We start from the raw sequence: 72,089 nt of genomic DNA on the forward strand, positions 1-72,089 counted from the left end.
AGACAATATATTATGCATGACAATTTAGTGTTTTACTACAAGAAAATATATAAGAGAATATATATACATAAGATACAATATATATACTGCAAGAAAATATATAAGAGAATATATATACATAAGATACAATATATATACTACAAGAAAATATATAAGAGAATATATATACATAAGATACAATATATACTACAAAAAAATATATAAGAGAATATATATACATAACATACAATATATACTACAAGAAAATATATAAGTAATAAGTTATAATATATATACATAAGATACAATATATATATACTACAAGACAATATATAAGAGAATATATATACATAAGATACAATATATATACTACAAGAAAATATATAAGAGAATATATATACATAAGATACAATATATACTACAAGAAAATATATAAGAGAATATATATACATAAGATACAATATATATACTACAAGAAAATATATAAGAGAATATATATACATAAGATACAATATATACTACAAAAAAATATATAAGAGAATATATATACATAACATACAATATATACTACAAGAAAATATATAAGTAATAAGTTATAATATATATACATAAGATACAATATATATACTACAAGACAATATATTATGCATGACAATTTAGTGTTTTACTATTGTTTTGTTATTTTTCTTTTTCGTCAAGCACTTTAATAATTAGATCTACATATATACTACATATATATTTTTAATATACCCATGATACTACAAGAAATTGCCTTTAAAAAAAAATTCGCTAGGCCCGCGAAGCCCACGAGCCCGGCCCGTTAAGCCCAGGACCATGCGGGCTTAGGCCCGTCACGGGCCGGTTCCACCCGTTGAGCCCACGAAGCCCGGGACCGCCAGGCCCGGGACCACCAGAGCCCAGGCCCACGAAGCCCAGCCCGTTTGGCCCACGAAGGCCCGGGCCCGGCCCAGAATACAACACTAAGTATAATATGCTGGAGTTCAAGCATACTTATGCTGGAACTCCAGTATAATATACTGGTGTATTTTTCGAGTTTTGAACAGTGTTTTCGCTCAGATTTATCTTTACATGAAAAGTGGCTAAATTTCTATTACTTTTGAAACTGGCCTATTTTTTAACGACCAGTTGTAAATCTGGCTATTTTTGAATTTCATCTCGTTTTGCACTAGCATAATTCTGTAAAAATAGCAAGGGCTAGCCAATTTTTGGACCAGTCATTCAAAAAAAAACTAGTATTTGCAAAGTTATTCAAAAATAGCCACTATTTTGCTGCAACACGGAAAATTGCAGCATCATATACAGGAGATCGGTACACATGTGTATGAAGTTCCAGCATATTATGCTGGAATTCCAACACGCGGAAAGTTCCAGCATAATATACTGGAGATTGGAGCACCTATATATGAACTTCCAGTATAATATGCTGGAATTTCAGTATATTATGCTGGAGTATTTTTCGAATTTTGAACAATTTTTTCGTTCAAATTTATTTTTACATGAAAAGTGACTAAATTTCGATTACTTTTGAAACTGAGGCTATTTTTGAATGTCCACTTGTAAATCTGGCTATTTTTAAATTTATCCCCATACGTTTCATAGTGGGAAACTACCAGCTACGTCCATTTATAAGTAGCTTATTCATAAATTATTATTAATATTAGCTAAATGCCAATATTAGCCTATTAGCTATTTGTAGCTAAAAAGGGTCAATTTTTTGCTTTCTTTTGAGTGAGTGTTATTAGAATAAATTGGGTATATCTTAAGGAGCTTGAATCTCAGTTTTGGGATGATTTGGTGGATTTGACATAATTTGAATTGAAAATTTAAAGTAGAAGATGAACATGAAAAAAATGATATATGTATCACACTGTGTATCATATATGTATCATATTTGTATCAAATGTGTATCACATGTATATCCATGTATACCTGTGTGTGAGATACATGCATGATACATGTGTCACAAAAGGATTTTATGAACTCAATTTTAACTACGAATAAATTTGAAGGCTCAATTCGTTTCTTGTCATTACATTCCAAAAACGAGGGGACTATCTGTATACGATTAAACGGGGCTCACCCGATTTTACTGATTGACCGAGACTAGGGGGATGGATAGTGGGTCATCCGCATAACATGATGGCCAAGATATGAGGATAAGGCACCGAGTTCAAGATTCGAGGTACCTAGAAAAATCAAAACCAGTAATGATCGAGGTCGAACGGGACAGACATCGAGCAAGACCGAAGATAGCATAATAACGGAAAGGCGAGATATCCGTGACTGGTCGAAGATCATGGCAAAAATCTTGAAATAGATCAAATCAAGGGCGGTTGTTTAGCTAATCATGGGATTTCCTTCTGTAATTGGAATTGTACCATAGATAAGATTCCTCTACTATGACGACCCGACCAGTCGTCTCATGAGTTACCGCTCTATTTTTCCCCATTTCTGCTTCCTTATGTTTTGTTATCCGTGTTTTATGTGATCGGGTTGATTAGTTTGAGTTCGGAGAGGATTTAGTAAGAAATGAGACACTTAGTCTCTTTTAAGAAGGTTTAAGTTGGAAAAGTCAACCGGATATTGACTTATGTGTTAGAGGGCTTGTATGTGAGTTCTGGTGGTTCCGTTAGCTTCGGGAGGTGATTTGTGACTTAGGAGCATGATCAGAATGGGTTTCGGAGGTTCGGAGTAGAATTAAGCTCGAATTGGTAAAGTGTTCATTTTGGTGATTTCCGGTTGATAGGCAAGATTTTGATATAGGGGTCGGAATAGAATTCTGAGAGTTGCAGTAGCTTCGTTATGTCATTTGGAATGTGTGTGTAAAATTTTAGGTCATTCGAACGTGGTTTGGTTGGGTTATTGATCGAAAGCGTATTTCGGAAAGATTTTAAAAACGTAGGCTTGAATCCGAGGTGTTTTGGTTGATTTGAGGTCGTTTGAGATGTTTTGATGATTGAAACCAGTTTAAATAAGGTATTGGGTCACGTTTGTGCTTTTGGTTGAGGTCCTGAGGGCCTCGGGGTGATTTTGAATGGTTAACGGGAAGATTTGAGACTTGAGAGATTGCAGAAATTTACTGCTTCTGGTGTTTTTGCACCTGCGGTTTGGGGGCCGCAGGTGCGGCGCTACATGTGCGAGGGAGAAGCCACAGAAGCGGTTTTGGAGGGGAGTGTCAGGAAACCGCAAATGCGATTGTGGGGGCCGCATCTGCAGAACTGCAAATACGAAAGAAGGATCGCAGATGTGGCAGTAGCCGGCTTTAGTGATTTCCGCAGAAGCGGAGTGTTAACCGCAAATGCGGTACCATAGAAGCGGATTTTGGACCGTAGATGTGGGTATGCCTGGGCAGAACATATAAGTTATTTCATTTTCGCGAGTTTGAGTTATTCCACCATTTTTGACTTCGGCTTGAAAGCTTTTAGACGATTTGGAAGAGGGATTTCAAGGGAACTTCGTTAAGGTAAAGATTTTGGACCTAAAACACAGTTCTATGGTAGTATTTCATGGATTAAGACTGAAATTAAAGGAATTAAAAGGCTAAAAATGGGGGATTATGACTTGAGTTTAAGAGGCCTTAAATTGAGGATTTGAGGGGTCATTTGAACTCCGATTTTGGTATTCTTGATATGCATAGACTCGTGGGGAGATGAGGAATCTACTGATGCAAAAATATCTGAGTTTCGAGAAGTGGTACTGGGGCTCGGGTTTGGCCAATTTCGGGATTTTTGGTATATTTTGATTGTTTTCGCTTGGGCTTTGTTCCCTTAGCATATTGTGACGTATTCGTTCTGATTTTGGATTGATTCGACGCGCGTGGAGGCCGATTTGAGGGGTAAAGGCATCGCGAGCTAGAGATTTAGCCGATTCGAGGTGAGTAATGATTGTAAATGATGCTCTGAGGGTTTGAAATCACGGATTGCACATCGTAGTGCTATATTGAGGTGAGACACACGCTTGATGACGAGCGTGGGGTCGTGCACTATTGGGGATTGTGACTTGGTCCGTCCCGATTGATGATTTTACCGCGTATTTGGCTAAAACCTATTTGCTATCATCATGATTTTGGTTGATTTCCATATTTGGGCTTCGTGCCAACTATCTGAACCCTTCAGAGATTTTTATTACCATTTCCTCACTGTTTTGACTTATTACTTGAACTCAGTCCTGTTATTTTCCACCGTTTTACTCCTCAGCCATTTTTACTCAGTTTTGAGACTTAAATGATATTTTAAATGATGTTTTAGGCTGAGAGATACTGTTTTACTATTGCCCGAGGGGCTTGTGATGATTTTCGGACTAAGTAAGGTCGAGGGCCTAGTTGTGAGGATACACTGGTACTGATATGAGGCCGAGAGCCTGAGATACATATATATGCCACGAGGTGGCTTGATTGATATGAGGTCGAGGTCCTAGACTTGATGTCACGAGATGGCTTAATATTGCGCTTGGGCCATAAGGGGCCCCTCCCAGATTCTGTACACCCCAGTGAGCGCGGGTACCCATTGTGATGTGAGATTGAGTCCGGGGGGCTGGCATTGTTCTGAGATTGAGCTCGAGGGGCTGGTACTATTCTAAGATGTTTTCTGAGGGGCGGATTTGTTGATACTGTGCCCGAGGGGGCAAACTTCTATTTGTTTACTTACCTGTCAATTACTTGTTTTACTTGTTGAAAAGGGATTTTTACTTGACTCTTTACTATTTTACTATTTTAAGTGATTCTTTTACTGCTTCATTATATAATGTCTTGTGTCTTATGTGTTTTCTTACCTTCAATCATTATTTATATTTATTACTCACTGGGTCGGAGTACTCACATTACTCCCTGCACCATGTGTGCAGATTCAGGCGTCGCTGGTTCCGCTCCTGAGTGTTGATTCCTCCAGTTCCAGGCAGTATTCAGAGACTATAAGGTAGCTGTTAGCGTCCGCAACCCCGTGTCTCTACTATCTTGTCATTTCTATTTGGGTCAAATATTTGTACTAGATATTGGATTTCGCAGACTTGTATCATGGTCTACAAGTGCTCGTGACTTGTGACACCCCGGTTAGGGCTGTGTCGGGTTTGACTTTTCCGCATTGTTATTGTTATTTCCGCTATTCAGGGTTATTAATCATGTTTAGACTATTTTTGTGTTGCTTAACTATGTTAAACGGCGAATTGGGTTAAACTGGCTGGCCTTGTCTTCACAAGAGGCGTCATCACGATCAGGTTCGGGGTTGGGGTCGTGACAATTTGGTATCAGAGCCTAGGTTACATAGGTCTCACAAGTCATGAGTAGGTTTAGTAGAGTCTTGCGGATCGGTACGGAGACATCTGTATTTATCCTCGAGAGGTTGCAGAACCTTTAGGAAAAACTTCATATTCTTGAAATTCTTGTCGTACGAACTTGTTGGTCCGAGTACTAAACTTCTATTATTCTATTCGCTCACAGATGTTGAGGACACGAGCTACCGGATGGGGTGGACGACCACCAATGCCACCAGCTGAGGCCACCAGAGGCCGTAGACTCAGTCGTCGTCATGGTAGAGGCAGAGCAGCGAGGGCAGCACCTGTAGATCCACCAGCTGCCCTAGCTCTGGATTAGGTTCCCCTTATGGATGCTCCAGCAACACCAGTTCAGGCACCAGTTGTGCCCATCGTGATCCCAGGTCTTCAGGAGGCCTTGGCACAGATCTTATCAGCTTGCATTAGCCTGGCTCAGGCGGTTTCAGCCACAACAGCCGCAGCTCTTTCACAGGCCGGGGGAGGCAATCAGACTCCCTCCGCTCGCACACCTGAGCAGGTAGTGCAGAGACTTCAGACACCAGGGGCACCTCCAGCCCAGCCGGTTGCGCCAGCTTAGGAGTTTGTAGTACCAATTATGCCGGATGATGAGCAACATCGACTTACGAGGTTTGGTAGACTCCAGCCTCCGACATTCAGCGGAACAAAGGGCGAGGATGCCTAGGGTTTCTTGGATAAGTGACAGCGGATGCTTCATACAGTAGGGATTCTTGAGACTAGTGGTGTGGCATTTACTACCTTTCAGTTTTCTGGGGCTGCCTTCACTTGGTGGGAGACGTATGAGAGGCGTAAGCCTGTTGGTGCAGCGCCCCTTACTTGGCAGCAGTTCTCCGTTCTCTTCCTGGAAAATTATGTGTTGCAATCCCGCAGAGAGGACCTACGTAGATAGTTTGAGTGGTTGCGACAGGGGGATATGACTGTGTCACAGTATGAGTTGAGGTTTTCTGTGTTGGCTCGTTATGTCATCTGGTTGGTTCTGACAGATCGAGAGAGGATCAGGATATTTGTTGATGGCCTTACTTATCATCTTCGTATTCTTATGACCAGAAAGAGAGTGATGGGTGCTACGTTCGAGGAGGTGTTTGATATCGCTCGTGAGATTGACTCGGTTTGCCGTCAGGAGCGAGAGGAGAGGGACTCCCAGAGGTCTCGAGGATCGGGCAGTTATAGTGGTGCTCCTTCGAGGGGCCGGTTTCAGCATGGTAGAGGCCGTTCATTCAGGCCTACTCAGTCAGCCTGCCCAGGTTATCGTGGGGCATCTTTAGGTCATGGTTATCATGGATCTCAGCAGGGCTAGTCATCACTCAGTGCCCTTTCAGCTTAGAGTTCATCTCGTGCCCCATCAGCTTAGGGATCTTCTATGCCGAGTGCATCTGCTAGTCACTCTTGTGCGAGGGTTCCCTTCAGTCCCCTTCTCCAGCACTTGGGAGTTGTTATGAGTGTGGTGAGATGGGCCACATATGGAGGCAGTGTCCTCGTTGTGTTGCTAGTTCGTCCCAATAGAGGGGTCAGTCTTCGGCTTCAGCGCCAGTTCCTTTACCACCACCCATTCAGCCAGCTAGGGGTGGAGGTCAGTCAGCCAGGGGTCGCCCCAGAGGGGGAGGTCGATCAGGGGGGGGCGCGGTCAGGCTCATTTCTATGCTATCCCAGGCAGACCGGATGCTATTGCTTCAGATGTTGTCATTACAGGTATTGTTTCAGTCTGCCACAGAGATGCCTCTGTATTATTTGATCCCGGTTCCACCTTTTCTTATGTGTCCTCGTATTTTGCTTATTATTTGGGTACGCCCCATGAGTTTCGTGCTTACCTGTTCATGTATCTACCCCAGTGGATGATATTGTTGTTGTAGACCGTGTGTACCGGTCGTATGTGGTGACTATTGGGGATCTGGAGACCCGAGTGGATCTATTACTACTGAGCATGGTGGATTTTGATGTCATTTTGGGCATGGATTGGCTATCTCCGTGTCGTGCTATTCTAGATTGTCATGCTAAGTCACGTTGGCTATGCCGAGTGTGCCACGGATCAAGTGGCGAGGTGTGACTGATTACGTTTCTAGTAGAGTGATCTCTTTCTTGAAGGCCTAACGTATGGTTGGGAAGGGTTGTCTTTCATATCTAGCATTTGTGAGGGATGTCGGAGCCGAGACTCCCAGTATTGATTCTGTTCCAGTTGTGAGGGATTTTCCCGATGTGTTTCCTGCAGACCTATCGGGCATGCCACCGGACAAGGATATCGATTTTGGTATTGACCTGGTGCCAGGCACTCAGCCCATTTCTATTCCACCATATCGTATGGCACCAGCGGAGTTGAATGAGTTAAAGGAGCAGCTTGAGGAGCTCCTAGATAAGGGGTTCATTCGGCCTAGTGTGTTACCTTGGGGTGCGCCGGTTCTGTTTGTGAAGAAAAAAGATGGCACAATGAGAATGTACATTGATTATAGGCAATTGAACAAGGTAACAATTAAGAACAAGTATCCTTTGCCTCGCATCGATGATTTATTTGATCAACTTCAGGGAGCGAGGGTATTCTCCAAGATTGATCTCTGTTCGGGTTATCACCAGTTGAAGATCAGGGATTCAGATATTCTTAAGACAGCTTTTAGGACCCAATATGGTCACTATGTGTTCTTGGTGATGTCTTTTAGGCTGACCAATGCCCCAGCAACGATCATGCATTTGATGAATAGCGTATTCCGGCCTTATCTCGATTCATTCATCATAGTCTTCATTGATGATATTCTAGTATATTCGCATAGGCAGGAGGAGCAGGCGGAGCATTTGAGAGTTGTGTTGCAGAGATTGAGGGAGGAGAAGATTTATACAAAATTCTCCAAGTGTGAGTTTTGGCTCAGTTCAGTGGCTTTCTTGGGGCACGTGGTGTCCAGCGAGGGTATTCAGGTTGATCCAAAGAAGATAGAAGCGGTTCAGAGTTGGCCTAGACCGTCCTCAGCCACAGAGATTCACAACTTTCTTGGTTTGGCAGGCTATTATTGCCGGTTTGTTCAGGGATTCTCATCTATCGCATCGCCCTTGACCAAGTTAACTCAGAAGGGTGTCTCATTTGTATGGTTGGACGAGTGTGAGTAAAGCTTTTAGAAGCTCGAGACAGCTTTGACCACAGCTCCAGTGTTGGTTTTGCCATCAACTTCAGGTTCATATACCGTGTATTGTGATGCTTTGAGAGTTGGGATTGGTTGTGTCTTGATGCAGGAGGGTAGAGTTATTGCTTATGCTTCTTGTCAGTTGAAGCCCCATGAGAAGAACTACCCCCTTCATGATTTGGAGTTGGCTGCCATAGTTCACGCATTGAAGATTTCGAGGCATTACTTGTATGGCGTATCTTGTGAGGTGTTCACTGATCATCGCAGTCTTCAGCATTTATTCAAGCAAAAGGACCTTAATTTGAGGCAGCGGAGATGGTTGGAGTTGCTTAAGGATTATGATACCACTATATTGTACCATCCGGGAAAGACCAATATGGTGGCCGATGCTTTGAGCCGAAAGGCAATGAGTATGGGGAGTTTGGCATATATTCCAGTTGGGGAGAGACCTCTTACAGTTGATGTTCAGGCCTTGGCCAATCGGTTCACGAGGTTAGATATTTCGGAGCCCAGTCGGATGTTGGCTTGTGTGGTTTCTTGGTCTTCCTTATATGATTACATCAGAGAGCGCCAGTATGATGATCCGCATTTGCTTGTCCTTAGAGACAAAGTTCAGCATGATGATGCTAGAGATGTGACCATTGGTGATGATGGAGTGTTGAGGATGCAGGGCCAAATTTGGGTGCCCAATGTGGATGAGCTTCGGGAGTTGATACTGGAGGAGGCCCATAGCTCGCGGTATTCCATTCATCCAGGTGCCGCAAAGATGTATCAAGATTTGAGGCAGCAATATTGGTGGAGAAAAATGAAGAAAGATATTGTGGGATTTGTAGCTCGGTGTCTCAACTTTCAGCAGGCGAAATATGAGCATCAGAGACCAGGTGGCTTGATACAGCAGATGGATATTCCTGAGTGGAAGTGGGAGAGAATCACTATGGACTTTGTTGTTGGACTTCTACAGACTTTGAAGAAGTTCGATGCTATTTGGGTGATTGTGGATCGGTTAACCAAGTCTACGCACTTCATTTTTATGTGTACTACTTATTCATCAGAGCGGTTGGCAGGTATATATATTCGGGAGATTGTTCGTTTGCACGGTGTTCCGGTTTCCATCATTTCAGATAGAGGTACTCAGTTTAGTTTGCAATTTTGGAGAGTCGTGCAGAGGGAGTTGGGTACTCCGGTGGAGTTGGTTCTCGTTTGTACTTTTTGTTGAGGTCCCGGGTGCCTCAGAGTGATTTTGAATGGTTAACGGGAAGATTTGAGACTTGAGAGACTGCAAAAATTTGCTGCTTCTGGTGTTTTCGCACCTGCGGTTTAGGGGCCACAGGTGCGGCACTGCATGTGCGAGGGAGAAGCCGCAGAAGCGGGTTTGGATGGGAGTGTCAGGAAACCGCAAATACGGTTGTGGGGGCCGCACCTGCGGAACCGCAAATGCGGAAGAAGGATCACAGATGCGGCAGTGGACGGCTTTAGTGATTTTCGCAGAAGTGGAGTGTTTACCGCAAATGCGGTACCGCAGATGCGGGTATGCCTGGGCAGAACATATAAGTTATTTCATTTTTGCGAGTTTGAGTTATTCCACCATTTTTGACTTCGGCTTGAGAGCTTTTGGACGATCTGGATGAGGGATTTCAAGGGAACTTCGTTAAGGTAAGGATTTTGGACCTAAAACACATTTCCATGGTAGTATTTCATGGATTAAGACTGAAATTAAAGGAATTAAAAGGCTAAAAATGGGGGATTAGGGCTTGAGTTTAAGAGGCCTTAAATTGAGGATTTGAGGGGTCCTTTGAACTCCGATTTTGGTATTCTTGATATGAATAGACTCGTGGGGAGATGAGGAATCTATTGATGTGAAAATTTCTGAGTTTCGAGAAGTGGACCCGGGGCTCGGGTTTGGCCAATTTCGAGATTTTTGGTATTTTCGATTGTTTTTGTTTGGGCTTTGTTCCCTTAGCACATTGTGACGTATTCATTCTGATTTTGGATAGATTCGATGCGCGTGGAGGCCGATTCGAGGGGCAAAGGCGTCGCGAGCTAGAGATTTAGCCGGTTCGAGGTGAGTAATGATTGTAAATGATGCTCTGAGGGTTTGAAACCCCGGATTGCACATCTTAGTATTGTGTTGAGGTGAGACACATGCTTGATGACGAGCGTGGGGTCGTGCATTATTTGGGATTGTGACTTGGTCCGTCTCGATTGATGATTTTACCGCGTATTTGGCTGAAACTTATTTGCTATCATCATGATTTGGATTGATTGCATATTTGGGCTTTGTGCCAACTATTTGAACCCTTCGGGGATTTTTATTACCATTTCCTCATTGTTTTGACTTATTACTTGAACTCTATCCTGTTATTTTCCACCGTTTTACTACTCAGCCATTTTTACTCAGTTTTGAGACTTAAATGATATTTTAAATGATGTTTTGGGCTTAGAGATACTGTTTTACTATTGCCCGAGGGGTTTGTGATGATTTTCGGACTGATTAAGGCCGAAGGCTTAATTGTGAGGATACCCTGGTATTGATATGAGGCCGAGGGCCTGAGATACATATATACGCCACGAGGTGGCTTGATTGATATGAGGCCGAGGGCCTAGACTTGATGCCACGAGTTGGCTTGATATTGCGCTTGGGCCGTAAGGGGCCCCTACGGGAGTCTGTACACCCCCAGTGAGCGCGGGTACCCATTGTGATGTGAGATTGAGCCCGAAGGGCTAGTACTGTTCTGTGATGTTTCCCGAGGGGCGGATTTGTTGATACTGTGCCCGAGGGGGCAAACTTCTATTTGTTTACTTACCTGTCAATTACTTGTTTTACTTGTTAAAAAGGGATTTTTACTTGACTCTTCATTGTTTTACTGTTTTAAGTGATTCTTTTACTGCTTCATTATAAAATGCCTTGTGCCTTACGTGTTTTCTTACCTTCAGTCGTTATTTATATTTATTACTCATTGGGTCGGAGTACTCACATTACTCCCTGCACCATGTGTGCATATTCAGGTGTCGCTGGTTCCGCTCCTGAGTGCTGATTCCTCCAGTTCCAGGTGGTATTCGGAGACTACGAGGTAGCTGTTGGCATCCGCTGCCCCGTGTCTCTACTATCTGTCATTTCTATTTCCTTCAAACATATGTACTAGATATTGGATTTAACAGACTTGTATCATGCTCTATAGGTGCTCGTGACTTGTGACACCCCGGTTAGGGCTGTATCGGGTTGGACTTTTCTGCATTGTTATCGTTATTTCCGCTATTCAGGGTTATTAATCATGTTTAGACTATTTTTGTGTTGCTTAACTGTGTTAAAAGGCAAATTGGGTTAAACTGGCTGGCTTTGTCTTCACGAGAGGCGCCATCACGATCGAGTTCGGGGTTGGGGTCGTGACATGTACTATATAAAAATGATTCTAATAATTTTGTAACCACTTCACATTCACGCATATCAAAGCAATACAATACTCTTTTTCTTATATTCTCTTGTTCATTAGTTTATTTGATAATTCTGCTCTCACTCACTCAGTTCGAAGGCGACCTAGCTCGAGGGCTGAATTGCATTTCAATATTGGTTTGCTTTATTTTATTGCTTATTCACACTGTTAATCATCATATTTATCAACTGGTGCTAGGTAAAATTATGTATTCTTAAAACCATTTATTAGTTTAATTGTTATCCGATTTTAAGGATAAACACAATTATTTTTCACAGTTTTGAGAAAAATTAATGGGAGCTTTGTCTTTGAGAAAGTCCAATAAAGAGATTTGTCTCTACTTCCATTGTTTGTCTTTGAGGGTTTTCCTCTTCTCGAGAAACTATTGTCAAAGGCAACGGTACCACCTCAATTTGAAAGAACAAAAAGTTTTTTGTTTTATTAATTCTTCCTCTAGTAATAGGTTATAAATAAAATACTATAGATGAAAACCAATCAACTATATTACAATTATAAGTTTCAATTCAGGTGCATTATTCTCAATAAATTTAATATCTTAATATTTTCTTCTATAAACATAATAGTGTCCATATGCTTGTGTTCCCTCGATTATTTTATTAAGAACATGTTATTTTTCTTCTGCACAAGTACTAAGTTACTACGCCCGTCAAAGGCCAAGATTTAGGCAAATGGAAAGAAAAATATTTTTTCTCTTTACTGAATTTAAACACCGGTCTCATAATTTTCATTCTATTTTATTGTTCACTAGGTAACACTTTGAGGGCGGCCTAAAAAGTATTGGGGAGAAGTGCTCAGGTAGGATATGGTGTGGCTTCAGATTTTCGAGGACATGGCCCTTGATAGGAAGGTGTGGAGGTCGAGCATTAGGGTTGTAGGTTAGGAGGTAGTTGAGCATTTTTCTACTTCGTTCCGGGTGTGAAGCTAGTCTGATAGGATTTGCCTTAGACTGCCAGCGGTTAATGTTGTGTTCATATTATTCTTCTATTTTTCATAGCACCGGGCCTTTTTTACTGGTTATTATTATTACGTTTCATCTATTTTCTGGTTCTTATGATGCTGTTATTATTTCTATGGTTTGTGTTGATGGTACTGATATATTGTCTCTTTTTTCGTTATCTTGAGCCGAGGGTCTATCGGAAACAACCTATCTACTCCATCGCAATAAGGGTAAGGTCTGCGTACAAACTATCCTCCTCAGACCCCGCACCTGTGGGATTTTACTAGGTTGTTGTTGTAGGCAACACCTTTGAATATTGCAATTAAAATCCTAATATTTCTTTGGCTAACTTTGTTGCCCACATAAGCTTTGGATGTCTGTATCAATAGCCCCTCACCTGAAGTACCATCAATCCCTTCTCTCTCCCATACAACTAATTCACCATCAGCCCAACTATTTCACAAGGTGGCAATGGTTATTTACAAGAGTTGTAGGGATAAAAGTTGATGGATATATAGTGATAAATTAAGGATGTGCTCAAGTTTGGTATAGATGATGATGGGTAAGGACAATCTTAGCAAAGTCAAAAATTGTGGAGCTATCTTTAGTTGTACTTGTACATTTAGACATAATATTGTTTTAGTATTTACAAATACTGAACTTCAGTATCTGCAAATGTTAAAATGGACTTGAGCATATGCAAATAACCTCAAATGAAATATTGAAAGTAATACTATTCTGAATGTACATCTTAAGTGAAATACTGGTCTTAACCTACAAATCTTTAACTTTAACAAAGTCTTTTTCAAGTGCAATTCATTTTCAAATACACCGAACATCTCTTTCAACTTCAACCTAGGATGCTATTTTTAATTTTCCAACTTTTAGTTATATAATGTCCAAAAACTAAGGGCCGTTTGGCCATAAAAAATTTCACCTTTTTCCGGATATTTTTTTCATCTTTTCTTGGAGTAGGTTTGGCCATAAAAATTCCAAATCCAACTTGAAGTAGAATTCCAGAATTTTTTGGAATTCGAAAAACTCCAAAAAGGCTATTTTCATAATTTTTTCTCTAAATCGCTCACAAAAATTCAAAAACAATTCTAATTTATATTCATGTCCAAACACAACTCCAATTTTCAAATATCATTTTCAACAGTTTTTCCTAAGTTCAAAACACTCTGTGGCCTATCCAAAACTCATCCGAGCCCTCGGGGCTCCAAACCAAACATGCATGCAAGTCCAAAAATACCATACGGACTTGCTCGTGCAATCAAATCATCAAAATAACATCAATAACTATGAATTTAGCATCAAAATCAAAGAAAAATCTCATGAACTCTTAAGTTCCATTTTTAACAACCGATGGTCCGATTCACGTTATATCAAGTTCGTTTCTTACCAATTACAGGCTCAACTTAAATACCATATAAGACCTATACTGGGCTCCGGAACCAAAATACGGGCCTGATACCATCAAATTCAAACACATCCAAATTTTTAAATACTCTTATAATTTCAGTTAAACAATTTTCTTCAAAAATTTATTTCTCGAGCTTGGGACCTCGAAATTCAATTCCGCGCATACGCACATGTCACGACCCCGGTTTGCCCTCCGTGAACCATCGTGACGGCACCTAGTCTCTACGACTAGGTAAGCCTAAACTTGCGGAAAATAACCAAACTTGCGGAAGTAAAACAATTTAAAAAAAACAGAAATAAAGCAATAACAGTGTTTAAATGTGCCGCTCGGCATACACCATATTTAACTCTCAACACCAAACATAAATGCAAGACCCGAAAACTCATGAATCACAAGATAAGAAAAGAAAGTCTACATAGCTCTAACTCCGGAATTTATCTAATAAGAACAGAAAGTACAGAAGGGCTAAATACTAAAAGGCAGGAATAGAAAGGGACTCCTCGGTCTGCGGACGCGGCAGATGTACCTCGAAGTCTCTAAGTAGTCGCCTCCCTCAAGGATGGTAGGCTTGAGTAGAAGTACCTGGATCTGCACATGAAACACATGCGTAGAAGGGGCATGAGTACACCACAGCGGTACTCAAAAAGTGCCAAGCCTAACCTCGGTCGGGTAGTGACGAGGAAGGTTAGTGCCCTAGTGAGGTTAAATACAATATAAGGCTTAACAGTGTGGAATAAAACAGTATAAATAAGTGCAACAGTAAGAAATAACATAGAATTGACAGAACAACAACAACTACAACAGAGTCAAAACAAGCCACGAAAAGAAATACAGCTCAACACAGAGATAACAACCGGGGCACCTTCTAGGATACCGTCCTGTAGTCCTAATTACAACTGTCCAGTGGATCTCCCGGGATACCATCCCGTAGTCTATCATATATATGTCTGAAGGATCTCCCGGGATCCTGTCCGGTAGGCCAACTATCAATGCGCGGGGATCTACCGGAATCCCGATCCGTAGTCCCAAATGTAAATACCCAGTACTGGGGAAATCTACCGGGTGCGTTCCCGTAGTTCCATATAACTGTGCAGGTGGATCTATCGGGAATCTAATCTGCAGTCCCAAAGTAAATGTGCAGGGGGATCTATCGGGAATCTAACCCGCAGTCCCAAAGTAAACAGACAAGGGGGAACTACCAGAATCCCACATCCGAAGTCCCAAAATAAATACATAGCAGCAATAGGAGGTATACAGAAAGGGCAAAATTTCATATTAAGGCAATAAGTGATTCTAGCCTAGCATGCTGCACAGAATTCAAGTAAGGAGGGTTGAATCAATTAAAACAATTAAGTCACTTAGACATGCTTTCCTAAGCTAATAACATGCTTAATAGTGCAAGAAATAGAAACAGGAAAGGAAACGTACTAGTAATTACTTAAGAAAACCGGATTTCCAACAATTAGCACAAGTACGCACTCGTCACCTCACGTACAAGGCATTTCAATTACAAAATATACCAATCCTAAGAGGAAGGTCCCCCACATAAGTTTAGACAAGCCACTTACCTCGAACCGGCTCAAAATCAACCCAACACCATGTCTTTGCCACGAGTACTCGACTCCAAATGGCCCAAATCTATTCAATTCAATTGCATAATATAAATAACACTTCAAGTAACTGATTGTACAATTAAATTCCAAGCTAATACGCGAAATTATGTAAAATGACCAAAATGCCCCTAGGGCCCACATCTCGGAATCGGGTAAAATTACATTTATTGCTCAAAGCACCCAGTCGGGTCATTACAATTATGCTGGAATTCCAGTATATTATGCTGACAGTTCACATGTAAAAAATTCGATATACTAGAGTATTTTACGGATTTTGAATAGCGTTTTAATTCAGATTTATCTTTACATGAAAAGTTGCTAAATTTTTATTACTTTTGAAACTGTGATTTTTTTTCAATTACCACTTGTAAATCTGGCTATTTTTGAATTTCACCCGTTAGTTTCTGTTAATAAATACTTTAGTAGTATCAGTTATTCCAAGGGATTGAAGGCTAATTTCCTTCTCCTTAACGTACGTTAGAAATGCACAAATATACTCATCCTCCAATTTTATGCACCTTATTAACGAATTCAGGTTTTAAGTAGGCACTTGGATAATATTTTATTCACGTTGAAAAAAGGAGTATTTGAAAGTCAACGACTTAAAATTTCATTACTCATCTTGAAATGTTAAATTAAGAATATTATTATTCTTAGCAATCCCTCAAATTCTCAAATGGTCGTCTATACCTTTATTATAGACAATTATACGCATATTATACAAGAATTTTACATATATTACATATTTGTAGGTCATTTTTAGTTTAAGCGGGGTTTGACCCGTATATTTCCAGTTAAATTTTTTTTTTTTAATGTTCAATGCCTAACTAAAGTAGAACACAAATATCTCAGGCTTCTGGTCCATGATTTAGGTAGAGTAGACAAGACTTTTTTGGAGAGAAATGCAAAATGAAGAGAAAAGGACCTCATTAGTTTTGACTTCTCCAATTTATTATTAACTGGAAAGTTCATAGCAAAGACCAACTTATAACCAACTTGTAGCAATAAGTTATATAACTCATCACTTAATTAAAGGAAAATAAAATTAAATGTCTATATACATTTCTCTAGACAGAACTATCATTTGTATCATTTTGATGATTATTAATGCACAACTGATAAGAAAGAAAAGAAGAAAAAGATAACCATATTTACTGTAATTTATTTTTTTACTAAAACTGTAGAAATTATTTACAGTGGTAAAAAGCTTGAAATAATACAATTATTTTCACAGTTGAGAAAATTTAATGGGAGCTTTGTCTTTGAGGAAGTCCAATAAAGAGCTCTGTCTCTAGTTCCATTGTTTGTCTTTGAGGGTCTTCCTCTTCTCGAGAATCTATTTTCAAAGGCAACGGTACCACCTCAATCTGAGGAACAAAAAGTTTTTGTTTTATTAATTCTTCCTGTAGTAATAGGTTATAAATAAAATACTATAGGTGAAAACCAATCAACTATATTACAATTATAAATTTCAATTCATGTGCATGTCATTCTCAATGATTTTAATATCTCAATATTTTCTTCTATAACCATAATAGCGTCCATATCAAGTTTGTGTTCATCTAGACAATTTTATCAGGTACATGTTATTTTCCTTCGGCACAAGTACTAAGTTACTACGCCATTAGAGCCAAGATTTAGGCAAATGGAAAGAGAAATAACTTAACATATTTTCTCTTTACTGGAATTTAAATATCGATCTCATAATTTTCATCTCACTTTATTGATCACTAGGCAATACATTTGACTATACGCAATAAAATCCTAATATTTCTTTGGCTAACTTTGTTGCCCACATAGGCCTTGGATGTATGTATCAATAGCCCCTAACCTGAAGTACCATCAAGCCCTCCCGTACACTAAAAATGTTGCCCCCATACCCCAGAAGACAACTAATTCACTATCGGCCCAACTACTTCACAAGGTGGCAATTGTTATCTGTTAGATGTGAATTTCAAATGATGAAAATAACATAATACTATGGTGTAGGATCACGAGAGATAAAAAGAAGAATTCAAGCAAATCTATCATTGAAGTGTGGAAGAAGTCAAGAAAGGAATGAGTAAAAGAATCAAGGCAAAGATCTGTCAACGGAAGCAAGTAAGCAAGATTGATGATTGACGCGATATGACAGCCAGGATGATTGATATAATAAAGGAAGGACCAAGATTTCACGTCGCCCTGATTGCTAAAGATATGCGTCAAAAAAGGAAGGCTATCAATCCCATGAATCAAGAAACAACTTAAGGAGAACTTATAACAAATCTCTTCTCGAAAAAGGAAACGACCGGTAGTCATGGATCATCTATGGAAGCTCTATACTTATTCTTGGAATGAATCACAACAGATTCAATTTTGAGGATCAATTCCCTTGGTACTGCATATTCTTCAACGGTCCGCCAAAGATTCGCCAAGCCAAGAAGCTCAAGTATAAAACGAAGTATGTCAAGGAGCAACATATACTTTGAACGAACCACTATCACTTTTTTGTTCTACTCCAAATAAGTATTGTAGTTCACTCTAGATCTACCGTCACTACTAGAAATCTGGAAAAAAAGCGAACAACAATTTGCGACCAAAATTGGTCTGTCATGAAAAGCGACCAAAGTTGGTCGCTAAATTGGAAAAAATTATTAAATAATTATTCTAAATACATTAGCGACTAAGAATGAGCATCCTACAAGTGTGAAGGAGTATAGACCCATTGCTTGTTGTTCAATGTTATATAAAATCATTTCCAAAGTCCTAGCAGCAAGAATTTAGAAAGTAATTGCAACAGTGATATGTGAAGCTCAAACTGGATTCATTCCTGGAAGGAAGATCTCAGATAATATCTTCCTTGCACAAGAACTGGTGAAGTCATATACAAGGAAAAATATGTCTCCTAGATGCATGATTATAATAGATCTTCAAAAGGCATATGATTCCATGGAATGGGTATACCTGGAGCAGATATTAGATGAGATGAGATTTCCTAGATAGTTCATTTCATGGGTACTAGAATGTGTGACAACTGTGAATTATTCTACCTTGGTCAATGGTGAGCCAACAGTTCCTTTTAATGCAGCTAAAGGACTTAGGCAAGGAGATCCAATTTCTCCTTTCCTATTTGCAATAGCCATGAAATATCTGAGTTGGATGCTTAATGAAGTGAAAGGAAGTAAAGGATTCAAATATCACCCAAAGTGCTCTAAGCTATCAATAACTCATTTGTCCTTCGCAGATGATCTTTTGCTATTTTCAAGAGGTGATATTGAATCTGTGGATACAATTAGAAGATGTTTCATGGAGTTCTCTGATGCCTCAGGTCTTCAAGCCAATAAAGATAAAAGCTCTAGTTATTTTGGATGGGTTACTAAAGAGGTTCAGAATCAAATACTGCAATTGCTAGAATTCACTAAAGGTGGCCTACCATTCAGATATTTAGGGATACCTTTCGCTACAAAGAAGATATCCCTAATACAGTGGCACCCTTTGATCAACAAGATGGTTTCTAGAATTACTACTTGGACTGCCAAGAAGCTCTCATACTAGGAAGGGCCCAGCTAATTCAAATAGTATTGTTTGGTATTCAGGCATATTGGTCACAAATATTTGTTATTCCCTCAAAAGTATTAAATGCAATTGAGGCTTACTGTCGAAGCTATCTATGGTCTGGTACCAACACAATTACGAGAAAAGCTCTGTTAGCATAGGAGAAAGTGTGCACTCCAAAATCAATGGGTGGATTAGGATTGATAAATATGAGACTATGGAATAAGGCAGCAATAATTAAAGCTAACTGGGACATTAAACATAAGGTGGACATGCTGTGGATCAGATGGGTACACTCTTATTATATTAACAACCAACAGTTTGTCAAATGGTCATACTTATGCATACATGATGGATGGTGAGGAGAATCTTTGAAGCAGGAAGATTTGTGACACTGGTTCAACACAGCAACAAAAACAGCTTAATCAAGCAGATTTACCTTCAACTAATTGGCAACAATGAGAGGATACTATGGAAGACACTAAGGTTTGGGAATGATGTTCAACCAAAAGCCCAGTTCACAATGTGGTTGCAAATGCAAGGGAAATTACTAACAGTGGACAAAATTGCTGCTTGGGGCATAAATGTGGATCGTGTATGTAAACTGTGCAATAGGCATAATGAAACAAGGAACCATTTATTCATGGAATGTCCTTATTCTATGAAAATCTGGGAAGGGGTACTAAAATGGATGAAGGTTAAGCATTTCAAAAGAGCACAATGAGAGCAGATGGAGAACTGGATCATTGAAAGAGCAAAAGGCAGAACAAAAAGAGCTCAAGTGTTCAAGATGGCATACACAGAATGGGTGTATGCAATATGGATAGAAAGGAATCAATGCAGATTTGAAGGCAAATCAAAGAATTCAAGTCAACTGGTGAGGGAAATTGCTTATGTGTGTAGTGTTCGAGCACCAGCCAGAATCAAATATTAGATTCAGCAGCTTAGAGTTAGTTAATTCTGGTAGTATATGTTTTAGTTGTTTGTGAGTATTAACAGATAGTAGACTGCGATGTAGTCTACTATGGAACTTATATGTAATCATTTTGGTAATTAATAAAAAAATTTAATTACCAATAAAAAATGTGGTCAAAATGTTGACCGGACTGGTCAGACTTGCTTAGTCAAAGAAATATTGAAATTAGAGACCAACTTTGGTCACTAAAGTGGGACCCAGTTATAAAATTTTAATAATTATATTATTATTTAAATAAATTATAAAATATAAATAAATATAATTTAAAATTAGCGACCAAAGTTGGTCGCTTACGAAAGGGAAGCAGATAGAGACCAACTTTGGTCGCTAATCTGGGACCCAGTTATAAAACTTTAATAATTATATTATTATTTTAAAAAATTATAAACTATAAATAAATATAATTTAAAATTAACGACCAAAGTTGGTCGCTTACGAAAGGGGAAGCAGATAGAGACCAACGTTGGTCTCTAATCTGGAACCCAGTTCTAACGTTTAACAATTATATTATTATTTTAAATATTATATAAAATATAAATAAATCTGATTTAAATTTAGCGACCAACTTTGGTCGCTAATTTTAATTTCTGGATAATTAGCGACCAAAGTTGGTCTCTTTTCAAGTCAAAATTGGTCAAAATTAAAAATTACTTTTATATTTACTATCTAAATAATATAAATGTAATCCGTTAACACTTTTGTAATTCAAAAGATGAATACACTAAAATATACTCTACATGCTATATCTGTAGTTAAAATTGTACAACGAAGCGTGTTATATATATATATATATATATATATATATATATATAGAGAGAGAGAGAGAGAGAAAACATATTAATTGATATAAGTCGAGACGTTTTGTTTTTAATATTCAATGATGCATCTGAGTAGGATGTAAGTCGATGAATCAATTTACAAGTGTATAAATCCCTAAAATAACCCGACCATGTGTTACTAGCGCTTCATGTTATATGTTAGTGTGTGTATATCTATAACACACACACTTCGTGCTGCTTTAACTACATATATAGCGTATCAATTTACACACGGATATATTTGATGAAAAATTATATATACTAATTAGGATCTTGTCAAGTCAATCAATCCCTAAATGAACCCGAGGTAGGGTTCTTTTAGGGATTGATAGACTTGTCAAGATCCTAATATATATATAAATAATTTTTCATCAAATATACATGAATGTAATTCATTAACTCTGTTATAATACAAATAATGAATACAGTATCATATACTATAACATGCTATATATGTGGTTAAAGCAGCACGAAGTGTATGTGTGTGTTATAGATATACACACACTAACATATACTATAACAAGTTATATATACGTTATAGTATTATAGTGAAGTGTTTGTGTGTTTGTGTCTATATATATATATATAAGAACTCGAAGCACTAGTAACACATGGTCGGGTTATTTTAGGGATTTATACACTTGTATATTGATTCATTGACTTACAACCTACTCAGATGCATCATTGAATATTAAAAAGAAAACGTTTCGACTTATATCAATTAATATGTTATAATTGATTCATCGACTTATAACCTAGTGATGAATGAATGTAATTCATTAACTCTATTATAATACAAATAATGAATACAATTATATCAATTAATAGAATAATATTATATTAGTTTATCAATTCATTAATTATTTGTACGTAGTAATGTATAAGATTGATCATCAATTACAATATAGTTTATGCGTGTGTATGAAATTACTCATATACTTAAATATAACTTAAAAAATTACTTTACATAGATGCTATTATAATCTATTAAAAGTAATCACATAGTTAATAATTATTTATAATAATTGTAGTTAAATAAAATAAATATTTATAGCTAAAAATAATTTTTTTTATAGCTTATAATATTTAAAACCCAAAAAAGAAAAAAAATAATTTAATTTTTTTTAAAAAAAATAGCGACCAACTTTTTGCTATTTTCAATTTAATTTTTCTTAAATAGCGACCAACGCTGGTCGCTATTTTTGGTCAAACGGTCAAAACTTATTTACAGACCAAAAATAGCGACCAAAGTTGGTCGCTTTTTCTAATTCTACAAACAAAAACGGGTTTCCCCCTCATTTCTCTTATTTCCTTCCCCAAAATTTCCCCAACTCTTTCTTTCCCTCCCCTTCTCTATTTCACTCACCCTAATCCCATCCCCCACCCCGCGCCACCACTGCCCCCTTTGCTCGCCGCCGCCTCGCCGGCCACCACCACTGTTGCCCCCCTCTCTCTCCTTCTCCACCTAAAAAAAATCAAGGTTAGAATTATAACCTTCAATCTTTGTTATTTCTAGTGTGTGTGTTACAATATTTGATGTATTGTAGTTTATTATTCCAATTAGTGTTTCAATTCTTTGAACATTGTATTTTATTGAGGATTAGGGTTTAGGTCTTGTTTTAATTAGTTTTGTTAATTAATTTTATTAACTAATTAGTTTAATTAGTGTTGAATTTAGTTTAGTCAGATTTGAATTATATTTTGCATTGTCTTGATAGTTTAGTCAAAATCTAGGGTTTAGGATATGAATTGAACCTTTAGGATATGAATTGGACTTTTAGGTTATGAATTGGACTTGTAGTTTATAAATTGTAATTTTAGGATATGATTTGAATTTTTAATTTATGAATTGAACTTTTTGGATATGAATTGGACTTTTAGTTTATGTATTGGAATTTTAGTTTATGAATTGGACTTGTAGTTTATAAATTGTAATTTTAGGATATGATTTGAACTTTTAATTTTTGAATTAAACTTTTTGGATATGAATTGGACTTTTCATCTACAAATTGAAATTTTAGGATATAAATTGAAATTTTAGGATATGAATTGGACTTTTAGTTTATGTGTTGGAATTTTAGTTTATGAATTGGACTTATAGTTTATAAATTGTAATTTTAGGATATGATTTGAACTTTTAATTTATGAATTGAACTTTTTGGATATGAATTGAACTTTTAGTTTATAAATTAAAATTTTAGGATATTAATTGAACTTTTAATTTATAAATTGAGTATTTTAGAACATGAATTGGACTTTTAGTTTATGAATTGAACCTTTTGGATACGAATTGAACTTTTAGTTTGTGAATTGAACTTTTAGTTTATAAATTGACTTTTAGTTTGTAAATAGAAATTTTAGGATATGAAATTAATTAACTAAAAAAAGATTAGGATATGAATTAACTAAATTAATTTGTTCTTGTTTTATTTGTATAGATGGAACATCGTACTTGGATGTACAATAGGAATTATCCTAATCGACAAGGATTGCGGGAGTAATTAGGTGCCCTGGTGTTAGGTGCAACTGTATGAATTTTGAAAAACCGGCGGAAGTTAAGCATCATCTTTGTAGGAAGGGGTTTATAGCAAATTACTTTGTGTGGACTAATCATAGAGAGATCGGTGGTAGCCATGGGATATTTCATAACATGGTTGTGGGTGAAAGTAGTAGGTCGGTGGAGAATACAAATCGTGATTCTAGAATTTATGATATGGTTGCGGATGCTTTTGGGATGCACTTAGGGGGTGAGCCCAATAAAAATGTTGAACAAACTCCTAATGATGAAGCAAAACGTTTTAATGAACAGTTAGAGGAAGCTAGTCGTCCACTACGTAATAGAAGTCCGTACTCTGAGCTGTCTGTTGCAGTTAGATTACTAAGTATCAAATTTGATTGGAATATTTCTCAAGCAGCCATGGACTCTTTCATTGACCTTATGAGTGAACTAGTTGACCCTAATATCAAATTACCTAGTGATTTCTATAAGGCAAAGAGATTAGTTTCTAAGTTAGGACTTTCGTCAATGAGAATTGATTGTTGTGAAGATGGTTGCATGTGTATATTATTTTGAGAGCAATGTGCCATGTGCTAGGAATAGGCCCAATAGGCACACGGTCGAATGTGTGGATGTTCCATTATATCCGCCTATGTCTATATTCAATCAACCAGGCCGATGTTCTAAGGATCTTAGAAAGAGAAGTTTGAGTGATATGGAGTAAAAGTCAGCTACACTTCATGTGTTGCTAAATTGTCCCGAAGTTGTACCATTTCTCAAGTAAGTATTGATTTAGTAGTTATCAAAATATAAAATTTATTGTGACTACATCTCAATGCAGTCACAGTCACTTAGTGGGTCAATTTGGCCATGATGTTGTATATACGAGATTTGATACGTGGTTCAAACAATTTGTAAGTTTATCCTTGTAATATTCTAACACTATGTAGGTAAATAATGTTTGGAAGTTATGCTAACTTATGAATTTTTTTAACAATATGTAGGTAAATGATCCAAATAATGGTGTAAATCAATTTTTGAAAGATATATCTTGGGGACCTGGGCTTCAGGTCACAACAATGTCTAAGTACGTTGTGAATGGTTATAAGTTTCATACAGAAGATTGCTCTAAAAATAAAAATAGCAACAACAGCGGGGTGTAGGTTCAAGGTGGTGATGGCAACCAAGTTGGAGATATTGATTATTATGGTGTGCTCAAAGAAATAATAGAACTAGAATATACAGGTTGGCCATTTAAGGAATTGATAATCTTTAGATGCAAGTGGTTTGACCCAAATCCAACAAGAGGTACAAGAGTACACAATCAATACACCATAATTGAGGTTAATCATACGAGGGAGTATGATCGCTATGATCCTTTCATAATTGCACATAATGTTAGGCAAGTGTATTATGCTCCTTATCCATTGCGGCAGAATAAGTCCGATTGGTGGGTTATAATAAATACTAAGCTTGTAGGTAGGGTGGAAGTTGAGAATGTGTTAGGTGTTGCATATCAAAACGGTATCTCCAGTGTTCACCAAATAGTGGACGAACTTTTAGAAAATGATTTGGAACATCCTGAACACATATTGGAAGAAGTTGATATAAATGAAGTAAGAATTATAGAAAATGGGGAAGAAGAATCAATTGATGAAGCTCAAACTAGTAAGGAAGAAGAATTCTCGGACGAGGAACAATACATCGATGAGCTTTAAAAAGTTGGTTTCTTTAATAACTCTCGTTTTATAGCTAGTTTCTTATACGTTTCAATCTAAATATGTATTATATTATGCAGATGACATGCAAGGGTCGAGGTAACAATGACTCTATTGGTTCTTGGGGCCGAGAAAAGGCTAGGAAGGCAAAGAGGAGGGTAGAAAATAATACTACATCTTTTCCACCCTCTTCAGAGATGCCTATGCCTATGCTTAGGTCTTATCCTCCACCCCAGGGCTATTCTGAGCTGCCACAACATCACAAGCCCTATACCTTCGTGCAGACACCAGGTCTTTCATCACAGGGCCATAGGACTATATGTCCAGCATACAATCCAGCTGTCTCACGACCACGTGGATCGCAGCCATTTGCATTGCATGGATCACATCCATCCATGTCACATCCACATGGATCAAATCCATCCATGTCATAGCCATTCGATTCACAGACATCAGTATTACAGCCACTTGCGGTCCATCAAGCTATGTCGCAGTCACAGGGATCGCAACCATCTTCATCAGCGACTCCATCTATTTCAGGCCTTCGCTTGCGAGATAGTAGCTCTGACCCCCCCCCCCACACCCCTTCCACACATGCCTCTGATATACATTCTTCGGACGGTGATGCTGATGATGACGAGGAGGTGCATTATGATCAATATGGTAGGATCATCATAGTCCCTAAGAGTGATGTGTAAGAGTTATTTGTTATTTTTACGTTTATTGTTTTGTACAGTTTGAACTAAGATATTAATGTGTTCTTTTTATTAAATTGCAGGTTCATCCCGAATAATATTACTACGAGAATAATCACCAAAGCCACCAGAAAGCTTTATGATGGCCCTTATGCGACTTGGAGTGAATTCCCATTCCCGCTGAATGAGCAAATTTTCAATTAATTTAAGGTATAAATGTTCTTTTAAGCAGTATAATTATTATATTTATGATATTTCCATATAATATTTAACTTTTGAAATACAGAGCAAGTATGTATGGGAACACCGCTATAGCGTGGAAGCGACTGCAAATTTTCATGACAAAGCTCGCAAGCGGTTGTCGCATAGTTTCTCCAAAACTAGAAAGTTGAACCAGAAGCCTAACTGGTTGCTTCAGAATTTATGGGAGGATTTGCAAAGGCAATGGCTTACCACAAAGTTCTTAGAGAAGAGCGAAAAAGGAAAAAAAGCTCGCGCATCTGAGAAGGGAGGATCCTTGCACACTAGAGGTGCAATCAGCCTAGGGACAATAAAAAGAAGATTGGTACATAATTGCTTAATTTATTTTAATTTCAAAGTATATCTATTCTGTTTATTAACTAAAATTTATGAGTTTTCAGGAAAAGAAGTTGGGGCATCCAATGAACCAAGATGAGCTATTCAAGGAGATTCATATTGTAAAGAAGAAGAAAGAGACGGATCAAGAAAGGTGGGTCGAGGGCCGAGCCTCGACTGTACATGTAAGTTTTCACTTTTCATTAAGTATTTTGATTTACTTTTATATAAATTTTAAAATACTAATTCAATGTAATTTTTCTTATAGGGTTACTTCACAACTGACGTGGAGGAATTCATACGCAGTCAGCCACCTAATAAATCGGGCGCGCCAATCCAACCTTCAGACGAGGATGCTGGAAGAATGTGGACAGAGGCTGCTGGCGATCCAAAATAGGAGAAGGTATATAGGCTTCCTACTAAGATATTTCATCGCTATAAGTGTGGAATGCAAGGAATAGGGACTTCCTCGCAAGGCGAGCAACTTGATGGGGAGATCCTCTCCGCTATGCGGGAGACTGTGACAAAGCTCACATCCGAGCTAGAAGCAGCCAAGGAAAGAGAAAAGCTTAGAGATGCTCAGTACATTGGCATGCAAGCTCAGTACCAGGGCATGCAAGAGCAGCTCAAATCTATCCTAGCTTCTAGAGCTTTTCCGATTCCCCGATCTCGTGAGTCATCGCCAATGGCTCGACTTGAACGTGAGCGTTCCTTTCGACCTCCCCGTGCTCGTTCCTCCCATCCTCCCCGTGATCGTTCTTCCTGTCCTCGACAAGTAGACCCTTCTGTATACTGTCTTGTTGATGAAAGTTCATCAAACGGTGATGATAATGATGTTGTACAAAACACTCCTTGACTTTTATATACTTTGAACTAGACAAATAGAAACGATTTTGAACTAGGTGTAATAAGCGTTAACTTAGTTTAATTTGTTAGTTCTATTAAACTTTAATTTGTTGGTTTTAATGTGTTTTTTTGAATTGTGTCGTTGTTGTTGTTGTGGTAGTGGTGTTGTTGTTGGATTGTTGTGGAGATTTTGGTATTGAAATTGTAGTTTATGAATTGAATTATATTGTTATTTAGGGAATTTAGTATGCTGGCAGGTGGTGTAGCTGCCAAAACAGGCAGTTTCTGTCAAAATTATACCCAGAAAAGTGATCAACTTTGGTCGTTTTTCTATTTTAAAAAAATATTTTCTGGGAAATAGCGACCAAGGTTGGTCGCTAATTAACCCAGATTTCCTAAAAAGCGACCAACTTTGGTCGCTATTCTATTAAAAAAAATTCTGGAAATTAGCGACCAATTTTGGTCGCTTATGTTTAAAAAAAATTAAATTCTTGAAATTATCGACCAATTTTGGTCGCTTATGTTTAAAAAAATTATAAAAAAAAAACGATCAACTTTGGTCTCTATTTTCCAGATTTTAAAATATAATATTTGGTTTACAGACCAAAGTTGGTCGCTATATTTTGAATAATAATAATACATAAAAAACGTAATTTAAATATAGAGACCAACTTTGGTCGCTAAATTTATATTATTAAAATATTAAAGCTACCAAAGTTGGTCGGTATATTGTTTACCCGGAATATTTGGCCCTTTTACCTTAGAGACCAAAGTTAGTCGCCAACAAAATAGCGACCAAGCCAGTTTGAACGCTTTTTGATCGCTTTGTGACTTGTAAGCGACCAACTTTGATCGCTTTTTTCCGGATTTCTAGTAATGTGTGTCACTAGTGAGAGAAGAAAGAAAGAAAAATACTGGTGAGGCATTGTATCAAGAAGCGAAAAATGATATAGTGATTAAGTTGTTGGTGTAAGGCTACATCAACTCTCTTGTATCGAGAAACTTCAAATACGTACTGAAAGAGAACACCCTTGCAACCCAAGGAGACTAGGCATAGGATTTACATTAAATCCGAACCAGTTAAAAGTCCTGGTGTCTTTGATTCCTATATTTTTTCTGCTTTATTTATATTTTGTTCTTACCTTCACTCGACTAATTAGTAAACTAGTCAACTACGTCGGGTAAAAAAAAAGGAAAAATTGACAATTTACCCCCTCTTGTACTATCATTATCATCAAGAGTTTTAGGGATAAAAGTTGTTCGATATAGTGATAAATTAAGGATGTGCTCAGGTTTGGTATAGATGATGATGGCGGGTATTAGACAATCTTAGCAAAGTCAAAATTTGTGGAGCTATCTTTAGCTGTACATTTAGACATAATATTATTTTAGTATTTACAAATACTGAAATTCAGTATCTGCAAATGTTAAGATGGACTTGAGCATATGCAAATAACCTCAAATGAAATATTGAAAGTAATACTATTCTGAATGTACATCTTAAGTGAAATACTGGTCTTAACCTACAAATCTTTAACTTTAACAAAGTCTTTTTCAAGTGCAATTCATTTTCAAATACACCGAACATCTCTTTCAACTTCAACCTAGGATGCTATTTTTAATTTTCCAACTTTTAGTTATATAATGTCCAAAAACTAAGGGCCATTTGGCCATAAAAAGTTTCACCTTTTTCCGGATATTTTTTTCATCTTTTTTCGGAGTAGGTTTGGCCATAAAAATTCCAAATCCAACTTGAAGTAGAATTCCAAAATTTTCTGGAATTCGAAAAACTCCAAAAAGGCTATTTTCATAATTTTCTCTCTAAATCGATCACAAAAATTCAAAAACAACTCTAATTTATATTCATGTCCAAACACAACTCCAATTTTCAAATATCATTTTCAACTTTAAATTTTTTTTTATCTTTTTCCGGAATTTCACAATTCTTTTGTCCAAATGCCCACTAAGTTTTTTTCAGTTCTATTAATTTAAATAGTGGAAGCACTAAATTCAGTCATCTATGTAGAATCATCCTACAAAAAGAATCAGCTCAGTTTGAGAACCAAAAGCACAATTGCCCTTAAGTTTAATGTTTCATTGCACTCTAATTTCCTGGAGAGTGTTTCAAACAAACTACTACTAATTAATCCAACTTCATTAACCAGTCTTAACCAAAGCTTAAACATATAGAGATGCAGGAATAAACAATATTGACATGTAGGCAAATATTTCAAGTAATATCTCACCCTTTTTCTCAAGTCTGCATTTTGCTTCATTAGGATTTTTTCCTGAGACAATAGAAACATTATACTTTGTAAGCCAACTGGATTAATTACAGTTCTTACTTTTATGGATATTAAATTAAATATGCATGTACCTCTTCCTTTAGGTGAGCAATCTGTTCCCTGAGTAATAGGTTCTGAGACAAAACAAAAAGAATTGAATTTACATATATATTGAGAAGTATAAACATTTTTTTTTCATTATCAATGTCGTTTATCCTATAATAGTAGATTAGGTATTATTTTTTCCAGAGTATCATAATTTAATACTAACAATAAAAAAAAATTCTGTAATTAATAATTACGTAGTATCTTTTAAGTGACATGATTGTAAATATCTTTTACACGGTTAGGGGTCGTTTGGTTGGGAAACAAATATCCCATGATTAATTATCTCGGGATTAGTTATCATAGGATTAGTTATCCCACCCTCCCATAAGGATTAAAAAAATCTACAATCCCGGGATTAGTTATACCACGACTTTATCCCAACCAAACATATGTGGAATAAACTCATCTCAAATTTAATCTCGGGACTAATTATCCCTTATCTCTCGTACCAAACGAGCCCTTACTGCATAAAGCATAAACTCAGACACAAAAAGATGTTAAAGCTTCACTAGTTTATGCATCCAGCAGGAGAAAAGAAAAGGAAAATTAAAATTCAGAGAGAGAGAGAGAGAGCAACATATTATGCACCTTTCTTGCCCTAATGCAGCTTAAACTTCGTTCCAATTGTTCTTCTACTTGTTGAAGTTCATCAAAGGAAGAAGAATCTAAACCTTGTCCTAAAAGCTTTCTGCAATATATAATGCAGAAAGAATTAGTAGAACCATTTGCTGGTTTAATTCTGCAGAGTCCATATTGTGCTACAAACTAGGAGCAATTAACCTTTTTGAATCTTCAAGAAGCTCGAGCTTTCTAGTCATTGTTGCAACCTCCTCTTTCAAATGCTACACAAAATAAGGGTATTTCTCAGTAGCATTACTAAGATACACGACAAGGCAACATGTTGTTAGGTACAAGAAACTCATACTCCTAGCCAAGCATTCGTAGTTTTATACATATACATAAATAAAAAATAAAAAAAAGAGGCAGCCCGGTGCACAAAGTATCCCGTGTTCATGCAGGGTCCGGAGAAGGACGGTACCCCAAGAGTGTGATGTAGACAGCCTACCCTGATGCAAGCATCAGTGGCTGATTCCACGTTTCAAACTCATGATCTATAGGTCATACGTAGACAACTTGACCGTTGCTCCAAGGCTCCCCTTCTATACATATGCATACAATGTTTGTAGTAATTAATAGCACAGGTGGATCTAATTAGAACAATTCAATGGGTTCAACTGAACACAACGTAATTATTATACATATAAAAAAAACTTAAAATATGTAAACAAATACAAGTAGTCCATATCCATTCTGAACCCATTAACGGATATACATGTGTAATAGTATTGAAAAATTAAGGGAATGCATTGAACAAGAGGCTATCAATGTACAGAGGTGTGCGAATAAAGTTCCACTATAGTACTTTAAAAATTTGGAAGATTATATATAAAGTGTAGAAATCTCTTAATAGTGTGGACCTTTTAGGAAAAATCGTGGAGGCTTGGCCCAATACGGATAATATCATATCAAGTTAAAAGTATCTTCGGGCTAGTTTAGCCTAACAACTGATATTACAGCCTAGGTTAGATGAGACGAGTATGACGCTGACAAAGTGGTGGTTCGAGGCTCGGTTTGATTACCTTTACGAGCTTGACGCACACAGATAAGAAGAATCTAGTAACATGCTTCGATTGCTATAAATACTCTGACAATGTGGGTGTGGCACATAGTGAATCTTGAAAATTGACTCATGAATTGTAGGTAATGGGCAACATGGAACTTATTATAAGGGGGAGACCCATAGATCATGGTGATGGGCTGCGTGGAACTTAGTTCGAGAGGGAGATTATTGGGTGTGCAAACATAATGCTACATTGGTAGATTAAAAAATTGAAAGACTACATATAAGGGGTAGAAATATCTTAATTAATGGCAGGGGCAGCTCTAAGGTAAGGCAGATGAAGCCCTTGCCGTAGGCCCGCAAATATTAAGGGCCCCAAAATTATAAAATACTAGTAGTATATTAGTATTATATATAACATATAATTTATACAAGTATTATTAACAGAAATTTTCAAATTTTTACATTTTTAAATTTGATGTTGTATGATTGAGTGAGTAAATAAGCACAAATTTTCTCTCTTATTAAATTAAATGGTATATTTACCTTCCCATCAATTCTAATCTTTTTCTTTATGTATTCTTTTTTGCCTTCATGTTTTTGACAATTTCACTCTTTAATTTCAATTCGGATTCTCTGAATTAGCTATTTGTTTTTGTCATATTTGATTGATCCATGCATCAGAAAGAAAGTTCTTTTTTGTCTTATCTTTTTAATTAAGAAATTCTCGAGGGCAGCTGCACAAGATTCAAATCGATGGATAATGAGCCCAACTCTCTGCCGTTTTTCAAATATCATGCTATTGTCCATGGGAGAGTTTGAAATCATGATGTGAGCCTAACCTCGTCACGTATTGCACTCTTACCACTAGACCAAAGTCATGTAGGTTTCTTTTGTGTCTCATTATAATATAGAGCTTATGAAAATTTAAGAGCCTTTTAATATATTTTAGTTTTAGGCCACAAATTTTTTTTAACCGCCATTGCTTAATAGTATGAGGCCTTTTGGGAAAATCGTATGGGTTTGACCTAAAGCGGATAATATCAAATCATGTTAAGAGTATATTCGGTCTAGTTTAGCCTAACAAGATCCAAATCTGAAGCGGGAAACAAAAAAAAAAAAAAGATGATCATGTGTACCAACCCTGCTAAAATAAAGCGCCATTTGCGCCATCTTCCAAAAGTGATATATAGATCTTCTAATGAACACTACTATTTCCTTTTCTATAAAAGTTGGTAGTTTCAAGAGGGAACTTCATCATTATATGTTTATTGAGAGCATCTTGTTGTCCCAAAATTGCTTTCCTTGAATTAATATATTATCTTAGGTTACTATAAAAATTAAGATGATATTGGATCCATCTTTATAGTCGAAAAATAAAAAAATTCAGTACGTTGTATAACTAATTTGTCTACATTTTTAGACAGCCTATTTTCATTACGCTGCAATGGAACTTCAATTCTTACCTTAAATAAAGGAGTTTAAGGTATATACACCGTTAGTTGGGATAATGTTTTATACTATCAGATCATCTAGGTAAGCCTTCTTAAAATTTGAGATTTGTAATTTTGAAAGTAAGATATAGTACCTGCTACAACATGCGACGTGATAAACGAAAGGAGAAAATGCATATTGCTAAGGCAACATGTATAATTATGTTCACATGAAAAATACACCAACTTAGTTTATATTACACGATGTATTTGTAGAGTATTTGCAAAAATGAAAGAGGATGCTAACCTCAGTAGTTTGTATTTCAGCTATCTTTCTGTTGGGTCCAAGATACCTGTCATTCTTCTGATAACGTTCTATTGTCTTGTTAGTACTGAAACGACAAAAGATGAAACAGAATAAGAATATGCGGTGTTAAACCTTAGACTCTATCCGTATGCTTATAAATAAAAGTAAATAGATGAAAGAGGAGACATATCATTAGCGTATGCAGGATTTTCCGTAAGCAATATTAATATTTGAAGAAACAAAAAATGAATAAATCATTATAATGACAAGATGTGTCATTTTTTATATTTATACTTAATATTTTTATTTTATTTATTGTCTGTGTATATGATGATATGCTATAATTACGTATTTTAATCTCTTATTACACTCTAATGTATTGCACTTTAATTGAGTTTGAGCTTTATCGCTAGTGTTTTGCACTAAATTGTGTATTTTAGGCCTTGTAGGAGTGATTCCGAGCTATGTAGATATAATTGAATGAATTCAAGTGATTTAGAGCTTTGAAGTATGAGTAAAAGCCCAAGGAATCAAGCCGGGATCGTGTTCGGGGATCAACGGATGATAATTAAGAACAAAACGAAGAATCAAGCGGGTATACGGTGCATTGTCTAGTAAAATACACATAACTTTTCGGTCAGAACTCCGTTTGGGCTCCACAATATATCGTTGAAAAGCTATTCAAAAGGGATACAACTTTCATGTTTTGCATTTTTGCGAATTCCAACTACCCTGCCATAAAGTGCGCCACACAATGCGCCGTATCTATGCAATTTTCCAACAGTCTATCAGGTAACAACTCTCTTAACTTCCCCATTGTCGCGCCGCACAGTGAGCTGCATCTGTGCAATTTTCCAACAGTCTGTCAGGTAACAGCTCTCTTAACTTCCTCATTGCCGCGCCGCACAATGAGTCGCCCCATGCGGCGCGCCTGTACAAATTTTACAGAGTGATTGTCCTATTTCGTGTAGGAGAAGGTGTTTTCGTCTGGGCCCGACCCATTGGTATATATACATGGAAAAATGTTATTTTGTGGACTTTTGGACATATCTTAGACCTAGGGAGACTATTTCGGAATGGAGAAAATGTTTGGAGCAATTTCCGGAGGAGATTAGCATCGAATTCTTCATTCCTTCATCTTTACTTTATCATTTAATTATGCAAATTATTTAGAAAATTGTTAGTATGAGTATGAGTAGCTAAATTCCTAATCTAGGGGTTTGATGGAACCTGTTGAAGGATGATTTTCTCGTTATGTTAATATAGATTTGCCATAGTATTCTCTCTATTTGTTCAACTATATGCTTATTGATGTTGATTGAAGGGCTCTCAATTAGCTGTTTCTATTTAGTGTGCATTACTCGGGAGAGAGTGCATATTTAGGTAGTTGTTAAATATCATCACTCCTAACGTATATGAAGGATCAATACGAAGGGTTTAAAGGTGGGATTAGGAATAACGAAACCTTGGGTGCGCTCTAAGTGAGTTGTACTTAAAGCTAGCAAGCGTAATTCGGGAGAATATGTCTAGTATATTATTGTAATTACTCGGGAGAGAGTTATGACAGTCAGAGTGCTCATGATCGATAGAGAAGACTTAGGCAAATTTATAGAAAACGTAGCGGAAAGGATTCCCACAATAGGGAAAATCATAATCCTACATCCTTCCAATTCTTATTTAAAATCGTTCATAGTTAGTTCTTAATTACTGCATTTTCATTTCGTAATATTTAGTTAGTAAGCATCCAATCTGTTACTTAAATATCTCTGAAGATTGAATACGTGAATATCTGTGAGTCCAATAGCTGTGATTGTTAGGTTAATTCCCTGTGGAATTCGAATCCGGACTTATTAACCGGAATATATTTGCAGCGACCGCTTTATCCTTTTTATAAGGTATAGTTGGGCGTGATCAGTATACATATTTAATAAAAAGAATTGATTAAACAGTGTCACATTAAGGTGTATCCGCCCCTAGACATGATACCTTAGCTCCTCAAAAATTATAATACAAGTTGATTGAACAAAAAGATCATTCTTAATACAAGACGTATTCCAAAGATATTAAGTCTAGCTCATGTTAAGCTGACCTAACTAGGTGTATGTTTGGCTAAGCTTATAAGCTGGTCAAACTGACTTATAAGTACCTTTAGGCTTATCTATGCATTTAATAAATACTCAAAGTGCTTATAAGCTAAAAGTAGCCATAAGTAATAAGTTGGTCACCCAGTGACGGATTTATAAGTTTAATTATGAGGACCGTGAACCCATGGTCTCTCTATAAAATTAGATATTTTATGTACATATTTTCTAAAATTGGTATAATATTAACTGTTGGTACCCTTGCTCCAAGAAGGTTGAATGGTGCACTTGGTTGAAGATTGTGTTTACCAAAAGGTACATGTATCAATTCCCACTAGGTATATTTTTGTCTCTTTTTTTTTTCGTGATGCACCCATGTACTAGAAATCCTAGATCTGCCTCTCGTCACCCCCCAAACTTATGGCTTTTCAGTTTATAAGTACTTTTAGTTTGACCAAGCCTTTTACTAATTTATCTTTAATAATATTTTGTAATTTACAAAATATTTTTCCCAAAATAAATTTCGTAACTTTTTCTTCAATCCATATTTGTTTTATTCATCCTTTTCATTACAATGAAACTTTTTAATTCATAATCTTTTATAAATTTTTTAAGGATATTTTAGTCATTTTAATAAAAGAACAGCTTAGCAGCACGTTTCTACCAAACACATCAACGGCCTATAATCAGTTTCAGCACGTCTATCCAAACACAAATACTTATTTAAAAAATCAGCTTTACCACTTAAAAATGCTTTTCAGCACTTCAATCTTATCAGCTATTTACAATCAAAAAATTATCAGCTATGTAGTAGTTCATTACAAAAATTGGCCAAATTTTAAAATATTACTAATATTAGCCAAATCTGCCAATTAGCTATTTGTAGCAAAAAAGTATCAAATTTTTGCTTTGTTTTGAGTGGGTATTATTAGAATATATTGGGCACAACTTAAGGAGCTTGAATCTCAGTTTTGGGATGATTTGGTGAAGTTTTGAGGTGGTTTGAATTGAAAATTCGAAGTAAAAGCTGAACATGAAAAAAAATGATATGTGTATCACATCGTGTATCATTTGTGTATCACATATGTATCATATTTGTATCAATTGTGTATCACATATATATCCATGTATACCTGTGTGTGAGATACATGCGTGATACATGCATGTATCACAGAAGACTTTTTTGAACTAGATTTAATTACGAATTTTGATACAAAACCAGTCCAAATCACCTCCAATCTTCCTCAAATTTTGTATATTGACTTATCTATATATTTTCAATAAATTTCAACTATACCCATTAAAAAAGTTCCTTTTTTGTTTAGATTTTTGGAATATTGTATAGATTTTTGTATTTCATCACCTTATTTGCTACCCCGTCCATGAAATTTCCTTTCCGTCCTGTATGTAATATTGCTAATTACGCTTAAAAATATGAAAGGTGATTTTTGCATGTGATTCTTTGATAGAAAGAACCCTATTATTTGGTTTTTCAATTTTTGTTGGCTAGTTTTGATAAGTCTATAACTAATGGCTAGAGATTGGTAAGTTGAGATTTATTTGGGACATTTGTGTAAGTTTCCCTTTACAATCAACTAATCCAAACGGGCTCTAGGACTCCACGGATAAGATTCTCAACTTGCACAAGATTACCACTCTTAAAGCATTAATTAAGCCCAATGTATATATTTGGTTGAGAAAAGTTCCAATTTTTTCATCAACTTTTGATTGAATTGTTTTCTCATATGGTCTCTTGAGCCATTCTTGCCCATGAGCTAACTTTTGTACTTAATTTACGCCCAAGTTTCATTCTCTTAAAATGGTGACATAGCCGTTAGCATAGACTCATCCCTATTCTTAATTTATCCAATGTTGAATGCGCGCCTATGTCATGCTATCCATGTTCCAATAAATCTTGTCTGGGCGTCCAGGAGGTCTTAGATTGTCTCGTATTGAACAAGAGAACGTGTTGTTTCCTTGTATGATTTTGAGCGATCACCATCTCATAAGCTATAGTTTAGAGTCCAAAAGTTATACCGCCTGTTTGTGTTCTAATCCTTTTTACTATAGAATTGTTTTTTTTTCAAAATTTAAAGGTGGTGTTTCAATTCATATATAGTCTATATTAAGAGACTCCAATGATAAATGGCTCCACATCAAGCTTTTGCTAGCAAACGCAAGATGCAGAATATTGCTGATTCTTTTAAGGCTCATTTGGGTTTTTTTGCATAAAAAAACCAATAACGGCGCAAAAATTAGAAATTATTAATATCAAATTAGTTTCAATGTCAAAAGAGAGATTTGGAGACAAGAGAAAAGCCGGTAGAGACACGGGATGATAGGGAAGGCATCCGATTTCAGTACTTTCTTCCCACTCGATTTCACTAAGTAAACTCTTCAACGCATCATAAGTAAGAAAGTTCAACTATAGAGAGTAGAGAGAAAACATTTGGTTTTCATTGTGGTATAAAAACTAATATGCATGCATAAGTTATATAGATATTCATATATTATTTTATATGAGATAGGATGTGTAACAAGAATATGTATATTAGTAATACAGCAAAAATGCTACTCCACTTGACACAGTGATCTCAACATCACATTCCACGAGTTATTATAATTATTTTACAACTAGTATAATAGTTCACGATATAATAATTCTTGTATAACTAGTCCGTAAACCAAACAAACTAGATCATTGGTTTACTACATATACTAAGATTTTTTCTTAGAATTAATGAACTTGTAGAACAATTCAAGTAAATGAAGATTTCTTTGACGACCTTAGAGCATTATAAAGATTCATTAATAAAGTAATGAATAATTTTGAGTCATGAAATTCCTCGAAAGTGATAAAAAGAAAATCTGCTTTATTCATTTATAGTCTATGAACTTGATATATATAATTGATTGTCTGATATCACTAAGAAAAGATTGAGGAATCAAATGATGAAAGTAAAGACAGAATGCATTACATTTTCGTACACCCACACATAATACTGAAGAGTTGGTCAGTAAAAATATTACTATACAATTAGGTTAATTACTCTTGACTATAAGGACGAAGTACAAAAAATCTAATTTTTTTCGTCAATTAATATGTACATAGATTTTCCCAGGAAGGAGGGCTTATATATGAACCTCCTCTCCTGTTATTTTTGGGGTGATGTAATCACCGTTGTCCTATTTTTCTTAGGAAAAGGTATAGCCCTCCTCATTGCGCTTTTTTTGGAATACAACATAACCCAGACAGAGGTCTGGGAAATTTAATTAAAAAAAAACTCTTGACTATTTACTTTGTGAAAGAATTAAATGGTTTAGCAGAAGTTAAATTAAAGATCCACTTCCACTTAGTGCCAAGTGATGAACATATAAACAGGCCAAAGTGAGTGGGGTATTGGGACTGACGATTGTAAGTACAACTTCTTTTCAAGTTTAACTTCATTTCATACTAAGGATTAAAAAGGCCACCACTTCTCCCAAGTATAAATTTTCCACATACATCAGAATCTTGTTTTGGAAGGGAGCCTTGGCGTATGGTCACGGCTTCGAGCCGTGGAAACAGTCTTTTGCAGAAATATAGAGTAAGATTGTATACAATAAACTCTTGTGGTCCGGCCCTTCCCGAACCACGCGCATAGCGGGTGCTTAGTGCACCGGGCTATCCTTTTATCAAAATCTTGTTTTCTTGTTTGCAGAATTACTCCTTGTATTATATAGAGAAACATTTAGAATTTGTATAAGATTCAGCTTTATCAAGATTATTATACCAATTGTAAATAATAGTTCAATGTACGGATTCATTTGGGAATATGGGGGGAATAAGTGACACATAAATCATTCAAAAGATTATTGTATTGGTAACACACTACTACATATATTCTTGCTCACTAACGAAGTCCCCAAGAGAACAAGTTTTTTTTTCCCCTCTTTAATCTGGTATAAATCTGACTGATGGAGAATCAAGAGAAGTTAATACAACAAAAACAATAAGGCAGAAAAACAAGGGACCCTTTTGGACAGATAAAGCAGATGATCATTGTACTTGGTTCATTTAGTGTAATTGTCTGAATAATGGATAAATCCTAAAGAGCTGTATATATAAGTTGGTTAAATAAAGATTCTAGCTATATATACACATAAAATTATGATAAAAGTAGTGAAAAAAACAAGAAAATGAAGATATAATTAATGTGTACCTGGAACTTGAAAATTCATAAAGCCTTCCTTTTGGAGAGAAAACAATAAGGGCAACTTCTGCATCACAAAGAACTGAAAGCTCAAATGCTTTCTTAAGAATTCCACTTCTTCTTTTTGAGAAAGTCACTTGCCTACTTGTTGCATTTTCAATTCTTTTCATCTCAGTTTTTCCTCTCACCATCTTTTTTTCTTACTTTTAAATACTACTTCTTCTCAAAAATCTCAGGTGGAAAAAGAAAAAATGGCAGATATTGTAAACTGTTAGAGAGTCTCAATTACTTTTCAGATTAAAATACAAAATAATATTCAAGAAATACTAGCATCCATGATAAGTTTCTATAAATAGAAAGGTTTTTTTTTTGGAGAAGATAAGAATTGATTTATACAACAGGAATAAAACAAGACAAAAACCTTTTAATGGGTGTCTCAGATCTGAAAAATGGAAGAAGAAAAATAAAGGAAGAAAATTTTTGGTTAAGACATAAATGGAAAGGATCTGAAACCCTAAGAAGACAAAGATGAGGACATCTTTTTTCTGTTTTTCTATTTTTATCTTTCACAACCACCAGAAAGAGGATATAAATAGAGAAGAAATGATTAAGGAAAGACTCGTGAGAACCAAAACCTCATCTCTTTTCTTTCTTTTAGTAAACTTGTAAGAAACACTAAAATTAGACAAACAGACGCCCCCAAAAAAGAAATACAATATTAGAGTAGTACATATATGGCAGGCTAATGCAAACAAGTGGGGAATTATTAATTTCGTATATTTAATAGAGAACAGTATAGGGACCATTGACGGCACATTAGCCTTCACGCTAGCCTATTTGTACACGGTAAAATCGGAGGGCTCGACTTTATGATTGTTAGGCCGCCTCGTAGAGACCACCCCCGGAAGGCTCGAAGTTTAGTTCGGAGTTCGCCCCCGAGGGTTCTCAACGGTCGACCCTGAGACAGTACAAATCAAAGGCTATGATGGACAGATGGGAAGTTCCCAAAGCACGTGATTAAAGCTGACCTAGGTCTATTAGGCTAGCATGAGCTGTACCGTGGCATTAAATGACTGTATCAGCCATATATCTTTGTAATAAATGCATTTGTATTACGTTGAAATTTTTTCTCATATATAAAGGGGATCCTTGTTATTTTGCGGATGGGACACACAATAGATATCATTCTTACAACATTGAATATACAAGAACATTCTCTTTGCTCTCTAACACATTCTCTCTTGACTCCATTATTTACATTTATTGCTTGCATTCACAGTGTTCTATTTATTGTTCTTCAGTTATTGCTCATTATTGGCCATAAAGAGCCGCCGTCAAATTTATCATAACTGTTAATCCTCCATCGACTGCCCTTAGTCGGGCATCCAGCTCGACCTCGAGGCCCAGAAAACGCAAGCTCGAGGCCCCGGTTTCCAACCATTTGGTTTGATTATTGCACTGTCTACGAGTTCTTGTCTTATCTTTTGATTTTTCACTTAGCATCTATTGTCTAAGCAACTAGCATAAAAATAGATCACGTATTTTTAGAACCACAAAATCAAATCTAATTGTTATTACCATTTTAAAATCAAAATCAAAATCAACTGCCAAAACAGGCAGTTTTCTGGGCAGTTTACCACAAAATCAAAATCAACTGCAGAGCCACAAAAAAAACCCCAAGTACAGCGGCCCCGGGAACGGCCCCTCGGACCGAACAGTCACCGGAAAGGTAGAGTAACAACAGGTCGGCAACTGATCCCGCTATTATGAAGATTCTCGAGGACCTCACAAAAAGGATTGAATCAGGCGAAAAGATGATAGAAGCCAAAGACAAAAAGGTGGAAACCTACAATTCAAAGGTTGACCAGATCCCGGGCGCACCCCCGATACTGAAGGGTGTTGATTCGAAAAAATTCGTACTAAAGTCGTTCCCGTCTAGTGCGGCTCCAAAGCCTATCCCGAAGAAATTTAGAATACCTGATCTCCCAAAATACAATGGGACCTCGGACCCCAACGAGCACGTCACAACTTACACCTGTGTCGTAAAGGGAAATGACCTGAAGGACGACGAGATCGAATCCATCCTGTTGAAGAAGTTCGGGGAAACACTTTCGCAAGGGACCATGATGTGGTATCATAACCTAGCTCCAAATTCAATAGACTCATTTGCCATGCTAGCAGATTCTTTCATAAAGGCACATGCCGGTGCCATCAAGGTGGCTACAAGAAAATTCAACTTCTTCAAAATCAAACAAAGGGAAAATGAAATGCCGCGAGAATTCGTATCCTGCTTTCAAATGGAGAGGATAGAGTTACCACCAGTCTGCGATGGCTGGGCAGTGCAGACCTTCACCCAAGGTCTGAACGAACGAAGCTCGGTGGCTTCGAAACAGCTGAAGAAGAATTTGGTTGAGTACCCCGCTGTGACTTGACCGGATCTTCGCAACCAATATCAATCGAAGATCCGGGTCAAGGACGACCAACTAGGAGCCCCCTCGGGCTCGGTATACCCAAGCAAACTTCTGGAAAAAGTCCAAAACCAAACAAAGAAAGGTACCAGACATACACCAAAGATAAGAGAAACGCCCCGAGGCGTAACATACCCCGAAATGATCAAAGAACAGACCGAGGTCAGAACGGTCGGGGACTCGTGAGTAGATTTGAATTCAATAGCCATACAGGATCGACGGAGGCACCACACCTGTCAGAATACAACTTCAACATTGACGTGTCAGGCATCATATCTGCCATTGGCAAAATCAGAGATGCTAGGTGGACAAGGCCCGTACAATCGGATCCATCACAAAGAAATCACAACTTAGTGTGCGAATTCCACAGCGCACACGGTCACAAGACCAAAGACTGCAGACAACTCTGGGAAGAAGTATCTCGACTACTCACCAAAGGACATATCCGAGAGTTCCTCAGCGACCCAGCCAAAAATTAGTTCCAGGAAAGAAAGGCGAACAGGAAAAATGAAACATATGAGCCGCAACATATCATCCACATGATCATGGGAGGAACCAACGTCCCACAAGAACCTACTATCAGAAGAACAAAATTATCCATTACTAGAGAAAGGCGGACTCGGGGTTACATACCCGAGGACGCTCTCACGTTCAACAACGAGGACATCGAGACCCCGTCTCAGCCTCATAACAATGCACTGGTAATTTCTTTCCTTGTGAATACATTTCAAATTAAACGTCTACTTGTGGATCCAGGTAGCTCAGCCAACATTATCAGGTCAAGGGCTGTGGAGCAGCTTGGACTGCTCGACCAAATCATGCCCGCCTCTCGAGTCCTCAAAGGATTCAATATGGCGAGCAAGACAACCAAAGGGGAAATCACCCTCCCGGTCAATGTGGTTGGAACAATACAAAATGCTAAGTTTCATGTCATTGAAGGAGACATAAGGTACAACGCCTTGCTCAGAAAGCCATGGATACACTGCATGAGAGCGGTACCGTCAACCCTGCATCAAATGATGAAATTTCCTACGAAAGATGGAATAAAAACCGTATATGGGAAATAACATGCGGCCAAGGAGATGTTCGCGATGCATGATGTGGCACCAGCATCAACGCCTTTGACAAAGGATAAGCAAACAGTAAAATAGTGCTCACGAGGCACATCCTCGGCTACACCCAAATAAAACGAACAAAGGACTATACCACATCCCCTAAGTGAATGTTGGGAGCATATCGAGGCTCAAAGCACTATCGCCACTAAGGTATAGCCATTCCTCTTTTTTGTTTATATCATACACTAACCTTCGTGCAGATGTCCGACTAGGACAGTCGAAACACTATCTAGATTGAAGACCTTAAGGTTTCAAAGCATACTGTCACGACCGGATTTCCCACCATCGGGAGTCGTGATGGCACCTACTAATGGGAGCTAGGCAAGCCAAACCTTAACTACTTGCTACACTTTCATTTTTGCTTCTTTTTAACAAACACAAGTCGATAATATGATAAAAGCGGAATTTTAAATAAATAAGCGGAAGTCAATAATTATATATCTTAAGGCTACGTCTATTACAACTTTTAAAACCTTAAATACCCCAAAACCTGGTGTCACAAAATGTCTAAGAGTTACTACATACAAGGTCTGAAGAAATACAATACGCTGTTTCTGAACAAAAGGAAATGAAATAGGAAATAGAGATAGAGGGAGACGTCAGGGCCTGCGGACGCCTGCAGGTCTACCTTGGGTCTCCGAGTGGACTGAAGGAAGCCTTCCAACTACTGTCCGAAAGCTGCTCCTAGATCTGCACACAGTGCAGAGGGTAGTATCAGCACAACCGACCCCATGTGCTGGTAAATGTCTAGCCTAACCTCGACGAAGTAGTGACGAGGCTAGGATCAGACTACCAAATAAACCTGTGTAGTTCATATATATATATATATATATATATATATATATATATATATATATATATATATATATAGCAGAAAAGAAATATAGAAATAACTAGTCAATGTGGGAGGGGGAAACATGCTGTAGACGAGATAATAGTTTCGTATAGAAAGGTATCAAGTAAGGAAAGAAACAACATAACTAGAATATCAACAAGGAAGCAGAAATCGACAATTGCACGACATCACCCTTCGTGCTTTTACTCTCAGCCTCACCAAAGCAGTTATATAATAAAAATGTGCACCACATCACCCTTCGTGCTTTTACTCTCGTCCTCACCAAAACAATCATATAATCAAAATGTGCACGGCATCACCCTTCGTACTTTTACTCTCTTTCCTCACCATATAATCAATAGAATCGGCACGGAATGGTATGTCGTGCGGCACGACATCACCCTTTGTGCTTTACACTCTTTCCTCACAATAACAAATAATGCACGGCATCACCCTTCATGCTTTAACACCCTCCCTCACCCAAACAACAATCACAAATAAAGGGGCAAGGGAATAAACAAAATAATAATAGAAATCCCGGTAAGGGAACACAATTAAATCCCGGCAAGGGAACAACATCAATAATCTCAACATTCCGGCAAGGGAGATAATCAACAAAGCAACAATATCCCGACAAGGGAACAATTTAATAACTCTTTCTCTTTCTTTCACTTTTATTTCATAACTCACTTTACCACTTGAGCCAATGCTCAAAAGAGTTCAATCATCTCATATACTTTCACAATTTGTAATATAACTTGAGACAATGCTCCTCGATGTTCAAAGGTCACAATTTCCTTCCACAGCTTTTCACAACAAATAGAAATCATCACCAAGGCATGAAAGATACAACGAAATCAAGATATTCACAATTTAAAGACTCACGGTCATGCTAGACACCAACGTATAGATACTCGTCACCATGCTTATACGTTGTACTCAACAATTACCACATAGCAAATAGGACTCAACTCATAATCCCTCAAGCTAAGGTTAGACTAAACACTTACCTCGATGCCACAAATACAACTCAATGTTCAATTATAGCTTTACCCCTTAATTCCACTGCCAATTCGCTCGTATCTAGTCACAAATTACTTAATTACCTCAATAAACGCTAAATGAATCAACCCCAATGCATGAAAATGAGTATTCCATAGTTTTACCCAAAAAGTCAAAAATCGTCCCCGGGCCCACATGGTCAAAACCCGAGGTTCGAACCAAAACCCGATTACCCATTCCCCCACGAACCCAAATATATAATTTGTTTTGAAAAATCGAGGTCCAAATCCCCAATTTTTGAAAAAAACCTAGGTTCTACCCAAAACACCCAATTTTTCCCATGAAAATCTTTGATTTTAAGTTGAAATCATGTTAAAAGATGTTAATAATTGAAGAAAACTAGTTAAAACAATTGATTTGGAAGGAAAGTTGCTCTTGAAAAATCGCCCTAGTGTGTTTATGTTTTGAAAAAATGTGAAAAATGGGTCTAAAATCGGCTAAGTATAAAAGTTGCAGGTCTCAGTTATGGGAATTGTGAACAGGGGTTCGCAATTGCGAACCAACCTCTGTTGGCTTGGGAATTGCGAAAAAAGTTTGGGAAATGCGAACCTGGGAATTGCGAAAAAAGTTTGGGAAATGCGTACAAGCCTGGGAATTGCAAAAAAAGTTTGGGAAATGCGAACCTGGAAATTGTGAAAAAAAGTTTGGGAAATGCGAACAAGCCTGGGAATTGCGAAAAAAGTTTGGGAAATGCGAAGCCTGGAGGCCTGCAATTTCTTAAGTCCAAAATTTCACCCTGTGGCCTATCCAAAACTCACTCGATCCCTCGGGGCTCCAAACCAAATATACACACAACCTCAAAAATATCCTACGGACTTATTCGTGTACTCAAATAACTAAAATAACATCATGAACATCGAATTAAACCTCAAGATCAATGAAATTTCTCAAAACTTCTTTAAACATCAAATTTGCATTTAAGGTTCGAATCACGTCTAATGGATTCCGTTTCTTACCAAACTTCACATAATTATCTTAAATTATATATAAGACTTGTACCGAGCACCGGAACCAAAATACCGGCCCGATACCAATATGTTCTAGTCAAAATTCATTTCCAAACCTTATAAACAATTTCAGAAAATAATTTCTTTCAAAAATCCATTTCTCGGGCTTGGGACCTCGGAATTCGATTTCGAGCATACGCCAAAGTCCCATATTTTCCTACGGACCCTCCGGGACCGTTAAATCACGGGTCCGGGTTCATTTACCCAAAATGTTGACAAAAGTCAAATTAATTCATTTTATAGTCAAAACTTATCATTTTTCACAGATTTTCACATTTAGGCTTTCCGGCTACGCCCCGACTGCGCACGCAAATCGAGGTGATGCTAAGAGAGGTTTTTAATGCCTCAGAACACAGAAAAAAGGTCATAACATTCTCCACCTCTAAAACAATTGTTCGTCCTCGAACGGACAGAAGAAGGAAGTACCTGAGTCGGGGGAAAGATGGGGATAACGGCTCCGCATATCGGACTCGGACTGCTAGGTCGATACCTCAGGAGGCTGACCTCTCCACTGAACATGAACAGAAGGAAACTCTTTGATCTCAATTGACGAATCTGCCGGTCTAGAATAGCTACCGGCTCCTCCTCATAAGACAAGTCCTTGTCCAACTGGACAGTGCTGAAATCTAACACGTGGGATGGATCGCCGTGATATTTCTGAAGCATGGACACATGAAACACTGGATGCAGAGCTGATAAGCTCGACGGCAATGCAAGTCTATAAGCCACCTCTCCCACTCGATCAAGAATCTCAAATGGACCAATGAACCTAGGGCTAAGCTTGCCCTTCTTCCCGAATCTCATCACGCCCTTCATAGGCGACACTTGGAGCAATACCCGCTCTCCAACCATAAAAGTCACATCTTAAACCTTGCCGTCTACATAACTCTTTTGCCTGGACTGAGGTGTACGAAGTCTATCCTGAATAATCCTGACCTTGTCCAAGGCCTCCTAACCCAGATCCGTACCCAACAACCGAGCCTCCCCCCGGCTCAAACCATCCAATCGGAGACTGACACCGCCTACCATATAAAGCCTTATAAGGAGCCATCTAGAAACTCGACTGGTAGCTGTTGTTGTAGGCAAACTCTGCTAAAGGCAAAAACTGATCCCTCGAGCCTCCAAAGTCAATGACACAAGCTCGGAGCATATCCTCCAAACTCTGAATAGTCCGCTCAGACTGCCCGTCCATCTGAGGATGAAATGTTGTACTCAACTCAACCTGGGTGCCCAACTCTCACTGAACTGCTCTCCAAAAACGCGAGGTAAACTGCGTACCTCGGTCCGAAATGATAAACACAGGCATACCATAAAGACGAACAATTTCCCGGATATAGATCTCTACTAACCTCTCGGATGAATAGGAGACTGCCACATGAATGAAATGCGCTGACTTGGTAAGCCTATAAACAATGACCCATACTTCGTCAAACTTCTTCCGAGTCTGCAGGAGTCCAGTAACGAAGTCCATAGTGATCCGCTTCCACTTCCACTCGGGAAGCTCAATCCTTTGAAATAAACCACCAGGCCTCTGATGCTTGTATTTAACCTGCTGACAATTCAAACACCAAGCCACATATGCAACAATATCTTTCTTCATTCTACGCCACCAATAATGCTACCGCAAATCCTGATACATCTTCACGGCAACCGGATGAATAAAGTATCAGGAGCTATGGGCCTCCTCTAAAATCAACTCCCGATGCATATCCACATTAGGCACACATACTCGACCCTGAAATCTCAAAACTCCATCATCATCTAAGGTAACCTGCTTGGTACCTCCGCGCTGCACCGTGTTTCTAAGGACACACAAATAGAGATAATCAAACTGTCGATCACGGATATGCTCCAATAATGAAGAATGAGCGATCGTGCAAGCTAATACCCGACTATGCTCAGAAATATCCAACCTCATGAACTAATTGGCCAAATCCTGAACATCCAAAGCAAGTGGTCTCTCACTGACTGGAATATAAGCAAGACTGCCCATACTGGCTGACTTCCTACTTAAAGCATCGGCCACCACATTGGCCTTCCCCGGGTGATACAAGATAGTGATATCATAATCCTTCAACAACTCGAACCACCTTCTCTGCCTCAAATTCAACTCTTTTTGCTTGAACAAATACTGAAAACTCTTGTGATCCGTGAACACCTCACATGCCACGCCATACAGATAATGCCTCCAAATCTTCAATGTGTGAACAATGGTTGCCAACTCCAAATCATGAACCAGATAGTTCTTCTCATGAATCTTCAACTGCTGTTAAGTATATGCAATGACCTTGCCATCCTGTATTAACACTGCACCAAGTCCAATACAAGATGCATCACAATAAACTGTATAAGGCCCTGATCCTGTGGGCAAAACCAACACCGGTGTCGTAGTTAGAGCTGTCTTGAGCTTCTGAAAGCTTGCCTCACACTCGTCCGACCATCTGAACTGGGCACCCTTCTGTATCAACCTGGTTATCGGGGCTACAATAGATGAGAACCCTTCCATGAACCGACGATAGTAGCCTACCAATCCCAAGAAACTCCGAATGTCTGTAGCTGAGGCTAGTCTAGGCCAGTTCTTGACTGCCTCAATCTTCTTCGAATCAACCTGGATACCCTTGCCGATACAATATGACACAGGAATGCAACTGAACCCAACCGGAACTCACACTTCAAAAATTTAGCATACAACTGACTATTCCTCAAAGTTTGAAGAACCACTCTGAGATGTTGCTCGTGCTCCTCCCGGCTGCGGGAATATATCAAAATATCATCAATGAAGACGATCACAAACGAATCCAAATAAGGCCTGAACACTCGGTTCATCAAATCCATAAAAGTTGCTGGGGCATTTGTCAACCCCAATGACATAACCAAGAACTCATAATGCCCGTACCGAGTGCGGAATGCTGTCTTAGGGACATCGGATGCCCTAATCCTCAACTGATGGTAGCCAGATCTCAAGTTAATCTTCGAAAATACCCTGGCAACCTGAAGCTGGTCAAACAAATCATCAATCCTCGGCATTGGATACTTATTCTTGATTGCAACCTTGTTCAACTGCCAGTAATCAATACATATTCTCATCGACCCATCCTTTTTCTTAACAAACAACACAAACGCACCCCAAAGCGAAACACTGGTCTAATGTAACCCTTCTCAAGCAAGTCTTGCAATTGTTCCTTCAACTCTTTCAACTCTAGCGGGGCCATACGATACGGCAGAATAGAAATGGGATGAGTGCCCGGAGCCAAATCAATGCAAAATTCAATATCCCTGTCGGGTAGCATATCCGGTAGGTCTGAAGGGAAAACATCAGAAAACTCACGAACAACAGGCATAGAATCAATAGAAGGGACCTCAGTACTAGAATCACGAACATATGCCAAATAGGCCAAACACCCTTTCTCGACCATACGCCGAGCCTTCACATAAGAAATAACACTGCGGGTAAAATGATCAAGAGTCCCTCTCCACTCTAAACGAGGCAAATCTAGTAAGGCTAAGGTCACAGTCTTGGCATGACAGTCCAAGATAGCATGGTAAGATGATAATCAGTCTATCCCCAATTTTAACATCGAAATCAACCATGTCTAAAAGCAACAAATCTACACGAGTCTCAAGACCCCTAATCACCACACTACAAGAATAATGGACTCAATCTACCACAACAGAATCACCCACCGGTGTAGACACATAAACAGGAACACTGAATGAATCACTAGGCATAACCAGATACTGTGCAAAATAAGATGAAACATACGAGTAGGTAGACCCTAGATCAAATAACACTGAAGCATCTCTATCATAAACCAGAACAGTACCTGTGATAACCGCATCTGAAGCCTCAGCCTCGGGCCAGCTGGAAGAGCATAACATCGGGGCTGGGCCCTACCACCCTGGACTACCTCTCTGGGACGGCCTGCAGCTGGCTGGCCTCCACCTCTGGCAGTCTGAGCCCCACCTCTAAATCCTCTACCTCTACCTCTAGCACCTCTACCCCCACTTCTAGCTGGTTGGGCGGTCTGTTAAACACCGGGTGCCTGAACCGTAGCACGGGAACCCTGCTGCTGCGATTGAGGAAACTGAGACTGACCCTGGCGACCTGAATGACCACTCCGAAAACTCTGGAGCGGCGGTGCACTGATAGAAGCTGGGGGTGCATGGTAGGACTGCTGATCAGAATACTGCATCTACAGACCACGGCTACCTAAAGCACCATGAGAAACCTGAAGGGTTGACTGAAAGGGCCTATGAGGATGGCCTCTACCATACGAATCTCTGCCTCCAAACGAGGCACTATTGAATCTACCTGAATGACATGGCCTCTTGTCTGACCCATGATCGCCTCCCTGGGATAGAACCATCTCAACTCTAAGGGACACATTGGCCACCTCCTAAAAAGTAATCTCACTCCCAGCCTCTCTAGCCATCTGAAGACGAATCAGCTGGATAAGACCGTCAATAAACCTCCTCACCCTCTGTCTCTCTCGGTGGGAGGTATGATGAGAGCATGGCAAGCCAAATCAATAAACATGGTCTTATACTGGGTAACTGTCATGGAACCCTGCTGGAGGCGCTCAAACTACCTCCGATAGGCCTCTCTCTGAGTAATAGGGAGAAACTTCTCCAGAAATAGCTGTGTGAGCAATAATCCCTCCACCAAGTCTTGGCGGATCTAAACAAGCGAAATGTAGCAAAATCGACCCCATTGGTCTCAACAATACCCATGTTCCTGAGAACCTCGTGGAAACTGTGTAGATAATCTTGGGGATCCTCAGTAGATGCACCGCTGAAAGTAGATGTGAAGAGCTTGGAGAACCTATCCAGCCTCCACAAAGCATCAGCAAACATAGTTGCTCCATCACCGGTCTGAGCTACCATACCCGGCTGTACTGCTCTAATTGGATGAACCGCTGGGGTCTGAATCTGGGGAGCTACCTGCTCCAGAGTGCAAGTAGTAGGAGTTTGGGCCCCTCCTCCAGCCTGAGAGATGGCTGGTGTTACAGGAAGCAAGCCTGCCCGGGTGACACTCTCCATAAGGCCCACTAGTCGGACCAACGCATCCTAAAGAACTGGGGTAGCAATAAACCCCTCTGGGACCTGAGCTGGGCCCACCGGGACTGTTGGGGTCGGAACCTCCTCATCAAAGTCAACCTGAGACTTTGTCACTGGCGCTGCTACTCGGGGATGAGCTCTATCCCTACCTCGGCCTCTAGCACGGACTCGGCCTCGCCCTCTGCCCCTCATGGGAGATGCTGCTGGGGGCTCGGGATGCTGAGCGGTGGATGAGGAAGCGCGTGTTCTCTCCATCTGTGAAAGAACATAGTATAAATTTAATTAGCATTGAGAAACCAAACCGCACGATAGGAAAGAATAAATGTGAAGTTTTTCCTAACTCTGTAGCCTCTGAGGGATAAATACAGACATCTCCATATCGATCCCTCAGACTCTACTAAGCTTGTTAGTGAATTGTGAGACCCCTGTAACCTAGAGCTCTGATACCAACTTGTCACGATCCGGATTTCCCACCCTTGGGAGTCGTGATGGCGCCTACTAATGGGATCTAGGCAAGCCAAACCTTAACTACTTGCTACACTTTTATTTTTGCTTCTTTTTAACAAACATAATTCGATAATATGATAAAAGCGGAATTTTAAATAAATAAGAGGAAGTCAATAATTATATATCTTAAGGCTACGTCTATTAAAACTTTTAAAACCTCAAATACCCCAAAGCCTGGTGTCACAGTGTCACAGACTGTCTAAGAGTTACTACATACAAGGTCTGAAGAAATACAATACATTGTTTCTGAACAAAAGGAAATAAAACAGGAAATAGAGATAGAGGGAGACGCTAAGTCCTGCGGACGCCTGCAGGTCTACCTTGGGTCTCCGAGTGGACTGAAGGAAGCCCTCCAACTACTGTCCGAAAGTTGCTCCTGGATTTGCACACAGTGCAGAGTGTAGTGTCAGCACAACCGACCCCATATGTTGGTAAGTGTCTAGCCTAACCTCGGCGAAATAGTGACAAGGCTAGGACCAGATTGCCAAATAAACATGTGCAGTTCATATATATATATATATATATATATACAGCGGAAAAGAAATACAGAAATAACTAGTTAATGTGGGAGGGGGAAACATGTTGTGGGGGAGATAATAGTTCCGTATAGAAAGGCATCAAGTAAGGAAAGAAACAACATAACTAAAATATCAACAATTGTATGGCATCACCCTTTGTGCTTTTACTATCAACCTCACCAAAGCAGTTATATAATAGAAATGTGCACGGCATCGCCTTTCGTGCTTTTCTCTCGTCCTCACCAAAACAATCATATAATCAAAATGTGCACGGCATCACCCTTCGTGCTTTTGCTCTCTTTCCTCACCATATAATCAATAGAATCGGCACGGAATGGTACGTCATGCGGCACGACATCACCCTTCATGATTTACACTCTTTTCTCACAATAACAAACAATGCACAGCATCACCCTTCGTGCTTTAACACTCTTCCTCACCCAAACAACAATCACAAACAAAGGGGCAAGGGAATAAACAAAATAATAATAGAAATCCCGGCAAGGGAACACAATTAAACAATTAAATCCCGACAAGGGAACAACATCAATAATCTCAACATCCCGGCAAGGGACATAATCAACAATGCAACAATATCCCGGGAAGGGAACAATTTAATAACTCTTTCTCTTTCTTTCACTTTTATTTCATAACTCACTTTACCACTTGAGCCAATGCTCCAAAGGGTTCAATCATTTCATATACTTTCACAATTTGTAATATAACTTGAGCCAAATGCTCCTTGATGATCAAAGGTCAAAATTTCCTTCCACAAGCTTTTCACAACAAATAGAAATCATCACCAAGGCATGAAAGATACAACGAAATCAAGATATTCACAATTTAAAGACTCACAGTCATACTAGACACCAATGTATAGATACTCGTCACCATGCCTATACGTCGTACTCAACAATTACCACATAACAAATAGGACTCAACTCCTAATCTCTCAAGCTAAGGTTAGACCAAACACTTACATCGATGTCACGAACACAACTCAAGGTTCAATTATAGCTTTATCCCTTGATTCCACCGCTAATTCGCTCGTATCTAGCCACAAATTACTTAATTACATCAATAAACGCTAAATGAATCAACCCCAATGCATGAAAATGAGTTTTCCATAATTTTACCCAAAAAGTCAAAAATCGTTCCTGGGCCCACATGGTCAAAATCCGAGGTTCGAACCATAACCCGATTACCCATTCCCCCACGAACCCAAATATATAATTTGTTTTGAAATCGGACCTCAAATCGAGGTTCAAATCCCCAATTTTTGAAAAAACCTAGGTTCTACCCAAAACACCCAATTTCCCCCATGAATATCTTTGATTTTAAGTTGAAATCATGTTAAAAGACGTTAATGATTGAAGAAAACTAGTTAAAAATGATTTACAATTGATTTGGAAGGAAAGTTGCTCTTGAAAAATCGCCCTAGTGTGTTTATGTTTTGAAAAGATGTGAAAAATGGGTTTAAAATTGGCTAAGTATAAAAGTTGCAGGTCTCAGTTATGGAAATTGTAAACAGGGGTTCGCAATTGCGAACCAACCTTTGCTGGCTTGGGAATTGCGAAAAAAGTTTGGGAAATGCGAACAAGCCTGGGAATTGCGAAAAAAGTTTGGGAAATGCGAACCTGGGAATTGCGAAAAAAAGTTTGGGAAATGAGGACAAGCCTGGGAATTGCGAAAAAAGTTTGGGAAATGCGAAGCCTGCGGGCCTGCAATTCCTTAAGTCCAAAATTTCACCCTGTGGCCTATCCAAAACTCACTCGAGCCCTCGGGGCTCCAAACCAAATATACACACAACCTCAAAAATATCCTACGGACTTATTCGTGTACTCAAATCACTAAAATAACATCTTGAACATCGAATTAAACTTCAAGATCAATGAAATTTCTTAAAACTTCTTTAAACATCAAATTTGCATTTAAGGTCCGAATCACGTCAAATGGATTCCGTTTCTTACCAAACTTCACAGAATTATTTTAAATTATATATAAGACCTGTACCGGGTGCCGGAACAAAAATACGGGCCCGATACCAACATGTTCTAATCAAAATTCATTTCCAAACCTTATAAACAATTTCAGAAAACAGTTTCTTTCAAAAATTCATTTCTCGGGCTTGGGACCTCGGAATTCGATTCCGGGCATATGCCCAAGTCCCATATTTTCCTACGGACCCTCTGGGACAGTTAAATCAGGGGTACGGGTAAGTTTACCCAAAATGTTGACCGAAGTCAAATTAAATCATTTTATAGTCAAAACTTATCATTTTTTTTACAGATTTTCACATTTAGGCTTTCTGGCTATGCACCCCGACATCGCACACAAATTGAGGTGATGCTAAGAGAGGTTTTTAAGGTCTCAGAATACAGAATTTTGTATTAAGGTCATCACACATACGTTGCACTCTTTTCCTTCGACCAGGTGTTTATCCCGAAAAGGGTTTTACTGGCAAGGTTTTTAACGAGGCAACATCCATATTACCTAAAGAAGACTCAACAAGTATTCAAGGCTTTTCTTCAATCAACCTCGAATACTGGGGGGCATCCCCATGGAAGGTCACCTCCTCGGAGAAGCCAAGATGTGTTAAATAGGGTCTCGATAGGAAAATGATGTACCGAGCCAAACGGTCGAACGAACCGTGTCCGTATAGAATAACCGAGCCCTTGACAACAAAAACGTGTATACTTGTACCAAGTATATCAAAGAATACTTTCCCTTCCATCAATGCATTTCGAAGGAGTTCGGTATTTTTTACAAATATGGCTCCAAAGCCAAAAACGTCCCGAACACTCGGGGACTGACGTCAAAAACTCAAAGTCGCATAACCTCCGGGTCGGAAGCTTCGAACATGTAAGACCCCAATGAGGCAACGTCAAGGTTACAAAAATGGCTCCAGAAGCCAAGAACGCCCCGAACACTCGGGGACTGGCGTCAAAAACTCAAAACCATATGACCACCGGGTCGGAAGCTTCAAACTAGTAAGCCCTCAATGAGGCAACGTCAAGTCTACAAAAACGGCTCCAGGGCCAACAAAACTTTCAATGTCCCGAGGACTGCCAAGTCCATAAGACCCCATACGGGCAACCTCGACCCTATAAGACCTCTATAAGGAAACACCAAAACTGTAAGACCTCAAGCAAGGCATGAACCATACTTGTACCAAGTAACCAAAACTGTAAGACCTCAAAGGCATGTAAAAATTATAAGACCTTACAAAAAGGCATTATCCTGACCTTAAAGTCAAGGCTATATATTCGAATTTGTAAGACCCCTAAAAAGGCATACCTTCGATATAGACGCCGAAACTACTTCATTCGGGGACTGAAAGGCTCAGGCCAAACATAATGACTACGGTCACAAGGTTGTACCAGCCAAACTAACGCAACTCGGGGATGCCCGACCGTCGCTATAAAATCACAGGCCTTCAAATACTTTGAAAGTACTTCGAAAAAAATCGGTTAAATAGGCTACCCTCGACATAGACAAAAGATCTTCGACCATGTCAGCTCCAAACTATAGGCTTTGAAACATTCAGCCACCGAGCAAAACCTCCCAAGGTGCTCGTTAATCACTACATAGCGACTCACCATCGAGGCTCTTAGCAGGCCGTCAAAGAGTCGAGCGAACACAAAAATTTCAAAATATTTGACGAGGGAAAACAAAGCCTAAAGAAGTCATACCGACCCTACGCGTAAGAGTCACTGTCGCCAGCCCATATTAAGAGGTTGTACCGACCCTACGCGTAAGAGCCACTGTCTCTAGCCCATGTTAAGAGGTCGTACCGACTCTACGTGTAAGAGCCTAAGAGCCAGCTTAAAAACTTGAGGGACAATGAGCTCGAGTCGAAATATGACTCGGAGACTAAGCCCGAAATAGTTAACTAAATACGCCTTAAGGCAAATGCGTAAGAGCCTGCGAGCCAGCCTAACGAGCCCTAGGGACGAACTGTAAACCTAAAGGTTTTTTCTCAAAGGCCAATTCACCTGACTAATCATTGACAAAACGTCAAAACTCAAAAACAAACAAGGGCATACACAAGCAAATAGAAATCCATGGAAGGAGAAAACTAAAAGGTTTCTTTATATACGCACGTATGAAACTATGCAAATGTTACATTTGCAAAAGTTCTCTAAAGAACACTGTACAAAGAATCAAGAAGAAAAGGTCTAGTCTACGTCCCCCTCAGGGACTGTGGCCCGTCGGCCTTTTCCTCATTATCCTCGGCATCAGACAAAAGGAACTTGGCATCGTATTCATCCTCCTTGGCCTGCACTATCTCCTCCGAGAGATCGAAGCCCCTAGCATGAATCTCTTCAAGGGTTTCCTTCCGAGATTTACACCGGGCATACTCATTGCTTCTGCTCTCCCGATCGGAAGCACCACTCAATTTAGCTCGAGCATCAGCAATGTATTTTAAGTAGACAACCACTTTCTTGTCGGACTTAGCCCAAATCTCTTCAGCTTCAGCCCGAGCGTCCATGGCCTCGGCCTTCATCTTCAAAAGATCAGACTCGAGGCTTGCAATCTTGCTTGTCTGAACCAAGTTGTTTTCACAGGCATTCCGAAGTTGTATCTCGAGAGTAGAAACCATAGCCAAAGCATTCTTCTTGGCCGCGATATGGGCATCCATCTAAGCCTCTAGCTCATCGCACTTACATTTGGCTTGACCGACTTCACCCCAAAGGCGTTCTAGGTCCTTCGTCTTTTTCTGCAACTGAAGTAAATGAAACATTAGCCTTAAAAGATAGAAGAAGAAGCATGCACCCCCTTGGAACAAATATTACCTGCTCCTCGAGGTAGCTTTCGTAGTTCAGACTTCGACTCGCTTCATACCGCAAGTGTGCCAACTCGTCTTCCCTTTCATCGCAAAGAAGCTTGAGAGATTTCTCCCCATCCACGGCTTTTTGCTGCCTGACCTTATGGTGAAGTAGCTTAGACTTGAGCTTGCTAAAAGCCTATGGAAGAGAAACTCGATAAGAGAGTAAAAATTGCAAAAGCTATAAAACTAATACGATCGGCTAAAACTCACCACAAAGTAGAGCCGATGAGCTTCCTCAAAAGTCGAGCGCACGTCTACTAGACTGGCTCCATCAACCCTAGAAGAACCACTCCTGGTTGGTATACGTCACCTAATATATGTGGCCCTAGCTTCGAACGTCCCTCGAAGTACCTTCGACGGGAAAAGAAGTCGGCGGTAGAGAACTGTCGCTCCTCGAGGTACCTTTGACGAGAAAAGAATATAGCAGTGGAAGAGGGACCGTTTTTCTAAAGCCAGAGATCTCGGGCACTGCAGGCTCGGCTGATACATCCTCTCTGATCCCCCGGCCTGGACTCGTCTTGCTACAAGCACTGTCGCCTTGCGAAGGCCCCTTTTGCTTGTTATTGTCATTCCTTGGTCCCGAAGCTGACGATCCTTCTCCGATAGGGCATGATCTCGCCTCGAAGAACTCCTCAATGCCTATGATGATGGAGTTTGTACGCATAAAAAGAAAGTGCCTTTCAAAAAAAGGAGCAAATCACATACCACATACCGTGGTGTTTTGCCTCCCATCTACCCTTAGAAAAGTCTCGCCACTTACGCTCATCATAAGTCGAGTGGGTCGCCAACTTCCAAGCCCAATCTGTCAGGTCAGGGACCTCGTATGTCATCCATGGAATTACTGCAGAAAGGGAAAGAAGGCGCATATACGGAGCCCGCCTCTACCATAAATGAAACAACAAAAGCAAAAGTGTACCACTTACATGTAAAATTCCATTCCTCGGGAAACGCAGAAACTCTACGGGGATAATGTCAACAGCTCGTACTTAGACGAATCGGCTCATCCACCCCCGATCCTATCTTCTTCATCGATAACGAAGGGCCTGGTGGATCGGCATCGTAGGGTTAGCAGGCCTCGGTGGTGAAAATACCTGTACAGCCTGATAAGATGGCTAAGGGTGAACTCGAGCCCTACTTCCTCCGCAAAGAATCACATCATCAATACTATCCTCCAAAATGATGGATGAACCTGTGCCAAGGTATCCCGATACTTTCGGCAAAAGTCAAGCACAACCCTATTGAGGGGACCTAGTGTAAAGGGGTACGTGTATACGTTCAAAAGCCCCTCAGCATGGTCCATAATGCTCTCCTCCGGGGAAGGTACCTGCAGTGCTACCTTTTCCCCCATCCACAATCTTTCCTCACTAACTCAAGGTACCTCTCTCCTATTAAAGAAATAAACTTCGAGGCATACTCCCAATGACCCTGAACCTTGGGAGGTTTTTCTGACAAAAAATCCCCCCTCGATGCAAAATGTCCCGAGGTTGGCTCGCCTGGCACCAGCGGCACACCACCAACCAGACGGGAACCAGAGGTGGAACTTCCTCCTCCTTGCTGAACGGATCCCGGCATAGCAGCCATAACTGTGGTAAAATCAGAGAATTGGAGCGGGAATTTGAGCGAGGGCTTTAAAGTTAAAATGGTGAAAGACCTAACGCAAGAAAGAATAACTCTGTGAAGGGGGATAGCTACTCAGGATAGCGGAATCCTCAAAGGAAGGAAGGCAAACCTATATATATAGAGAAAGCGGTAAACTGTCTGCCTGCCTCAGAAGCCAATTAAAAAATACTGACTAAACCTTTATTGCTTTGGGAAGATGTACCGGCAGGATCGCCTCGGTCATTTCATAACCATGTCATACAATTTACGCTGCCATACGATGTTTTGGAATCAAAAATCCCCGTATCAACCTAGCCTCAACATAGTACTCGATCTCGAGGACCTCCGTTAAAAAAGAAGAAAGGCTCTAAGGAGCCATTAATATCATTACAAGCCTCGATATGGTACCCGATCTCGAGGACCTCTGTCAAAAAAGAAGAAAGGCTCTAAGGAGCCATTAATATCATTACAAGCCTTGATATGGTACCCGATCTCGAGGACCTTCATCAAAAAAGAAGAAAGTCTCTAAGGAGTTATTAATATCATTACAAGCCTCGAGATGGTCCCCAATCTCGAGGACCTCCGTCAAAAAGAAGATAGGCTCTAAGGAGTCATTAATATCACTATGAGCCTCGAGATGGTGCCCGATCTCAAGGATCCCTGTCAAAACGAAAGATAAGCTCTAAAAGAGCTACTCATATATAATCCCAACCTCAAGGTGGTATCTAATCGAGGCCAACCCTACACTACTATTGAGTAGCGAGAGAGGGTCGAAGCAGTTTTTACCCGATTAAGGTCGGGATCAATTTCCACAGGGAGCTAAAAGTTGGAGTCGGGTGTCTGTCTAAAGTGGAGTTGTGTATGTGTTCCAAATTGCACTTCTTAACATTTATGGATTTTTGATTTACTTCTAATTTTATCAAACTACAATGCTAAATTAAACTATAATAAGCTAAGAGTAAACTATTGCGAGTTGTTCAAATGGTTAAAAGGCACTAGGGTAGTGACTTTCGCCTAGGTGGTCAATTGACGGATACTTGAGTCTAAGGCATGATTGACATATTTGGAGAGTATGATATAACCGTTGCACGATTTTACCCACTCTTTTGCCCGAATTGAATTTCTCAAGACCAATTGGGTATGCAAATTTGCACAAGCAATCAAGGTTCAAGTCGGGTATTACTATCTCTAGGTTTAACCCATTAATTGGGGCTATTAATCTCTTGAGTACGTCCCAATTCCTTGTTGGACCAATTTCATAGACTTAGGCTCTCTTTATCAAGAAGAGCCAAAGTCAACTAAACACAAACTAGTATTTGCAACTACCAATTCAGCAATTAAATATGAAATTAGCCCAAATATCAAACACCCATAGTCAATTTAGCCCGAAAACACAAGACCCATCAATTACCCACACTAGGATTGAGCCACAACCCTAGATTATGGGTCTAGTTACTCATAATTAGAGAAGAAAACAAAGAAATAGATGAAGAAAAACTCATATTAATTAATTGCTAAGATAAACCAGAAGATTCAATGCTAAAATGAAGCTAAAATATTTGAAGTCACGAGCGCAGCCCAGTACCAAAACTATATGATAAACTAAACATGGGAAAAAGCTATTTATACTAAGCTAAAAAATCTGGACAAAAATACCCCTGTGGGCCTAGTGCAGACCGCACAAAATCATGTGCAGCCGCACTAAGGCTCTTGACATAAAATTTAGTTCTTTGAACTCGGGCAATGCGGACCGCACAGAATCGAGTGCGGCCACGGTGGCTTCTAGTGCGGTCCGCATGAAATGGAGCACAGACCGCATTGGCTTCAATCTCCAAACTGGCACTTCTCTGATCCTTGGTTTTGCGGACCGCACTAAATCGAGTGCGGCTGCAGTGACTCCAATGCGGACCGCATTAAATCTCATACGGCCGCATTGCCTGTTGGCCTGGAAGTCCACCTCTCTGAACCTCACTTGTGCGGACCGCACAAAATGGTGTGCGGACGCATTGCGCCTGTTTTGCCTGAGGTTGCCTTGTCTTGGTACTTGTGCAAGTTTCACTCCTTTTTGAGCCGATCTTTGATATCTTGTCACTTTGTTGATCAAACCTGCAATCAAGCACAACTTATGATCCTTTTTGGGACTATTTTGTACAAATTTCTAATCAAAACATAAGCAAGAAGGAGTATAAAATTATCAAAATCCCTAGTTATCAGTATCCTGCCTTGAGGATTTCTGCTATTACGAATGCGGGTCATTCACCCGATTCCTTGGCCCTTGAGCTACCTGAGCTCGAGCTAGTTCACACTCAAAAATTACTAATGATGCCTTAGGGCTACCTTCACTCTAAGTTCAAATCAAGTTTTTTAGGCCACCCAAACTTGGGCTAAATCTCAGGAATTTGAGCAAATTCTCCCTCGAAGACTACCAACGGGGTCTAAAAGGAGCTAAGTTTGTTCTAAAAATTGAGGCCCCATTCTCACTCTATTCAAAGTCTTCAGTTTCGGTAGTCTAATTCTATACTAGGTCGACCCGGACTTGGTCCGAGAGATAGCAAAGGGTTTCAGGGAAAATCATATTGACCGATCAAGTAACGAGGGAATACCTACGCCTGGGTTCGATATTCGGACCAATCGATAGAGTCACATGCTCAGATTCTTCACAAATTCAAATAAAAGGAAATCCAGCATAAATCAGAGACAAATAGAAGAAACATCTTGTATTAATAAATCGTGATTACAAAAGCCCACGGGGGGTCCTTACACAGAAAAAAACTAAGAGTCTAATCTATTCTCAAATGTGCGTCCTCGACGACAGTATCTTCGAGAACCATTTCCTCGGGGGCATCATCTCGATCTTCAAAAAGGTATCTTCAAGGACGAAGAAGCAGAAAATGATAAAGAAGAAGTAGAAAAAAATGAAGAAGCAGAAAAAGATGAAGAAGCGAAGAGGGATGAAGAAGTAGCTGGGTGAAAATTTTGGCTAGTATGGATCTCGCCAGCACTACTATTATGAAGCCACTTCTTGGGACGTTGCATCGGTGCGGGATGCAACAGTTAGTAGATGGCACCACCTTACTCCACGGAAAGTAAAAGGAATGAGGAGCCGCACCGGGTAGTTAGGAGAGATGAGTAGGAGTTCGTAGTCCGCATATCCTTTAATACGCAGATAATTTGAGATTTCTCTCTCATTACCTCGGGCCAACAACAACAAAAATAAATTAGTACAATCCCGCTCAGTAGGGAAAAGCTCTAGGAAAGGGCCATGGTGTAACTGATGAGAACACTGCCATGTGACCTTAAGGCCACAGGTTTCAAACATGAGAAATAACACTGGATGAGGAAGAAGACAAGAAAGGAGTAAAAGGGTTGTTAAAGAACGATTGAATGAAGTTTTGGTTCAAGAAAAGCTTCTATTTATAGAAGAGGTGGCAGCGCAACCGATGGCGCAATCAATGCCTGTTGGGAGACGGATCGGCGACGATATTATTGCCTTGAGAAAGTAAACCGGCACTACAATAAATGTTCCCAGAAAAGACGTATCGATGGGATATCTCAATTATCGCAAAGTTGATGTCATAAGTATGACATCATCACAATAGGCTCGAGAAGATCGGTGTCAGAATCATTTCTTATCATTTTATTCTAAGAAACGCGGGGACTATCTGTACATGGTAAAATCGAAGGGCTCGATTTTATGATCGTTAGGACGCCTCGTAGAGACCACCCCTGGAAGGCTCGAAGTTTAGCTTGGAGTTCGCCCCCGAGGGTTCTCAACGGTCGACCCCGAGGCAGTACAAATCATAGGCTATGATGGATAGACGGGAAGTTCCCAAAGCACGTGATTAAAGCTGACCTAGGTCTATTAGGCTAGCATGAGCCTAAATCGTGGCATTAAATGGCTGTACCGGCCATATATCTTTGTAATGAATGCATTTGTACTACGTTGGGATTCCCTCTCATATATAAAGGGGATCCTTGTCACTTTGAAGAAGGGACACACAAGATATATCATTTTTACAATATTGAATATACAAGAACATTCTCTTTGCTCTCTAACACATTCTCTCTTGACTCTACTATTTACATTTATTGTTTGCATTCACTGTGTTCTATTTATTGTTCTTCAGTTATTTCTCATTATTGGCCATAAAGAGCTGCCATCAAATTTATCATAGTTGTTAATCCTCCACCGACTGCCCTTAGTCATGCATCCGACTCAACCTCGAGGCCTAGAATACGCAAGCTTGAGGCCCCGGTTTTTAGCCATTTGGTTTGATTATTGCACTGTCTACCAGATCTTGTCTTATCTTTTGTTTTTTCACTTAACATCTATTGTCTAAATAACTAGCATAAGTATAGATCATGTATTTTTAGAACCACAAAATCAAATCTAATTGTTATTACCATTTTCACAGTAAACACTATTAGTAAAAGGGTATTATCAATTTTACCCGCGTCAAAAACTATTTACATTAGATCGCTGGAAAAGTGTATAAAATCTGTATAGTTTTTGTATATAACATACAGAATGTATACATATTCAATCGATATATATATTTTTTCCACTATTATTTTGAGAGTGACTATACAGTGTCATTTTTTCATTAGTAAATTGACGTGTAATATGGATTGGGAATAGTATTATTTTTGTGCATTGATAGTGTGCTAATATTATTTTACACTGTTTAAGTTATATTTCTTTTATAAATATCTGGTATTTAAAATTTTGATGGTCGATTATTTCACATTAGCATCATGTCTAAAGAGGAAACGACTCCCTACTACAGGTTTTCAATTCGTAGGGCTCGAATTGGGACCTTTAGTTAAAAAGTTTATTCATCTCACCACCAGGGGCGTATGTAGCACGTAGGTGATGACTGACGGGTTTAATGGAACCTTTAACTTTCGATGCGGAGTATAAATTTATGTATAAAAATCTACTAAAATTGCAACAAATAGTTTACATGAACATATAACTTTAAAAATATAATGGGTTCAACGCTAAATATCTTAAAGGGTGAAACCAAAAAGTTTAAATCATGGATCTGCCTTTGTTCACCACTCCTTTAATAGTTATGTTAGAGTATTAGATAAAGGCTGATTTTGTATTTGGCCCATTATTGTAATTAGAATTGGCACATATTATAATTGTTTGTGATTGGGACAGGGCCCACTATTTATAAATGACTCTCCCTATTGTAAAGACGGATTATTCATTCTTCTACTCAATACAAAATATCTGCTTCTCTCGAAGCTTCTCTCAACTCATGAACCTTGCTTTAGTTTTTGTCATTTCTTCTCTAAATTTCTGTACTTAACATGGTATCAGAGTATAGATTCTGGTAGATCGTCTCACTTGCTTCTGATCAATGTTAGCCTTTTCGATTTTCATCAAGTTTTGGTTCTGATTGCTTTTACACTGGATTAGGGTTTTGGTTTGAGTTTCGTCGAATAATTTCATCGTATTATTGCTTGTTTCTGCTGGATTTCAAATTTCTATGGATGTTTTGACTGGACCTGGATGATCTATTCATCCTTTTTCGTTTCTCGAGCTAGGGTTTCCTCGTCGGTATCTTGCTGCGCCGCCAGCAATTTTGTTCACAAGGTTGTCCTCTTTTCGATTGTAAAAGAGGGGGTAAATCAGTTTCTTCTTCATATCTCACAAGTTTGTTGATTGTTTTTTTATTTGTTATGATATTTTCCTCTCAATGACGAACGATAATCATGTTGTTATACCTTCCTCTTCCTCTACTGCATCTCGTACTATGTTTCTTGAGGATGACTTTACACATCTATGTCACCCAATGTATGTGTCCCAATCAGATGTGCTGGGAACCTCCTTGGTTTCTAGTCCGTTTGATGGAACCTGATATGGCAGCTGGAGGAGGAACATCTTACTTGCTCTCTCCATTCGCAATAAACTTGATTTTATCAATGGTACCTCTACAAAGCCACTTCCTAGCTCTCATTTGGCATGCCAATGGCAAATATGTAATGATCTTGTGGTGTCATGGTTGGTTAATTCTATGTCAAAAGAAATATCTCGTAGCGTAGAGTATTCTGAGTATGCTAAGGATATTTGGTGTGAATTAGAGGAGGATATGGTAAGGCTGATGGGGCCAGAGTCTTTGAGCTAAAGAAAGAGTTGGCACATATATCTCAAGGGACTTTAGACATAGCTTTTTATTTTAACAAAATCAAACAACTTTGGGATGAGATAGCATCTTATAAAGTCAGAGTTTGTACTTGTGGGGGTAAAGCTGTTGAGGATGAAGAGCAGAAGGTTTATCAGTTCCTTATGGGCCTGAATGATACCTACATGCAAACTCGCAACAACATTCTAATGATGAAACAACTTCCATCTATTGGAAATGTATACAACATCTTATTGTCTGATCAGAAGCAAAGGCAGGTGTCTTCTGCATCCCAATTCTCCACACAATCTGCTTCTTTCAATGTTGGGACTTCTAAGCCATCATTTCCCTCCAAGGTTTCTTTTAAGGCTCCCAGGACATCTCTTATCTGCAAATATTGCAAGAAGCCTGGACATTCTATAGACAAATGTTATAAGTTGCATGGATATCCTCCCAATTTTAAGTTTAACAAAGGACCTCCTTCTCGCAGAACCACTGCACATGTTGAGCTTGAATCCTCTGGTGGTTCCTCTGTGCCTGGAGGTTCTGATGGTCCAGTTGAGCATGAGGAGTCATCTGTGATACCTGGCCTTACTAAGGTTCAATACTCCCAACTGATGACCTTATTACAACAATCCCAAATCTCTGCTTCCCTACATTCTCCACCTCTCTTGGCTTCTGCCAACTTTGTTGGTAAGCTCATGCCTTATGACGATGTTTCTTATGGAGCTTGTATGTTATCTAGCGTGAATAGCATTGTTTGGATAGTAGACTCTAGAGCTATTGGTCATATGACTTCCATTAGGAGTTTGCTTTTTGATATAATTACTCTTCATGTTCCTTACATTGTCTCTCTCTTAGATGGGTACAAAGTAAAGTTTACCAATGTTGATTCTTTAGCTTTATTTCCTGACTTAATTATTCATAATGTTCTTTACATCCCTAGTTTCAAACATAATCTCATATCTGTCCAGAAGTTTTTGTCTTATTGTGATGATGTTGTACAGTTTACCAAGTTTGCTAGCACTTTCCAGGGCCCTTCAGTGAGGAAGCCAGTGGTGCTTGGTAGACTGGACAATGGACTTTACAAGTTGTTTCAGCATGTGACTTCTACTGTTGAGTCTGTTAATATCAATTCTTGTTCTTCTGTTGTTTCTTCTTTACCTATAGTGTCTAATAATACTGTTGTTGACAATTCATCTGTAAATACCATGGTTGATTCAAATAAAGTGAATAATTCTGATGTTGTTTGGCATTATAGACTTGGACACACTCCCTTTTCCAAAATGAAACTTATTTCTGGTCTTGATAATGGATTGTCTTACAAGAAGTCTTTCACATGTCTCATTTGCCCCTTAGCAAGACAAACTAGGTTCCTTTTTCCTGATAGTTCTATTCAGTCCACTCGTTCTTTTCAGCTTATTCACATAGATACTTGGGGTCCTTACTCCATTCCTACTCACTCTGGTTCTAAGCATTTCCTTATAATAGTAGATGATTATACTAGGGATACTTGGATACATCTGATAGGGGAAAAGAGCAATGCTTTTGATTTGTTAAAGGCATTTATTTCTATAGTTGAAACACAATTTCAAACTAGAGTTCAGACTGTGAGAAGTGATAATGCTTTAGAGCTAGAATCCTTTTCTTCTGGTTCTCTTTTCTTTTCAGAAAAATGGATCATTCATCAAACCTCTTGTCCTCACACTCCACAACAAAATGGTGTATTTGAAATAAAACATAGGCATTTGTTAGAGACTGCCAGGGCTCTTTTGTTTCAATCTCATCTTCCTATTAAATTCTGGGGTGATTGTTTCCTTACTGTCACTTATCTGATAAATAGATTCCCTTCACCTCTCCTTAAGCACAAGAGTCCCTATGAGTTACTTTTTGGCAAGGCTCCTGTATATTCTCACCTTAGATCCTTTGGGTGTCTTTGCTACTCAACTGTGCCCAAACCCCATATAGATAAGTTTCATCCTAGGTTTGTCCCATGTGTTTTTCTTGGATACCCTTTTGCCAAAAAGGTTTATAAACTTTACAATTTGTCTACTAAATCTTGTTTTATCTCCAGAGATGTGACTTTCGATGAACACATTTTCCCTTTTTCCAAGTCCCGTACTCTCTCATCCCCTATCTTGTCATCTCCTCTCATTCCTGGCCATTTCTCTAATGATTCAACTTCTCCTTTATCTCCTTCTATTCCTGTTTCTTCTTCCCAATCCTCTACTCTTCCTTCTTCTTTCCCAAGTTCCTATAATCTCTCTTCCTCTCCTTCCCCTAGCTACTCTTCCCCTTTTGTTCTTCCCTCATCTCCTCCTCCACTTAGAAGATCCAATAGACCTTATAATGTTCCTGCTTATGTTCAGGATTTTGTATGTCCTACACTTCCTCCTTCTCTTTCTGTCCCTATTTCTTTTAGTTCTGAGTCTGTTTCTTTCAATGCAACCACTTCACAGCTCCATATGTTTGAGCCTTACACTTACTCTCAGGCTGTTGTTGTCACTGAGTGGCAGGAGGCTATGAGAAAGGAGTTTGAGGATTTGGAGGCTAATAGAACTTGGGATGTTGTTAAGTTACCCTCTAGGAAGAAGCCTATAGGCTGCAAATGGGTATACAAAGTAAAATATAGAGTTGATGGGAGTTTGGAGAGGTATAAGGCCAGGTTAGTAGTTAGGAGTTATACTCAAGTTGAAGGGGTTGATTTTCATGAAACTTTTTCTCCTGTTGTTAAAATGTCTACTGTGAAGTCTTTGATTGTTGTGGTTGTCAAACAACACTGGCCTTTATTTCAACTTGATGTTAATAATGCATTTTTACATGGGGATCTTGATGAGGAGGTTTGTGCCTCCTGGTCTATTTGTTCCTTCTTCCTCTTCTTCTTCTACTCCTTTGGTTTCCAAGCTACTCAAGTCCCTCTATGGTTTGATACAGGCTTCCAGACAATGGTATGCTAAATTATCTCAGGCCCTTTACTCTAGAGGATATTCTCATTCTTTAAATGACTACTCCCTATTTACTAGGGGTTCTGGCTCTTCTTTGGTCATTTTAATTGTGTATGTGGATGATATCATTCTTATTGGGACTGACTTGTTTGAGATTTCTTCCTTAAAGGGGTTTCTGCATGAACAATTCAGGATTAAAAACCTTGGTTCTCTTAATTATTTTTTGGGAATTGAGGTTCTCTATTGTGATTATGGGGTACTTCTTCATCAGAAGAAGTTTATTCATGACTTATTAGAGTAATTTGCTTCTTCTGCTTCTTCTGATGTTGTTTGTCCCCTTGCTATCAATGAGAAATTAAAGGCTTCTGTTGGTGATCCGTTGCCCAAGCTTGAAGAGTGTAGATGCTTAGTGGGCAAGTTGAATTTCTTAACACACACAAGGCCTAGTATCAATTTTGCAGTTCAACATCTTAGTCAATTCTTGCAAACTATTTGTGTCCCTCATACGCTGGCTGTTTTACATCTTTTGAGGTATTTGAAAAGGACTTTTGACTTTGGTCTGTTCTTCAATGACTCTCATGATCTTTCTTTAAAGGTATATTGTGATAGTGGTTGGGATTCATGTGATGATAGTCGAAGATCTGCCACTGGCTTTTATGTATTTCTTGATGATTGTTTGGTGAGCTGGAAATCCAAGAAGCAGCCTGTGGTCTCTCTTTCTTTTGCTGGAGCTGAATACAGGGCCATGAGTAAAGTTGCTGCTAAGGTTACTTGGCTTTCAAGATTGTTATCTGATTTTGGTCTTCCTTCTTCCTCTCCAATTCCTTTGTATTGTGACAACCAGGCTGCTTTGCACATTGCCCGCAATCCAATCTTTCATGAGAGGACTAAACATATAGAGTTGGACTGTCATTTCGTCTGAGGCAAGATTGGTGATGGGTTGATTAGTTTGGCTCATGTGTCCAGCGATGCACAAGTTACTGATATTCTTACCAAGGCCCTTCCTGGGCCTGCTCATCACTTTCATCTTCGCAAGTTGGGGGTTCTTTCACCCTCTAACTTGAGGGGGGGGGCTGTTAGAGTATTAGATAAAGGCTGATTTTGTATTTGGGCCATTATTGTAATTAGAATTGGCCCATGTTGTAATTGGGTTACCGGGTCAAGGTCCACTATTTATAAGTGACTCTCTCTATTGTAAAGACGGATTATTCATTCTTCTACTCAATACAAAATATCTGCTTCTCTCGAAGCTTCTCTCAACTCATGAACCTTGCTTTAGTCTTTATCATTTCTTCTCTAAATTTCTGTACTTAACAAGTTATTATTAAATTAGTTACAATAACATTCAATTTGTTATTATAATTTTTGATTTTACAACACAAAAAATATAATAAAAAGGGAGCTCGGTACACTATGCTCCCGTTATATGGGGGATCCGAGGAAGGGCCGAACACTAGGGTCTGTTGTACGCAGTCTTACCCTGCATTTCTGCAAGAGGTTATTTCCACGGCTCGAACTAGTGACCTCCTGGTCACATGACAACAACTTTACCGGTTAACACGAAAAATGTAATAAAGAAAATATTATATAGCATATTCAATTGTGGTGTTAAAACATATAGTACACTAGTACAGGCTATCAGTACGTATAATTTTAGTACATAGGAAAAACACCCCTGAATTGGAGTTCCTTTTTCCGATACGAATCGCTGATTCGACTTTCCAAATATCATTCACACACTTAAAAGGAAACTCCATAGAGAACTTGCTTTATTGTTTCTTTTGATCAAGACAATTCTTACAGAAAATTAAAATATTATATTTAATTTCACTCATATGTTGCACATCAAATTTTATAATTGGATGACACATTTTTTTTTATTAGTCCGTTCAAAAAAGAATGATATATTTCTACAATTGAAAATATTTTAATTTTAAATTCTTCACTTTACCTATTTTACCTTGAGAAGCGTTTATAACCACACAAATGTCATGACCCCACAAAGCTTTCGCCTTAAGCTTTTAATATCATAAGTTTCAAAAAAAAAAAATTCTTAAATTTCAAGTTGAGTCAAACTACCTCATCTAAATTGAGACAGAGGGATTACTAGTACTTCCTAATCTAAATGCCATAAACTCTTTATTTTGCTTTAAAAGTTCTCTCAAAGAAGCAAGTTTGGGCATGGCAAAAATTTGTGAGATCAACTTTTTTTTGCTTGGAATTACTCTTTACAATCTAACTTATGAAGTTGGTGATTCACAATCTATGTTTTTTTTTTTCAACGAATAAAATTAGGTGGTTGTATCATGTATTACCATATCCGAAAACTTTCTTTTTTACAAATTGTAGGGGTAATATCACGATAAAAATAATGATTTTGTGGTATTAGATCCTCCAGAATTTATTTTCTATTTTTGCACTCCAAGCACTTATATCTATTTCCGGCTAAGATAAGCACTGCAATATAAAATGCTTACCTCAATTAATGGAATTTAATATATTAGGAAAAAATCATCTCAAGATCGTTTATAATTAAACACACTAACATAGAAAATGTTTAATCGTGAGGTTTCCTTTTTAAAAAACAAGTTTTTGAAATATCTGAAAAAAAACAGGTTTGAATTAGATTATACTATGAGTTAAACATTCAATATGTTTTGGTTCTTCATTATTGGTGCCAAGCGAGAATCAAATGGACCTGCCAGTTAGAAATCATTATTTGGATACATCATTGTACTTTTCAAAATAGTTTAAATATCTCTGACGCCATTTTTACTTTTTTTTTTCTTAACTTCCATTAAGATTTCATATTTCAAATCAATTTCCCCCTCCAATTTTATGTCAAAAAAATAACTCATGGATATTTTTGATAGTTAAGGATCTATCACAAAAACCCTCTTTTGTTTTACCTTCTTATTCTTGTAACTACATTGGGACATTGTTCTAGAACAGTTAAGCTATGTAATAGTTACTCCATCCATCCCATTTCACTTGATAATATTAGAATATAAGGTTTAAAAATAATGTAGAGTTCACACTATCCTTATTATTTTTCATAGCTCCGGACCTTATTTGTTGGTTATTGTTATTGCATGTCATCTATTTTATGTTTTTATGATGTTGTTACTGTCTCTATGGTTTCTGTTGACGATAATCTCTTCTTGTTTTATTTTCATCTTCCTGAGTCGAGGGTCCATCAGAAACAGCATCTCTGCCCTATCGGGGTAGGGGTAAGGTCTGCGTACATACTACCCTCCCCAGACCTCACTTTATAGAATTTTACTGGGTCGTTGTTGTTGAGGTTTAAAAATAAAAGAAATACTTTTAAAACTTATAGGCTAGAATAACATAGATATATTTGAATGGTCATAAATCATCTAATTAAGAGTAAAATAAAAAAATAAAAAATAAATTATTTTAGATATAGAAATGTATCATTCTTTTTTAAATGAACTAAAAAGAAAGAGTATCACATTAATTGGAACAATAAAAATAGTTTTTATTAATAATATCTCTATGCCACCAAGAAAAAAGGGAAAATATCTATAGTATAAAGTTAGAGGAAAAATCTTGTATTTTTAAAGTCAAAATTTAAAATGAGAAAAACGATTTGTACCTGAAAAAGGAAAGAAAGAGGATATTATTATAGGAATAATAAGGATAGCATTAAACACATACACACCTTTTTTAGGTGAGGGTTGCCTAAAAAAGGTTTTGGCACACTGTCAGAGTTCAATATCGTTTGTCCGTACAACTATTTTAGAGCGTCAACATCGGTCCGTACGAGGGGTCCAATATCATTAACCATTCAGAAAGTGCCACGTATTATTCATTAACGCTGTTTCACGTGGTTCGTCCTTGTGTGTGGCGTGTTTTGGTGGTTAGTATTACTCGTTCTATTTTATAAGCTAGTTTAACTCGGCACAGAATTTTTAAAAAAAATAAATTAAAATTTGTAGTTTTAAAAGTTTAAGGGATAAAAAATTTGTGAGGCCATGATATTTGTGTGACTATAAAAGTTTTTCATTAAGGGTAAATGAGTAAAATGAAAGAGTTTAAAGTTAAATTATTTCCAAATTTAAAAATGTATCATTTATTTGGAAATAGAGTAAAAAGGAAAGTACTTTATCTAATATGAAATGGAGGGAGTAACTTTTTCCTCTTTTTAATTCTTTTCTTCTTTTGTTGGCCGTCCTTTTTTCTATTTCATTATTTCTAGGTAGGGGTGTTCGTAAAAATCTGAAAAATCGAACCAAACCGAAAATCAAACTAAACCGACCAAAAAAATAGATACTTTTTGGTTTAGTTTGGTTTTGGTTTTGAATTTTAAAAATCGATCAAATTTGGTTTGGTTTTGGTTTTAATAAAAAAACCCAAACCAAATCGAATATAGGAGTAGTTATTTTAAATTTAGAACTACACCTATATATATGTATACTTTTATACAAAGTTTCAAAAATTTTGTAGTAAATGTTAATCGTTTGAACTTTAGTACAATTTTTTACTT

The 72,089-nt window shown here is 38.4% G+C and overlaps 1 protein-coding gene across 2 annotated transcripts; it reads right to left on the reverse strand.

Annotated features, from left to right (window-relative positions):
• Positions 1-14,512: 14,512 nt before the first annotated feature.
• On the reverse strand, positions 14,513-40,189 carry LOC104222554 (agamous-like MADS-box protein AGL19). 2 transcript variants are annotated; one of them, XM_070155573.1, is made up of 8 exons: positions 39,513-40,189; positions 33,230-33,314; positions 30,649-30,710; positions 30,457-30,556; positions 29,853-29,894; positions 29,722-29,763; positions 15,771-15,840; positions 14,513-14,790 (listed from the first exon to the last, which is right to left on the reverse strand). In XM_070155573.1, the coding sequence occupies exons 1-8, from the start codon at positions 39,692-39,694 to the stop codon at positions 14,756-14,758; spliced, it is 618 nt and encodes a 205-aa protein (XP_070011674.1). In that variant the 5' UTR covers positions 39,695-40,189; the 3' UTR covers positions 14,513-14,755. The 2 variants fall into 2 exon arrangements, with proteins under 2 accessions (XP_070011674.1, XP_009772098.1); XM_009773796.2 differs by lacking the exons at positions 14,513-14,790; positions 15,771-15,840 and adding an exon at positions 16,947-17,182.
• Between the last annotated feature and the right edge of the window lie 31,900 nt (positions 40,190-72,089).

The sequence above is a fragment of the Nicotiana sylvestris genome, chromosome 8 (assembly GCF_000393655.2).
Source record: "Nicotiana sylvestris chromosome 8, ASM39365v2, whole genome shotgun sequence".
Lineage (NCBI taxonomy): Eukaryota > Viridiplantae > Streptophyta > Magnoliopsida > Solanales > Solanaceae > Nicotiana > Nicotiana sylvestris.

Coding starts and splice junctions, on each gene's coding strand:
- LOC104222554 (XM_009773796.2), bottom strand. CDS start 39,694: ATGGTGAGAGGAAAAACTGAGATGAAAAGAATTGAAAATGCAACAAGT. Junction 30,711..33,229: donor CTGAAATACAAACTACTGAG/GTTAGCATCCTC, acceptor TATTTTGTGTAG/CATTTGAAAGAGGAGGTTGC. Junction 30,557..30,648: donor CTTCTTGAAGATTCAAAAAG/GTTAATTGCTCC, acceptor TATATATTGCAG/AAAGCTTTTAGGACAAGGTT.